Source organism: Cervus canadensis, chromosome 7 (assembly GCF_019320065.1).
Source record: "Cervus canadensis isolate Bull #8, Minnesota chromosome 7, ASM1932006v1, whole genome shotgun sequence".
Taxonomy (NCBI): Eukaryota; Metazoa; Chordata; class Mammalia; order Artiodactyla; family Cervidae; genus Cervus; species Cervus canadensis.
In genome coordinates this window covers 56,226,782-56,287,729 of record NC_057392.1, presented here as the reverse complement: position 1 = coordinate 56,287,729, position 60,948 = coordinate 56,226,782, and the positions used below count along the sequence as shown (strand labels likewise).

Sequence of the window (60,948 nt, the reverse complement as noted above, 5' to 3'; positions counted from 1 at the left end):
GGCTGGTTAGTGAAGTGTTGGGGAAATGGTAAACCTCAGGTCCTGGAACTGTCTAGGGCTCTCGGGGTGGAGGCCAGCTGCTAGGGCAATACTGAAGGGAACCCAGGCACCCAAGGAGGAACACAGCCCTCTCCCCTCCGCCAGCCTCCGCTCCTCAGCACTGTTGTCAGAGGCTGACTTGGGAGCAGCTGGCAAAGGTGGTGAATGGCCCCAACCACAAAGCAGAGAGCAGAGGGTAGGTGGAGAGCTGAGCGATTGTGGCTACTAACCAGCACCCTGAGCTCTGGAGTTGTTTGGTTTTAGAGGCAGTTTTGCATTTAGTCATCAATAGTTTGGGAATTGTTAGGGTGCTTTGATTTTCACTGTTCACTGGATGAGGGATCTGGCTGAGACTTCGGTCGCCTGATTTGTTCCTGGAATGGATTGGGTCAGGAGGCAGCTGGGGAGTGTCTCCCATGAGACTCAGGAACATCACTGTAGAATTCAAGAAAATAGAAATAGTGTGTTCACAAAGAAGCCCTTTGACTGTGGCCAAAAAAGGGCAGGGACTAAGGGACAGACTGTCAGAGAGGGCCTCCTAGGCACAGTTGTTCAGTAGAGTGTTTGAAATTTTTCAGAACATTAAGCTATGATTGTGAATTCACCCTTTCATGATCCCTTTCCTAACAACAAAGTATCTGTCTCGGTAGAGTGTGTTTCAAATTGGTTGGATACAATATTTATTATTTGCATACTAAAACAAAGTTCTTATTTCCTTCTACCTGCATTATTTGCCAACCCACATTGTTCCATTCTGACCATAAGAATATTTATTTATTTATGTATGTATTCACTCATTTAATTCAATGCCTATTTCCTGGGTACCCCCATCCTAAGAAAGGTGCTGGCAACCAGGAGAGACCAGGGAGGGATGAAGATGAATGAGAAACTCTCAGTCTGGTTGAGGGAGATGGATGTGGAAACAGATCATCGTGACATGGTGTGACAAATACTGTGGGGGCACAGAACCTTGCCACTTCCTCTTCCTGATGCAGTCAAGGAAGGGGTGAGCTGGGTCTTCTGGAGCAAGCATTTTCTCTAAGTGGAGAGGAAAGAGGGACATCTGGGCACAGGCATAGAGGAGTGATGTATACACAGCAGGGAGGATGTGTCAGCCAAGACCATTGGGCCATAGCATTCAGAAAGGCACTATGATTAAAGGCTGGCCCTGGTGCTTGACAGATCTGGCCTCCTTTGGTCCTCATAGCTAGTGTGCATGAGGCTAGGAGGCAACACCAGCCGTCAGTGCTCTTCCTGACCTGACTGTTCCAACCACAGTTTAGAAGACCATCTGATTTGCCATATCTGGAATTCTCCAGCCTCTTCCTGGCTGTGTCCCTGATCCTTTCACTCCTTCCTACTTAACCCTTGGAGGTGAGTCCTTCCCCCTCCACCTTCTGACTGCTGCTTTGTAAACTGCAGGGAAGAAGGACGGTTAGGCCAGCCAGCTGTGAAGTGCAGTTGGAGAGGAAGCAGAGCAGAGCAAAGGAGCTCTGCAGCCGGATTTCTCAGGGGAGTTCTGCAGATCAAGACGATGGGAGTGGGATCTTGGCAAACCAATCCTAACATCTTCCACCTGCATTCAGAAACCCTTGAAAGGTTGCACAGATTCCTTCCCCAAAGGGAGGGGGAAAACCCTGTTTTAGATCCAATTCAAGCTTGTGGGTCAACAGATTGGGGTTTTTCTAAGCACTCAGAGCCCATTGCTGCGTTAACAACATTGGACATGTGTAATCTGCCAAGTCAATCTACCTGGTCAAAAGACAGTGTAGTCTAGCATAATGTACAATGGCATATTTTCACTTTTTTTAATAACATACATTCACAGAGTCTGTCTTGAACATATAGATTTCCCAGTGGACTTCTCTGCTTTCATCTGTCCAATTATCTTGTCAACCACACTAATAGATTTCTCAATGAGAGTAAGTAAGAACTACATTTGGACAGAGGAATTCTCAGGATTCTGACTAGTAGCCTCAGAAAACACATTGCTTGCATGCACGCATGCTCGGTCACTCAGTTGTGTCTGACTCTTTCTGACACCATGGACTGTAGCCGGCCAAGCTCCTCTGTCCATGGGATTTTCCAGGCACAAATACTGGAGTGGGTTGCCGTTTCATCCTCCGGGGGATCTTCCTGACCCAGGCATCAGACCCGCGTCTCCTGTGTCTCTTGCATGGGCAGGTGGATTCTTTGCCGCTGAGCCACCTGGGAAGCCCAAACACATTACTTGGATTCCCTTAAATGCTTTCGACCATCTGTTGGCTAGTCGTCCACTATGGAAACAGCCCGAAACTCTATCATCCTTTTGGATCTCAGCCATTTTATAAATTTACAAAAATGGCCACACTTGATGGCACTGGAAGAATGTGAAGTGCTCAAAGCTCCCAGTCCTCTCAGAAAGAACCTCTCCACAAATCTGTTGTAGACTGGCTGCCAGGGGAGCCATTTAAATACCAGTCACCACTGCTGATGTTCCCAGGATGCTGCCCTCAGGTGTTCTGGGACAGGTCCATTCTGTCCTCCCGCTGATCCCCATGGGCCCTGAGTACTCTTCTTCAGGGGCTTTTTCAAAGTAGCCTCCCAGGTCACCCAAGCTACTGAATGAATTGGTTGCAGAACCTTTTTCAAGCCCTTTGAAAGTAAGACCAAAAACAACAACAAAAAAGATACTCCTCTGTGGGTAAAACTTCTGTCATCTTTCCATTTGATTAGGTTAGAAAGATTACAGAACAATGAGATCAAAATCTCCTAAACCTTTTTTTCCCCTAAAACTTTTGAAAAAAATTATTCATATTCTTTATGATTTTATAATGTTGCCTGTTGGCCCTAGAGATAACATGCTCTGACTAAAGTAGTTAGACTAAAGGCAGCCTTGATTCTGGAAAATTTGGTAGTGTTCTGAATTCCTACTAACACTAGCCATGCATTATGCAATATTTAGAGGAAATAGAAATCATCTAAGTCAGCATTTTCCAGATGTTTTTCAGAAACAGCAAGAGAATACAAGAGATCAGCAGTTTTCTTCCTCAAGTTGCAATATACAGGAGAAAAGGAAACATTTATGCAGGTGCAGAGAAGTCCTGTAGATGGGAAACCTGCATACTTTTAGCACACCCTTTATTTCCCAGACTTTGCAGTTTTCTTTGTGGGATATCATAGGCCAAGTAGAATAGTAAGCTGCTTCAACAACAACCCAACAATATAATGACTTGATAGGTTTATTTCTATCTCAGGTAACAGTCCAGGGCAGGTAGGAAGACTGTTCTGTTCCACACAGTCATGCAGGACTCGCAGGTTTCTTTTCTCTGGTTTTTCCACCATCCCCTAGAACATCGTCTTTTCCTGTATGATCAAAACTGGGTCCTGGGCCTCTAGTTAATAATATGTGTTGTGTACTTGGAAGTTGCTCAGAGTAGATCTTAAACATTTTCACCACACACACAAAAAAATAGTTAATTCTGGTGAAGGAGGTGTTAATTATCTTGATAACCATTTCACAGTGCATGCACATACATGTATCAAATCATCAGATTGTATACTTTAAATATATATGAGCATATTTTTCAATAATTCCTCAATAAACTTGGGGGAAAAGTGATATGTAGTTCTAAAAAAAAACCCTAAAAAAACTGGGTCACAGGCATATCTGCACTCCTGTTCACTGTTAGGGAAGAAATTGAAGAATCACAGGTGTGATATTTTAAGATTCAGTCAGAAGTAGCTGAGTCCCTAATATTCTACGGGTGAAAATTTTGCCATATGCTAACTCCTAGCTTTAAGGGATGGTAGGAATTATAGTCCCTAATAATGGAGGCCATTTCCCAGCTGCTGCTGCTGCTAAATCGCTTCAGTTGTGTCCAACTCTGTGCAACCCCATAGACGGCAGCCACTAGGCCGTTAATATGTAGCGTGGTCATCCAACCAGCCTGTAGTGAAGCAGAGACTGGAATTCAGGTTTCCCAGCTCCAGGTCCAGAGTCCTCATTGCTGCTTTCCTAATTGTCTGCTTCTTCCGCCTACAATTCTGGACTCAGCCAACGTATATGGAGTCCTCTTGTATGCTGAGTTCCATGTCAGAATACGGGGTTGGAAAGTTTTTTTAAATACAGTCTCCCAGTTACATGTTTACTCAAATATCAAGCTTCATAACTTTCAGATATGACCTTAATACTTATATCTTAAAGCTTTGCATCATGCTATTTTCATTGGCCAAGAGGACCTGATGAGGAATAAACACACACAATGATCAGTATAGAGAATCCTGAAATATCCCCTCCATGCATTTGAAAACTGACTATATGGAAAAAAAATTTAACATTAGAATGTAAAAGATAAATATGTATTAAAATGGGTGCTGGGTTCACTAAGAATGCAAAAAAGAAAAAAAAAAGCTACATTTTACCTTATTTTTTAAAACATGAGTTGCTAATGCAGTACTCTAAAGCTGAGCATCAGTTTTTCTTTCAGTTGAACCAGGATAACCCATATGACCCTGCTCAGCCTGGAAAGCCCCCACTTACGTACATGTAAATAATGGACCAGTTAGAGACTGCCAGATGTACTGGAAAGTCAATCAGAAAGTTTCCCCCACTCTCGAAAATCTCACCCTGCCAGAACTAGAAAATCTCACCCTAAAAGAACTCTCACCAAAGACTGTCTTAGGACTTCATCCTCCTTTCAACTAATAGAGAATTTTGGAGTGAGGAGGGGTCCAAGGATACAGGCTCTCAAACATAGGAACCGAGGGCTGCTTATTTGAACTGGCCTCCTTGCTGGTGAAAGTGGCTTGCTGTTAGTCCAAAGAATGAATGACAAAACCAGAGTCTTATATTTGTATCTGAGTTTGCCTTGGATAAAGTGCAATTGTAGTCAAGTCTTTGGAAGAGATAAAGGAATGAAAAACTTTTTTTTGGTCATTTCTAGGAATTGGGGAATGGAGTGGGAGGAAGACCACAGGGTATGTTTCTTCTGTGTCTTGATTATACTGATTTATTTTAATTAAGATTATTTTTTAAAAAATCACAATTAAGCAAAAATATATGCAATACTTAAACATACTTATGGGAGGGAGAGATCACATGACCTGCTATTTTCAGTATCCTGGTTCCCATGCTGACAGGGGATTGAATGGTAGCCATGACATACCCTGGAGGAAAGGATCACATGTATTAGATTATTTTACTTTAGATAGTAACAGTTCAATCCTGGGAAAAAGACTAGCCTCAAGGCATCTCTGGCTGAATGTTTTCCAGTCTCAGACTCTACACCAGTATTCCACAGAGTTGTCTTTCCACACGTTGGCCCTTGCGTAGTGAATGGCAGATTTCCCTGAGGCCTTGAAAATGATAGGCTTGCACAATGTTCCTGTCTGACAGCCAGACAAGCACAGTAGCCATGCGATTTGCGGGCTAAAGTCATTCCATGTTGTGCAATCATTTAACCTGGCTGTAAACAGCTATATTCCCATAAGATTGGAAGAGAGTATTTTTTATGCCATACCCAAAGCTACCCTGAAGTAAGTGCATGAATCTTAGTATCTTATAGTCCATCAGGAGGGGTGAGAGCAGGTCCTGGAAAGCATACGGGTTTTGAAGCCAGATAGATTGGGTTCCAATCTTGTACAAACTCTGGTTCCAAGATTGTACAAATCTGGACAAATCGCTTAAACTCACTGAACTGGACACTTGATTTGTAAACTAGGAGATAGAGTTATCTCCAAGGAGAAGATTAAATAGAATCATTCCCTGATTTTCCATTCAGCATTTATCATTGCCCAGATTATACCAGGTCTTATTCTCAGGGCTTGAGGGTAAAACATTGAACAGGCAAGGCAGCTGCTTTCATGAAGTCTACAGTCTAGTATCGGAGAAGGCAATGGCAACCCACTCCAGTACTCTTGCCTGGAAAATCCCATGGAGAGACAGAGAGTAATACAAACCCAAAATAAATCAGAGATGCCACAATAAAAGTAAAATACTGGAGTAATTGAGCGTTGCTGCAGTTTTTCTATGTTTTCTCCTCAGTCCTGCTTATCTAGTAAACTAGAACCTCAGTTTCATAAACCTCTTACCTAAGCCAGTAGGCCTTTGGGGAGAGACAGTCAGGACTTTAATCTCAAAGGCCTGATGTGACTCCTCTCGAAATATTTGCATATTAGTAGGAGGCTAGGCTTTAGATCAGGGCTTCCATGGTGGCTCAGCAGGTAAAGAATCTGCCTGCCAATGCAGGAGACGCGGTTTTGATCCCAGGGTCAGGAAGATCCCCTGGAGGAGGACATGGCAACCCATTCCAGTATTCTTGCCTGGAAAATTCCATGGACAGAGGAGCCTGACAGGCTACAGTCCATGGGGTTTCAAAGAATTGGATGTGACTGAAGTGACTGAGCACAACACAGCACAAGACTTAGATCAGACTTTTACTTGACTTTGCTGGGGGCTTTTAGGCTCTGTGTGGGCAGCAGAGGTGGTATTTAGGGGCAGGCAAATACTTGCCCACCCTCTGCCTGAGGACATTCTGCTTCTGAATGTCTGCAGAAATTATTGCTGGGATCCTGAGCCCTTGCTGGGTTCGTAATTTAATGTATCAGAATTTGTGGCTTGCAGGAAGTGGCGTTGAACCTGTCCTTCAAAAACAGAGTGTGGCTTTGCCGGGACAGAGTTTGAGGTGATGAACACTACCACTTTAAATCTGAGCCTTCTAGGAATACCTGTGTGCCTTAGTACCACTCCAGGCTGCTCCCAGCCCAGGGGAGGGTTCCCCAGTAGATGGGTACAGGCTTAGGCGCTGGCAAAATGGGGACTCACACACATGTGAAAAGTTAGTTTTCAAAAGCTCACCTAGAATTTTGGAACCAGAAAATCCATGAAAGATGGTAATCTCTCCTGCACGTGCTAAGCAGCTTCAGTCGTATCGTACACTTCGTGACCCTATGAACTGTAGCCCACCAGGCTCCTCGGTCTGTGGGATTCTACTGGCAAGAATAATGGGGTGAATTGCCATGCCCTCCTCCAGGAGATCTTCCTGACCCAGGGATTGAGCCCATGTCTCTTGTGTCTTCTGTGTTGGCATAAAGTGGTTCTTTACCACTTGCACCACCTGAGAAGCCCGACCTCTCCTAGTTAGTATATATTTTCTGATATATTGAATTTGAATCACATACAGGTGGGAGCCTCAAAATCATTTGGAATCAAGGGCCTTTAATAATCTTAATATGGCTCTGCCTCACACCACCCCAGAAATGTCCCCTCACCTCAGTCCTCAAAATTAACATGCAAAATCTTTCCCTAGTCTGGGGTTCAGGCCAGAGAGGAAAGGATGTATTGTGTTTCTTGCTATACTGGGGTTCCCTGTCATGCAGAGTGAGTGAGAGCTGATGGTGTTAACTGGTGCCCCAGACCACCAGGCAATTCATTTTACATAAAGAAATACCTTGTTTTCCCGCTTCTGATCTTGACCCTTGGCCCCGTCTTCTGTCGCTGTTGTAAGAGGCAAAATTAAGGGCCAAAGTCTGGAGACATAAGTGTGATGACTGCAGCTCTACTTGGCATCCCAAGCCCAAGTTGGGTTGCACCAGGTTCCCTGGGGTGGCAACCCAAGGGAGCTGCCAGGGGCACGTGTCTACCCATTGGTCTCTGGCTGTAGCTGTGCTGGCCAATGGGAAGGGACAGTGGTGAGGCGGGGACTACTCGCCCCCATGAGTACCGGGCTGCTGAAGCTGGGCCATCGCCTCCTACTTCCACCCTGACTGAAGTCTGTGGCTCTGATTCCACACCTGAGGGTAAGGACAACTGATTCAAGTTCTAGGCTGGAGATGAAGGCTCTTTACCATGGAACCTTTGGCTGGGCTGTGCCCAGGCTACTCTATTAGCAGGGTGGGAGGGATACAGGCAAAACCCTGGCCAGGGCAGCACTGGTGGAGGCCGACAAGCCTTGGGCTTCTGCCTCGAATTTCCTAGAGCTTGAAGAGAAAAGGGACTGTTGCCTCTGGTCAAAATGTCTGGGACCATCCTGAATTTTGTCCAGTTCACTCTGTGGTAAAGATGCTTAACCAAAGAGAAGGTTGGGGTCAGTGAAGTGGGAGGGATGGTCCAGCAATAAAGTTCAATTATATGAGAGGAGAAGATGATACATCACTTCTCAGTTGACCAAGTAGGGCAGAGAAAGAAGCACACGAAGAGGCAGCTTGGGAAACGCCTGAGCTCCGACCTCAGACTGAGTTTAGAGTCCAACTCTGCCACTGGAGTCTACTCAGCAGTATTTATTGAGCAGATTTTACAGGTCAGACCCTGGGTGTGGTTTGTGAGATACAAAGATGGATGAGGCATGGTCATTATCTATAAAATTTGGGGGATGTCTGTAAACACGTGGTTATCTACACCATTGTGGGGATATCTCACAGGATGATGGAGAAGTTCAAAAGAGGTAAGGTGAGCAAGCAGCCTGGCATCTACTGGGAACTTATGAAAAATCTTTTTTGTAGCAGACAGCTTCTGACAGAAACAACGATCTGTCTGGCCTTTGCCAAGCCCAATCCTTCCTGCCCTGGGGAGTGCTGCACTTGAGGCATCCTGGTTGTTTCCAGCCATAGATGCAGAGGCTGGAGTGGAAGGGATTTTAGAGGTCAGGCTGGCCTTGTGTGTTTGGGGATGCAGGTCCCTGGTCTGGAGAGACTCTGGTGTTCAGATCAAGCCTCGGGAGGGGTGCAACCACCTCACTCCTGGGGATTCCTGTCCTTAGGGGTAAGGTCAGCTCCTCCTGACAAGGTTGGGAACAGGGGGGACTTGATGCTGGCAGAGTATGTCCAAAGGAGCATGAGGGTGCCAGCTTTGTTCTAGAAGATGAGCAGTGGGAAGGGAGCCCGAAGCTTAATTGGCTGTTCTTGTTTCCTTCCCTTCATTCTTGAGGATTTGTAAAGAGGGACAGAGGACTGGCTTCTTGTCGTTTCTAAGGTGGCTGCAGGGACAGACTTCCTTCTTACTCCCTGTCAAGCTCGGGGACCAGGGGCTGCAGACCCTTGGCTGAGGTTGGGAGACAGAAGCTTTGGAGACTAGAATATTTAATTAGGAATTCTTCATGTGGAGAGACTAGTCCCAAACGTGTGTGTGTGTGTGTGTGTGTGAAAGAGAGAGAGAGAGATGAGTGTGTATGTGTGTGTGAGTGTGTGTGTGTATGTGTGGGGGGTGGGCACAAGGATGCTGAGTGAAAGCTTTCAGGTCACCCTCCTGGGTGCGAGGCAGAGCGTAGCTGATTTCTGGTTCTGCCGTTTATCATTAGATTGCACCAGGTGAAATTGCCAATATTTTGCACCAGGTAAAATTGCACGAGGTGAAATTGCACCAGGTGAAATTGCCATTTTTTGACCTTTAAAGACAGCAATCTCATTTAATTCAGCCCAAGAGTTGCATGCTCTTAAGCCAGCATCTTGGTCTCTTCAAACCTCTGATTCCTCTATAGAGTGGAGTCAAAAACAGCACTAATGAGGAGGATTAAATGAACTATAGTTTAAAACTGACTTATGCAATTTATACTGCAAAGTACTCTTACCAATTTCAAAGTGTTCTCATGTTCCTCATTGTACATGAATTCATTTAGCAGAGTAAGAAACAGTCTGAGAAGCCTTTTTTGAGGCAGTCGTAAGGTGATGGCATCTCTCAGGGATCTTCTCCTTAATCTCTCAGTTTCCCCATCTCTGAAGTTGGGGATATTTTCTTTGCTTCATGGAGTAAATATTGAAACAAATAACAAATGGCATAGTGATGGGAGGTGCTACTGTGGGAGCTGGTTTCTATGAAACAAAGTGAAGCGACCCAGTCATGTCTGACTCTTTGCGACCCCATGGGCTGTAGCCTACCACACTCCTCCGTCCATGGGATTTTCCAGGCAAGAGTACTGGAGTGGGTTGCCATTTCGTTCTCTAGAGGATCTTCCTGATCCAGGGATTGAACCTGGGTCTCCCACATTGTAGGCAGACACTTTACTGTCTGAGCCACCAAGGAAATCCTATGAGGATCTAACAATGCATCCCTTCCTCCCCCTTAGCCTCCCATTTGTACAAGCAGGGCAGGGGTGAGATGATTTCTGGGGTCCCTTTCAGTTTTCTTGGACTCTGCGATCTGTACTTTAATGCCCTTTCCTGCTGGAGGAGTTGGCATCGGCTTTGGTGACCTCTCTCCCCCATCTTACTCTGTCTCCTACCAGTCCCAGAGGAGACCCCATCATTGCATTTCACAAGATTCTGCTGTTGTTGCTGAAATTCCAGCAGGTCAAAGTGGAATTTCTCATACACTTAAATGAAAATGAGAGACTGTAATATGGACTTTTAGGATTCAGACAGCGTCATGGTCCATCCCCTTGTATAATTTTGAAAGCAAGCTTATCCATACCTGTACACAGTGCACCATGAAAGCTAGTGCAGTAGAAAGAACCCAGGCTTTGGATTTCAAAGTGCACTCTCCACACTTCCATTGGGTTGGCAAAAAGTTCATTTAGATTTGGAAAAACTCGAATGAAATTTTTGGCCAATACTTCTTATCCTCGAGCCGAAGTTACTAAACTTCTCTGGTCCTCAGATTTCTCTTGGAACTGAGTCCTGACCCCCTGGAGTAGTGGTGAGGGTGAAATGAGATTAAAGGGTAGTGGATGTACAAAGGGTGGTCCACAGCAAGTGCTTCATAAATATTTGCTTATATCTCTTTACTTATACCCCTGGAGGAGGGTATGGTAACCCACTCCAGTATTCTTGCCTGGAGAATCCCATGGACAGAGGAGCCTTGCAGGCTACAGTCCATAGGTGGCAAAGAGTTGGACACAATTACTTATTTGTGTGGAACACTTTAAAAGTTTATAAAATAATTCTTCATACTTTAAATGAACCTGTTCTCACAACAGTATTGTGAAATAGTCTATTAATAGGTAAGGATAAACTCATTAATAATCAGCTTTGCTTGCAAAGAACATGAAGTCTGGGAGGTGGGTTGGGAAGGTAAGTCACCCGGTGAGTTAATGATGGAGCTCAGACTAGAAGCCAGGTCACTGGATCATGACTTGGGGTTTCTTCACATTATTCTCTCTTCTATCCCCCATCCAATGGAATGGAATATTAGCAGGCAAATGTGTGACCTTGATGCTGTTTTCCTTCTTTGGACTATGCCTAAGTGTCCAGCATTATGCTTCAGAAGATCACAGTTTGATTTCCAGCTCCACTGCTCAAGATCTCTGGGATCTTGGACAAGTCACTTAACTTCCTGGAAACCCACTTTTCTCATCTCTAGAATGGGTACAGTCATAGATAACATCTATTGAGCTCTGACATGTGCGAGGCACTGTTCTATATACTTTATGTGGATTGTATCTTTTCTTTTATTATTTTCAAAAGAGAGCTTATGTTTAAAAATTTTTTTATTTATTTGGCTGTGCCAGGTCTTAGTTGCAGTATGTGGGATCTAGTTCCCGATCAGGGATCAAACCCAGACCTCCTGCATTGGGAGCATGGAGTCTTAGCCACTGGACCACCAGGGAAGTCCCAGATTGTGCTTTTTAATCCTCCAACAAGCCTATGCCTGAAACATATTACAAGGAAGAACAAATTATTTTCACCCAAGTACTGAGATCAGAGAACATGTGATCTCTATTTTACCTCATCCTGTCTCTCAAAATGGTTGTGAAAATTAAGTGAGATATTAAGTGAGGTGAGGACTTTAGAAGTGGCATTCTACAAAGACAAAGAATTACAAGTGGTTTTAGGATTAACTTCATGACCTATGTAAATGATTTCTTTATAGGCACAGCTGAGTCTTAGAACATAGTCTTAGATTACAGTTTTATTTAGTTATGTTTTCCCCTTTAGAAAGAGAGGTCTTTCAAAATAAAAATGTAATAATTGCTATATTTAAACAGGGAGCACGCATAGTTTTGGAATAAATTGTTTGAAAGTTCAGCATCTCTGCACTGACTTTCAATTGCTATCAATTGATGATTTTTCCACCCAGAGCTTTAGACGATAACCTTCTTCTTTAGTCAGAATCTGTTCTTCGCAGCAGAAACGTCCAAGGATTGTGTGCCCATCTGCCCTCACTCCCTCCTTCTATTACCTCCATCACCTGTCACTGTCATGGAACCCAGACTAGTTGCCCCTATGAAAAGAGAGATCGTTCCTTAACACGTCCCTTGGGCTGGGAAAATAGAATCTTGACTTTTAAAAGAAAAGGGGGAACCAGAGAATGCACGAGACCTGAGTTTTCAGTCCTTGCAATGATTTGGAGAAAGCCCCCAGTGACCCTGCGTCTTTGGGGCCCTCTGTAGCTGCCTCCACCAGTTCTCGTGTTCTGGATTCTCTCCTCCTATTTCTCTGTGGACAAGAACTTGGCCTTCCTCATTTCTGGAGAAAGCAAGCACAGAGCCTCTTGGTAGTCTTCTTAAGAGTTTTACTGCTAACTCCGTAGAGGAAAAGGATGGAGGTGACAAATTGTGGGAACGTTGGACAACATATAAAGTCTTAAAAGTCTTAGAACAAGTATTTTCTTTAAACACAAAAGGGACTTGACTGATCTCTTCTTGGCTTTGCAGCTAACTCCTCTCTTTCTTCTCATCTTGGCCTCAATTGGGCTTCCCTGGTGGTTCAGTGGGTAAAGAATCCACAGGAGACCTGAGTTTGATCCCTGGATCACGGAAGATCTCCTGGAGGAGGGCATGACAACCTACTCCATTATTCATGGACAGAGGAGCCTGGAGGGGTTTATGGGGTTGCAAAGTCAGACTTGACTGAAGCAACAAAGCATAGCACAAGCCTAAGCTATCTCATTTTCATTTATTTCCGGCAGTTATTGAGAACAATCACTTTGAATCCTCCAAATCCAGTAGAGGGGGACAAAGGTACAGGCTGATGATAAGAGAGCCTTGACTAGGGACTCGTACCACCAGGCGGCAGCGTCTGTCTCTATGGGCACCTCTCGGCTGTGTTGCTAGTCTCTCCTCTCTGCCTGCAGGTCTCATTCTCAACTCTCGCTTTACTTATAAGGTGATATTAGAACTCGATATCTGATAAATGATGCATCAGATCAATAGAGAGGAAAAATATTAATGTAAATAAATGTCTTTTAAACAGCTAGTCGTCAGATAGGAAGAAATCACTTGATTATCTTAGATCACAGCTTACCCAACGCAAAATATCAGACATGGATTAAAGAATGAAATTTAAAATATACCGAACAATAAAAGAGAAGAAAATAAAGTACTTACGAAATCCTAGTATGGATAAAGATTGTTTAACTCTTAGAAGCCAAAAAAAAAAAGAAATCAACTGAGTTGTTTATATAAAAACTAAAACTTAACAAAAAACTAAAACTTCTGTCACATAAAAAACAGGATAAGCAAAACAGAAAATAACCTTTACACTATAGATAAATCATAGGACATATGACAAAGAGCTGGTATAAAGAGCTCACAAAAGCTAATTCAAAAAGCACATTGTATCCCTAATAAATTAACTGATAAAGAACACTAGCAGAGAGATCAAAAATGAAGAAATTAAATTAGGAAATAGGCCTTTAATAAAATGTACAACGCACTAATTGTCAAAGCAGTGAGGTTCTATTTCTTTTGCTCACTAAACTGAGATCAACAAAACAGTTTGCAATGATGATATCCAAAGTTGAGGAGTGCAGTTAAGACAAGCTTTTTGTATACACACTGATACACTGTTGTGGAACAGCATGACAAACTATACTTTGGGAATATGTATCAGGAGCCTTAAAAATGTTCATATCTTTTGGTACAAAAATTTTACTTCTGGGAATATGTCATAGCACAATAATATTAGTTTGAGGATAAGCTATGTGCCAAAGATGTTTGTTAGATTTTAAAATGTTTCAAAATGAAAATATGTTCATGCTTCAATAAAATGGAAATGTTGACATATACCCTGGTTATATCCACTTGATGGACTAGCACACACATTTAAAATGATGATTACAAAAATTAGAAAATTGCAAAGCAAAAATTAGAGAATAAAATTTCTAGGAAAATATTATTTCCATTATGTTAAAAATAAGCAGATAGATTCTTGGGAATGGGGATTAGTTTATTTTCTGTAGTTTCCAAACTATTTATCTTACTATTTTTAATGAACACACATGTTTGTGTGTATGAAAGCTGAGCATACATATATATAAGTAAATATATATATAAGTTTATGTATAACTATACATATGAATAAACTTAACAATAGAATGGAAAAGACTAGAGATCTCTTCAAGAAAATTAGAGATACCAAGGGAACATTTCATACAAAGATGAGCTCAATAAAGGACAGAAATGGTATGGACCTAACAGAAGCAGGAGATATTAAGAAGAGGTGGCAAGAATACACAGAAGAACTATACAAAAAAGATCTTCACGACCCAGATAACCACAATGGTGTGATCGCCCACCTAGAGCCAGACATCCTGGGATGCAGTCAAGTGAGCCTTAGGAAGCATCGCTATGAACAAAGCTAGTGAAGGTGATGGAATTCCAGCTGAGCTATTTCAAATCCTAAAGGATGATGCTGTGAAAGAATTGCATTCAATATGCCAGCAAATTTGGAAAACTCAGCAGTGGCCACAGGACTGGAAGAGGTCAGTTTTCATTTCAATCTAAAGAAAGGCAATGACAAAGAATGTTCAAACTACCACACAATTGCACTATCTCACAAGCCAGCAAAGTACTGCTCAAAATTCTCCAAGCCAGGCTTCAACAGTACGTGAACCATGAACTTTCATATGTACAAGCTAGATCTAGAAAAGGCAGAGGAACCAGAAATCAAATTGCCAATATCCGTTGGATCATTGAAAAAGCAAGAGAGTTCCAGAAAAACATCTACTTCTGCTTTATTGACTGCACCAAAGCCTTTGACTGTGTGGATAACAACAAACTGTGGAAAATTCTTAAAGAGATGGGAATACCAGACCACCTTACCTGCCTCCTGAGAAATCTGTTTGCAAGTCAAGAAGTAACAGTTAGAACTGGACATGGAACAGACTGGTTCCAAATTGGGAAAGGAGTACATCAAGGCTGTATACTGTTACCCTGCTTATTTACCTTATATGCAGAGTACATCATGTGAAATGCCGGGCTGGATGAAGCACAAGCTGGAATCAAGATTACCAGGAGAAATATCAATAAACTCAGATACGCAGAAGACACCACCCTGGTGAAAGCAAGGAGGAACTAAAGAGCATCAAGAGGCTCTTTAGTTCCTCCTTGAAAGGGAGAGAGAAAAAGGTGGCTTAAAACTCAACATTCAGAAAACTAAGGTCATGACATCTGGTCCCATCACTTCATGGCAAATAGATGGGGAAACGATGGAACCAGTGAGAGACTTTATTTTTTGGGCTCCAAAATCACTGCAGGTGGTGATTGCAGTCATGAAATTAAAAGATGGTTGCTCCTTGGAACAAAAGCTATGACCAACCTAGACAGCATGTTAAAAGGCAGAGACATTACTTTGCCGACAAAGGTCCATCTAGTCAAAGCTATGGTTTTTCCAGTAGTCGTGTATGGATGTGAGAGTTGGACTGTAAAGAAAGCTGAGTGCTGAAGAATTGATGCTTTTGAACTGTGGTGTTGGAGAAGACTCTTGAGAGTCTCTTGGACTGCAAGGAGATCCAACCAGTCAATCCTAAAGGAAATCAGCACTGAATATTCATTGGAAGGACTGATGTTGAAGCTGAAACTCCAATACTTTGGCCACTTGATGTAAAGAACTGACTCATTTGAAAAAACCCGATGCTGGGAAAGACTTAAGGCAGGAGGAGAAGGGGATGACAGAGGATGAGATGGTTGAATGGCATCACTGACTGAATGATGATAGAGCCCCTGGTGATGGGCCATCGGGGTGGGATTCCAGACACAATGCACAATTTTGGGGGCAAGATTACTTATCAGGGATTTTTCTGCATCCCTCATAGAGGAAATTCCTCCTGAAGCCAAATTCAGTTCTGGAAGCTTTGTGAAATCTTTGAGACAAGCAAACTGATGAATAATAGTGAGTCTTTAGGGTAAAAAAATACACATGGACCATGTCTTGTTTAGAGTCAGTTTCTTGGAATTCGCTACATTTCAGACTCCACAGAGAGTATCAGCGATGCCTGTGATCCAGGATCCTAGGACCGGTTTCTCTCTCTGGTGCTTTCAGTAACCTAATAACAGAGGCAGGGATCAGGGGAACCAGAGTCCCTGTGCATACAAGGACTGTCTTTCAGGGGGGGATATGGAGGGCTGGTTCTGAGACAGGGAATCCCTTGGCCACCTGTGCCCCTTGAGCTTTTTCCCAGGGCTTCCAGAATACGTACTCTAAATGCACTCCATTCTCTTTCTCTCTTCCTTTTCTATTTTTCTTCCTCTTTCCCTCCTCTCTCTGTATTTCCTTTTTTCTTTTCTGTACAAAAGTATTTATTTAGTCCTTATTTTGTACTGGTGGGACTTTCTCTTTGGCTCTGATGGTAAAGAATCTGCCTGCCAAGCAGGAGATGCAGGTTCAATCACTGGACCAGGTAGATCCTCTGGAGAAGGAAATGGCTACTCACTCCAGTACTCTTGCCTGGAGAATTCCATGGACAGAGGAGCCTGGTAGCCTACAGTCCATGGGGTTGCAAAGAGTTGGAAATGACTGTGCAACTAACAGCCCCCCGCCCTTGTGGCTGTATTTAGTGGGTGAACAAATAAAATTACAGTACAGTGCAAGCAGTGCTGTGAAAGATAACAAGGGCTCTGGGGGAGGACAGCAGTCCAGGAGGAATAGCAGTCCAGATGGGGGAGGAGGACAGGGAGCACTTCCTGAAAGAGAGGACAGCCCATGTATCCTGAAGTCCACATAGGGATCAGGCAGGTGAGGGGGTACAGTTAAGGGGCTGCACAGGCCGAGGTCAGTGGATAGTCTCATGAGACAGCGTATCTCTGGTTGTCTGACCGAGGCTGTGTGTGTGTGTGTGTATGTGTGTATGTGTGTAGTTGTGTGTGTGAGCGAGCATGTGTGCATGCAAGTGTGTAATATACCAAATGTCTAACATATGGCCCAGGAGATGGGGAAAGGAAGAAAGAGAATGGGAGAGAAAGGAAGAGGAAGAGACAGAAAAAAGGAAAAGGGAAGAAAAAGGAGGGAGCCAAGAGGGGGAAGTTAGAGTCGAATGGGATGATCTGAGTCATCATTCTTGGAAAACCCAAGGGATAGAGTCCTGACAAATGGACTCTTGGAGCTTTCCCCATTCCTCCTACTGTGCTCAGATCTGAGGAATTGGGGGAGTGCTGTCTCACCGTCACTGGTGGTGGAAGAAAGGCGATCACCCATACAAAATAATGCTGAATACTGAAAATTTCAAGGCAGAGTGAGCACAAGGTGGGCTGGAAGAGTCAGAAGAGTCTTTCCAGAAGAGGTGAGTGTTGAGGGAGCAGGTTTCAGGCAGACTCTGCAGAGCTGACCAGAGTCCTGCTCGGGACCTGACGGGGGAGCTACGTGGGGGTTGCTCTTTTGTGGCTGACAACGTGGATCTGGGTTCCAGGGCTCAGGATGCTGCTGCTGGGAGCTCTTCTACTGCTACTAGCCCTGCCCAGTCATGGCCAGTACACCACGCAAGGGCCCCCGCTGCCCAAGGGGGCCTGCGCAGGTTGGATGGCAGGTGTTCCAGGGCATCCTGGCCACAACGGGACCCCAGGCCGGGATGGCAGAGATGGCACCCCTGGTGAGAAGGGTGAGAAAGGAGATCCAGGTAAGAATAAAGCCTTTGGCATCTTCCATCATAGACTCCTCCCGGGTAGAGGAAGGCTTCTAAAACCACGAGAGGGCAATAGTTACTGACTAAGGCCCATGTGCAGGGAAGAAGCAAAGCTTTTTGATGTGACCCATGAGCAACCTAAAGTGAATTGTGGATTGGCCTTCTAGGGGTGAACACACATGGTCCCTTTAAAACCAAGTAACCTTGGCTCTGCTCTACCCACACTACCTTCCCCATCCTCTCCCATCTCAGCCTCATCCATCCCTGTTCTCAGTCTGCTTATATTCCCATTTTCCTTAATGTCCCCTTAATTCCCATTCTATCCAGTGGCATTCAACCACACGTACTGGGACCTCCTGCAGGTCACAGTCCTTTTCTTGGAGAACTCTTGCCCTAGTGCACAGGACTGTTAAACCTTACTACCAGAGGGTCTACCCCAAATATGCCAAAGTGAATACAGACAAATGCCCAAAGAGTGGAATAGAGAGAAAATGCCCTTGATGCAGACCTAGATTGACAATGAAGGCTTTCAGGAGGAGGCGGGGCTTGAGTGAGACCTTGAAGGATGGGTGTTGGGCAACCTAGACAGAGAGGACAGAAAAGTCCCCTGTGTATGATTGGTTGAACCTGCACATAAAGTACTGGCAGGGTGGAGGGTCTGTGATGGAGACTTTTGGAGATAAGGTTGGAGAGGAATTTGTGGGAACCTGTGTTGTGGTGGATGTGGAGAAGGTTACGGCTGTCCCTTCTGGGAGCTCTCGTTGGTTCTTTGATCTGTAAGTCAAGCAGATCATAGGTAGGGGCCACAGGGACAGTGTTTCAGGCTGAAACCAACCTAAACAGGAGTTCTGTTCCTTGGGTCACTGAGGTCTTCTTGTTCTCTAGGTCTTGTTGGTCCTAAGGGTGACACCGGTGAAACTGGAATCACTGGGATTGAAGGTCCCCGAGGCTTTCCAGGAGTCCCAGGCAGAAAGGGAGAACCTGGAGAAAGTGCCTATGTATTCCGCTCAGCATTCAGTGTGGGACTGGAGACCCGGGTCACAGTCCCCAATGTTCCCATTCGCTTTACCAAGATCTTCTACAATCAGCAAAACCACTACGATGGCACCACTGGCAAATTCCTCTGCAATATTCCCGGGCTGTACTACTTCTCCTACCACATCACTGTCTACTTGAAGGATGTGAAGGTCAGCCTCTACAAGAATGACAAGGCCCTGCTCTTCACCCACGACCAGTTCCAGGACAGGAACGTGGACCAGGCCTCTGGCTCCGTGCTCCTCTATCTGGATAAGGGTGACCAAGTCTGGCTCCAGGTGTATGAGGGTGAAAATCACAATGGGGTCTATGCAGATAATGTCCATGACTCCACCTTCACAGGCTTCCTTCTCTACCATAACATTGAATGAGCACCATTAACTCAGAATCTCCAGTGGGCCAAGCAGCCCAAAGTGAAAGAACAGTCCACAGGTCTACAGTGTAGTTAGGGGACCAATTTTATTATCTAGCTGGGGGATTCTGAACATCATTCATGCATTCATCGATCAAGTACCTTTTTTAAGAAATGATATACTATGTTCCCAGGACAGTCTTGAAGAAGACATGTCCCCTGGCCTCAAGGATCTGTTATGTAGTGGTAATGGAAGGATTGATAACATTTGCTGGGGAGTTTCATATACATAACAAGATAACTAACTACAAGAAGGTATTTGACAGTGATATTCTGTGCCTGCTGTTTTTCCTTATGTTCTTGGCAATCCTGTGAAGTACATAAGAAACTATTCTTCTCTTTTTCACACTTGCAGTCCTGAGGATGAGAGAACTGTGTGCCTAAGTCACACAGGCATTAAGTGGCAGAGTTAGAAATCCAACCCCGGGCTGTGGACCTTTTCCAGTATATTGCGTCTGTTGTAAGGACTATATAGCCTTTTGGTAGGGTATTGGTAGGGGTCTCCCCCCAACTCATCTGAGGACCTTTGAACTGGCCTTCACCACATGTTAAGCCTTTCCTTTGAAGCACTCCCTCAGAGAAGGTGGTTCCAAGACTAGGTCCCATTCCAACTAGACCACTCCATACTTCCTCTTCTCTATGTCTTTCCTCAGACCCTTCTCTCTGGCCCAGAAAGTTGACTCCATCTCCACATGTTCACATCCTCCCTATTCCTCAAGACCACCAGGTTGGGAAGCTTCTTTGATGTGATATCTTTTCTTTCCTACAAGTCTTCTCACGCCTGGGCCCCTCTGCCCTTCCACGTGTCACCATGGATGAGAGTCCTGGGTCTGCAAGACATCCTCCCGAAGCCCAGGGATAATTACCCACAGAGGATCATGCTTCCTGCACACTGAGTCCCCTTCCAGGTCCTTGATGGATGCCTAATGAAGATCAAACTCTTGAACCTCCTATCTACCCAGAGTTAACTCCATTTCTGTCTTTCCATATAACCAATCCCTATCTACAAAAACAGTCTTATTTTAGGAACTCCTTGATTTTAAACTCCTAATCTTTGTTCCACTGGATGGCTTGAATCTTTTCCACTGAGGTTAGGGATGACTGTGCTTTCCAGGACACTTAAAGAATTTTCCCTTAAGGAAGTAACTTGAGCTTGCAATGCAAAGCCCATGAAAGAAGTTGGAAACTATTCTTTCTTTGAGCACCAACAGGGTCAGGGGAGACCTGGGCCTCCTGAATCTACTCTTGCTCTTTAGGAAGTGTTAAAAAAAGAAAGAAAATGAAGAAAAGAAAATGATAACTGAGGTGACTATTTTAATTAGCTTGATTGTAGTGATTGCTTCATAATGTATGTCTCTATCAAATCATCAAATTGTACACCTTAAATACATGTACTTTGAATTGTTAAATATTCCTCAAAAAAAAAAAAAAGGAATTACAGATAGTTGATGGTGGTAAACATCCTCTCAGGATGAAGATGAGTGATGCTCTTCAAAGATTTTAGCAAAAGCAGAGCTAATAGCATTCTGTGTAAATATAGAGATGGAAAACTTAGCTATTTGCTTGCAGTTTTAAATTCTGAATGATTTTCTTTTGACTATTCATTAGGCAATTATGATATCTACATATAAGTCTTAGTTTTTTAAAATAATTGTATATCATTATTTTCTACAAATAAAGATCCTGTCCAGCATTAAAAGTAGAACACTTATTTCACAGATCTTTTGTTTTCATTTTTGGAGACGACATGGGGTTTAGAGAGGGATGAAGAGGGGTAAACCTTGTGTTAATCAGAACTCTATTTTGTGAATGACAGATAAGACGTCCTTGCATTTCATAGGCTTTGGCTGGGTTGTGTGCTCATCTCTGACCAGTCACTGGAGTCAGGAGGATGTAATATATTTATTGACCTAATTGACTATGGCTCAAGCTTGAGAAGGAGTATTTTCCTTAAAGCAAAATCTGGACAGTTACCAGAGTGGTAGATTCAAGTCTTTGCTATCTGTCACATGCACCACTCAGAGTCTGGTCTGGGATTTTAGTAGTTTAATTCTTTTTAAAAAAATATTTATTTGCCTGTGCCGGGTCTTAGTTGTGGCACACTGGATCTTGATCTTCATGGTGGCCTGTGAGATCTTTTAGTTTCAGCATGTGGGATCTAGATCCCTGACCAGAGGTGGGATCCAGGTCCCTTGCACTGGGATCAAGGAATCTTGGCCAGTGGACCACCACAGAAGTCCCTGTAGTTTAATTCTTGAAGCCTCTGCTATGCTTCATTTGGTCTGTTCTGCATGTGTACACTGGGGGTTGAGTTTGGGACTTAGGGAGGGTCCCAAACATAATTAGAAGAGGTCCTGTTCCAGCTCTTTCCTCTCTGGCATGTCCCTATATTCTCCAGCCCCCAGGGACCCTCCTTTTCCTGATTCTTGTTGCCAGGAAACTCGGGTTCTCTCTGAATTTTATTTTCTTGCTCTATCGTGCAGTCTTGTGTGACTTAGGCTGTCTTGAGGGGGATAAAGCAGCAAGAGAAAAGAAAGAAAGGTGGGCTACAGAAAAGAAGGATTACCCACACTGTTTGAATAGCATGGCCCATTTCACTGGTTTCTCTGGTGAGAGAGAGAGAGAGATTTTTGGAGGAGGGAGTGAATTTTAGATGCTTGTGTTGCTGCTGTTGCTGTGGAAATGCAGCCAGTGCTTGGGGCTGATCCTGGCGGAGCTGGAAGAAAAAAGAGAAAAGAAAGCATACTTTAAAAAGTGGGATTTTTCTTACACTCTCTGTCATGCAGGAATCGCTTTTTCTGGTCTCAGCAAGAGGTGATTTCTCCTGGAAATGGTGATTTCTCCCAACAGTGCCTAAAACACAAATCCAGGACTTGGCCTGCTTTCAGGTCAAATCCATGAGACAAGGAAAAAAACCCCATTAAACTCAGCCAGGCTATGAGTTGTTATTCAAGTTTGAACTTCAGCCCTCAATCTGTCTGCCACTATTTACTTTTTAGACTCTTCGGATTTGCTTTTCTGCAATGTGTTTAGAGTTTTTGGTTGTAATCACTCAGAAAGGTAGAATCTGCCTGCTATGCGGAAGACCCAGGTTTGATCCCTGGGTTGGGAAGATCCCCAGGAGAAGAGAATGGCTACCCACTCCAGTGTTCTTGCCTGGAGAATTCCCTGGATAGAGGCGCCTGGCAGGCTATAGTCCATGGGGTCACAAAAGGTCGGACACAACTGAGTGAGTCAAATACACAAATCCATCTTGGCTGGCACCAGACACCCCATGTCCCACCAGACACCCCATGTATTCCTGAAGAAAGATAAAGGGCAGGAATCGAGTGATGGCAGGAGCCCAAAGAAGGCACATAAAGTACCCTGACATTGATGGAAGTCAAAGAAAATAAGTCCAATCTTGAGACTTGAGGTAGTCCATTGTTGAAGAAAGAATGTGGAGGGTACTGAACTCTCCTTGACCAAGGGAGGCTAGGGTCAGGTAAGGTCTTGATTATAACCCCAGCATCTGACTCTTCCTGTGTGTGGAGTGACTGATGAGATTACATCACATGTTGTGCAGAAGCAAAAGCAGTCAGCCTGACTCCACCACAGGGATAAAAGTAGAAATATTTACCTCCAATTCAGCAATTTTATTTAGCTATTTCCTTAGGAATGTTTGGAAACACCTAAGTGTTTAGTAAGATTGAGAAATAACTTGATTTTTTCCTTTATCTTTTTTTTTCCCTTTATCTTTTCAGTTCTCACTCAGGTATTTTACAGCAAGTAACCATGATCTTGAATGAAATTCACTACGTAAAAACCACATTTTCCCAAAAATAAGGGAAGAAATGAAAATGCAGAGACCACTTCCCTTTATTCATTACATGTGTCTTGCAAGATCAGTGTGAGTGGAATTCTGGAGCCAGGCTCAAGGTTTAAAGTGCAATTCAGCTTGTGTCAGTTAAGTTAGGGCTGTAAACAGGTCAAGCCTTCAGCCTTTGACTGAGTGTAGTGGACACCTGCTGGGTGTTCTTCCCTTTCTTCCCACGTGGTGGGGCCACTCCCATGCCCTGCCCTTCAGGCAACACTGTGGGCCTCTCCTAATTCCTTTCTCCTAGAGGTCATTGAATGGACCAAACCAGATGCTTCATCTAAGCTGGGCCATCCAGAGTTCCTCCAGCAATGAGCTAGGATGGATGTGAAATACGTAGATTTGAGACTCAGGGGTGGCCAACTTCTGCCCCATGGTCTAGAGATAGAAGCAGCCCAGCTGTAGAGAAAAAAGCAGGCTGAGAGAGAGAGAGAGAGAGAGCGAGCGAGCGTGCTCTGTTTCCAAGAAGCTTTTCCACTTTTTAAATAATTTTATTTATTTATTTTTATTTCAAGCTGCTCTGAGTCTTTATTGCCTGTGTACAGGCTATCTCTATTATGGCTAGTAGGGGCTACTTGCTAGTTGCAGTGTGTGAACTTCTGACCGTGGTGGCTTCTCTCGTTGCTATCACAAGAGCACTGGCTCTAAGCACTTGGGTTTCAGTAGTTGTGGTGCTCAAGTTTAGTTGGCCCACGGTGGTTGGAATTCTCCCTGACCAGGGCTCAGACCCATGTCCCCTTCATTGGCAGACTGATTCTTTTTTTTTTTTTTAATGGTTTGTGTCCACTGGGGCTTCCCTGGTAGCTCAGCTGGTAAAGAATCTGGCTGCAATGCAAGAGACCTGAATCTGATCCTTGGGTTGGGAAGATCCTTGAGATGAGGGCATGGCAACCCACTCCAATATTCTTGCCTGGAGAATCCCAATCTGGTGGACTACTACAGTCCATGGGGTTGCAAAGAGTTGGACACGACTGAGTGACTAAGAACTCAGAACTAAGAACAGCACAGCACATGCTTCCATTTATTTAAAGGTAAAAAACAAGCAAAACAAATCTATTCTTTTAGAAGCTGCGATAGAGTCACCTTTGAGGAGGAGGGAAGGAGAGCAAGGAGGAAGGAGCATAGCGTGGGTTTTCTGGGCTGCTGGTTATGTGGCAGGCCAATTCTTAACCACTGGAGCACCGGGGAAGTCCTATTGGTTCCAGTCCTTTTTGATATTCAGTTGTACACTTGCCCATGGGTCGGTCACTTGAGGCATCAATTCCTGGATTTTTGCATTATTTTCTCTTTTAACTTAAGCTAGCTTGAGTTGATTTCTGCTATTTCTGCTATCTCTATCTAAAGAGTATAAGAGGTCAGGAATTAGTCTATGACTGTGCCCAGGTTCCAGGCTGAGGTCTAGTTAGGTAGAATACTCAGTCTTTCCAATCATGTCTGACTCTTTGTGACCCCATGGACTGTAACCAGCCAGGCTCCTCTGTCCGTGAGATTCTCCAGGCAAGAATACTGGAGTGGGTTGCCATGCCCTCCTCCAGGGTATCTACCCAACCCAGAGATCAAACCCACATCTCTTGCGTCTCCTGCATTGCAGCTGGATTCTTTACCACTGAGCCACCAGGAAAGCCCACTTGGTAATGGGGTAACAAAATTAAGTCATTAGGGCCCATGAAATCAAACCTAGAACTCAAGTTTCATTTATATTTATTTTATTGGCAATTAATTCCCTAGCTTGGAAATTTATTATGGGCAGAGACTTTCTATTTCATCTTTGAATTTTTTCTTGAGATCATTCATTCAGAAAGCACTTATTAAGCGTACACTATGTGCCAAGCACATAAAAATTTTTTAAAAATAATAACAACAATAATAATACAAGTCATCATTTTTATGTACTTGCTTGAAACACATTCCTTTTTTTAATCCTTATGACACCCTGTACATTAGATAGCATAGACCTAATTATCAGATAAGAAAGCTGGTGAAAGTGTGATCGAAAGCCACATCTAGTAATCTGTAGAGCAAGGATTCATGCTCAGAGCTGCCTGATTCTAAAGCTTATGCTTGTAGAAAGAGTGAATCCAAATCCCACTCCTTTCTTCTTCCTAATTTCAAAACATTTGGAGGATAGGGTATTTATATATCCTGTAGCCCCAATGGCAGCAGTCATGTAAATAACAGTAGTGGAAAAACTTGCCTTTGAAAAACGAGTCACTGAATTTGCTATATGACAGAGAGTCTGGCTGTTAAAAGGAAATATGATGAAATGTCTCACTCATCATTTATGTGGACAAGTTCTGAGGACTGCACTGAGGTTCTTTGTAAGTGTGATGCAAGAAAAAAAGGAGTTTTGTTTTTTTTTTTTTAAATGCCAGCTTGCAAAAGAGTTTCTTTATGCCAGGTAAAATAGGTTGAGTCCATGTTCAACCATTTGCTATTAAAAACATTTTATGAATTAGAAATGCAATGCTATTTCCTTAATATAATAAAGAATAACACATTTGAAACAATGTCCAGCATTATAATAAAATAGTGGAACACAAAATGCATCTCCATCAAAATTGGATACAAAACAAGGATGACTACTATTCTCAGTCTTCTCACTTAACAGTGTACTGGGCGCTCTATTGCTTTACCTCTTATCTTTGAGATCTGTCTTACGTCATTCATGTTCTTACCACAATCTTCCATAGAACAGGCACCTACAGGAAGTTAAAAAAATTTTTTTCTTGGTATATACTTTTTTCTCCCAGACTGTGTTCTCGGTTCCTCTTTGGCACATTGGGTTTCTCTTTCTGTTTTTCTGCAGTGTACCTGACTGATTCCTGCTTGCTTGTGCTGAACATGGGCAGGTCTTTCAAGACCTTCAGACCTCTCAGAGGCAGTGAGGATGAATTTTCCATGACTTCTTTCATCCCTGACACTTGCATGTCTCACCTCCAAGTTACAGGGTGGAGCTAAAAGTTATTTTCTATCCATTCTTTGGAGACTGAGGACAGAAAGAGTAGGAGTATACTTCTGCTGGGGCTGTGTGAGGTCTTTATAACCTGGGTTTTACTCTCCTGAAATGACGTTGCATATCTGGTACCAGAAATTGGTCCATCTTGTTAGCCATACCTCCTGTTCTCAGGATACTACTGGATTCCTGATAGTTCTCTGGGGCCTTTCCTGTTTCTGCTGAGCTCTTGAAGTTGGGATCTATACTCTGAGGAGTGTTTCTCTGAGCTGCTTCCTTACCTCCTGAGTCTGTTTAACCACAGGTTGGGGAGTACTAGTGAGAGATCTCAGGAAATCCGCTTCTTTCTGGGTTCAGTCATGGTGGAGGCTGCAGTGGGCTTAGAAGCTGTGCTTTGATCTGTCAGAATGCTTTGCCTCTTTCCTCAATGGCCACACTTTGAAGTCTGTAGCTTGTAGCTCTACCCCTTTTCTTATTCTGTTGCTGCTGCTGAATTTTCAGAGCTGTTAGTTTTGTGTATGTGTGTGATGGTCATCTGAAAGAACATACAGGTGAGACAATATAAAAACACATTTTTAAAAATAATAGGTTATTGATGGCATTGGAAGCTACCTTTACCAGATGATAAAACATATTACAAAATATAGTAATTAGAGTATTCCTGGCATAAGTATAGACAGAGAGATAAAAAAAGTTTAATATGTGATAAAAAGAAGTTTTATGCATTTCATTTATTTAGAGCAAAAGACTATTCTTGGCTCTTTCCTCATATATGCTTGAAAGATCAGATAGTTAAATTAACTGAAAGTAGAAAACAAAGCTATTAAAAAAGCCACTCTAAATGTACATAAAAGTGACTCTCAAGTCTCTAGATGGGGAGGAGATGTTCTGAGATGAGAGAAGATACAATAGAGGAAAAGATAAATAGATGTGATACATAAAGCTTTAAACTTGTGTTTTTTAAAAAAGGCTTTTTTTTTCAACAAAATTACAATGCAATCAACAAACTTGATGCTATTGTAATAAATGTGATATGTTAATACTTTTACTATATGAAGAGGTCAAACAATTTATTAAGAGAAACCTAATACCTCCAATAAGCACATGGATAAGAACATGAAGCAACAAGCCACAAGAAGGAAAAATACATGAATTATAAATTTATCCACATGCATTTTCTCTCTAATAGATGCAAGTGGAAACAACAAAGTTATACTATATCACTCTTAACTATACAACTAATAAGAGATTATTTTAAGGAATTCCCTGGTGGTCCAGTGGTTAGGATTCTGTGTTTCTACTGCAGGGAGCTTGGGTTCAATCCATGATTGGGAACTAGGATCCCACGAACCAAGTGACCAAAAAACTTGTTTAAGTGGTAATACTTAATGTGGATATGGAGACATGAAGGCTTCCCTGATGGCTGAGATGGTGAGGAATCTGCCTGTAATGCAGGAAACCCAAGTTCGATCCCTGGGTCAGAAAGATCCTCTGGAGAAGGGAATGGCTACCCATTCCAGTATTCTTGCCAAGAGAATTCCATGGACAGAGACTGGTGGGCTATATAGTCCATGGGGTCGCAAAGAGTCGGACATGACTGAATGACTAACACACACACGGAGACATGAATTTGGCATCTTTATATAATTTTGCTGAGAATATTAATTATACAGCTCTTTGGAAACAAATTTATCACATTTTATCATGGACATTTAAAATGTTCATACATTTTGTCCATGAATTAAATTTCTGAGATTATGTGTGAAGGGAACAATCCTAAATGCAGAAAAAAAATCTCTAGGTGTAAAGATATTTATTGTAGTATTATTCATTAAGGAGAAATATTGGAAACAAGCTAAATGTTCAATAATGGAAGAATGGTTAACATTATAGTTTGGCTGCATAATGAGGTATTTTACACTCGTGACCAATGACATTTCAAAAAATATATAGATTGTGGTGTATGATCATAAATATGCACAGACAAACACTGAAAGCAAAACCCACAAAAATACTAAAAAATAGTTATCTCTCAGTTGTGTAATTAACAGCAGTTAACAGTACTTATTTTTTCTTCCTTTTTTGTATTATTTTCAAGACTGTCAGTTACAACCTGATTCCAACCAGTGTGACCAAAAATAGGAATTTATTGGTCAAGTAACCAAAAATTACAGGGATAGAGCATGTTGTTGTTGTTCAGTTGCTAAATCATGTCTGACTCTTTCGTGACCCCATGGACTGTAGCCCACCAGGCTCCACTGTCCATACGATTTTTCGGGCAAGAATCCTGGAGTGGGTTGCCATTTCCCTCCTCAGCGGATCTTCCTGACCCAGGGATTGAGCCCGCATCTTGGGTTTAAATCCATGGGCTACACTGATGTGGCCATGAGTCTAACTGTCCTCTCATTTTATCTTATCTCTGCTTCTTTCTGCATCTTGATGAAGTTTTTCCTTGCTGTAAATCCTGGCTTCTTGTGTGAGACCAGAGAAGCTGGCTGAAAAACATTTCTACTTGTGTCCTTCTTATACCTCTCTATCCCAAAGCTAAAGAAAAATTTGTTTTTCTGATGGATATATATCAAACCCCTCTGTACTTAGTGATTATCTTGATCAGGTCACATGCCTACCCTGATCAAAAGGGCATATATATATATATACCTCTGCTGTTAATAGTGGAGGAGTCAGGGGAAATATGTGCATGAATTAGTCCCACCCAAATCACTTTCAGTGAGAGATCCACAGGAAAGAGTGCTTCTAATATGCGAGAAAGCAGGGATAGTTAGGGGAAAAATATAGCATTTTTTATATAATAAAGAAGTACCATATAAATTGAAGAAAAAAGCACAACTGATTTTTAAGAGAAAACTATCACCGTCCACCCATTTCCACCTCCACTCTATTCAACAAAGGAAAAAAATACAGCACTATTCAGATTTGACTGGTAAGAATGTGTCATTTCTTGCATCAAACTCAAGAAAACCAATGCATTAAATAGCTAACAAAAAAGCAATAAATCTTATAGATGAAAGTAATGTGCAGTTGTAAAGATTGGAAGTATCAAACCTAGCAATAAAATGAAAAGCTATTTAAAGGTAAAGGTCATGTGACTGGGGAAAAATATTGTCTTCAGTTATGATACAGAAAAATCAAGCTTTGAGCTAAAATGCTGCCCATCCTCAGAAACAAACAAGGCTTGTCAAACTAAAGTGAAACAAAACAAAATTGTGAGAGTGGGCTTCTGTCCAGCAGCACAATGTCAAGTGTCCTGATGGAGATTTGGTGACCATTCACTCACTAGCTGTCCTGCTAACATTTTCTTGTTCAGTTCAGCTCAGTTCAGTTCAGTTCAGTTCAGTCGCTCAGTCGTGTCCAACTCTTTGGGACCCCATGAATTGCAGCACGCCAGGCCTCCCTGTCCATCACAAACTCCCGGAATTTACTCAAACTCATGCCCATCGAGTCGGTGATGCCATCCAGCCATCTCATCCTCTGTCGTCCCCTTCTCCTCCTGCCCCCAATCCCTCCCAGCATCAGGGTCTTTTCCAATGTGTCAGCTTTTCACCTCAGGTGGCCAAAGTATTAGAGTTTCAACTTCAGCATCAGTCCTTCCAATGAACACCCAGGACTGATCTCCTTCAGGATGGACTGGTTGGATCTCCTTGCAGTCCAAAGGACTCTCAAGAGTCTTCTCCAACACCACAGTTCAAAAGCATCAATTTTTCGGCGCTCAGGTTTCTTCACAGTCCAACTCTCACATCCCTACATGACCACTGGAAAAACCATAGCCTTGACCAGACGGACCTTTGTTGGCAAAGTAATGTCTCTGCTTTTTAATATGCTATCTAGGTTGGTCATAAATTTCCTTCCATGGAGTAAGCGTCTTTTAATTTCATGGCTGCAGTCACCATCTGCAATGATTTTGGAGTCCCCAAAAATGAAGTCTGACACGGTTTCCACTGTCTCCCCATCTATTTCCCATGAGGTGATGGGGGGAGTGAGCAGTGCTGGAAGCCAAGACCCAGGGCAGTCTTACCTCATGAAATCATTCATGTTACTTATTGCATCAGTAGTTCTTTCATTGCTTAGTAATATTCCATTGTATGGATATAGCACAATTTTTTTTATCCAGGCATTTGTTGATGGCCCTTTGAGACTTTTCCAGTATTTGGCTATTATGAATAAATCTGTTATGAAATTGTATACATGTTTTTTTGGTGGATGTATATCACTGTTTTTCTTGAGTAAATACCTAGAAGTAGAATTTATGGGCCAAATGGTAAAGGAAAATTTAACTTTTAAAAAATACTGTCAAACTCTTTTCCAAAGTAGTTGCACTATTTTATATTTCCACAAGCAGAAAGTGGAGAGTTCCAGGTACTAACACTTATTCTCAGTCTTTTTAGTTTTAGCTATTTTACCTTTTTAATTTTAGCTATTTTAGTGTGTGTGAAGTGAGACTACATCTTGGTCTTGATTTACATTTTCCTGATAACTAATGAGTTTGAACTTTTAAAATGTGCATAGTGGCTATTTGTAAAGATTATTTTGTGAAGTACCAGTTCAAATCTTCTGCTCATTAAAAAATAACAGGCTTTGGGACTTCTCTGTTGGTCCAGTAGCTAAGACTCCATGCTTCCAAAGCAGGGGACCCAGGTTTGATGCCTGATTGGGGAACTAGATACCACATGCCACAACTAAGAGTTCACGTGCCACAACTAAGACACAATGAGTGAGTGTGAGTGAGTGAGTGTGAATGTGAAGTTGCTCAGTTGTATCCGACTCTTAGCGACCCCATGGACTGTAGCCTACCAGGCTCCTCCGTCCATGGGATTTTCCAGGCAAGAATACGAGTGGGTTGCCATTTCCTTCTCCAGGAGATCTTCCCGACCCAAGGATTGAACCTGGGTCTCCCGCATTGTAGGCAGACACTTTACCATCTGAGCCACCACGCAATGCAGCTAAATAAATAAATTAATTAAAAAAGAATAGGCTTAGTTTTTTTAGAGTAGTTTTAGGTTCACAGAAAAAGTAAGGAGGAAGATACAGAGGTTTCTTATATACCCTCTGCTCCCACACATGCATGCTGCTGCTGCTGCTAAGTTGCTTCAGTCTTCAGTCGTGTCTGACTCTGTGAGATCCCATAGACGGCAGCCCACCAGGCTCCTCTGTCCCTGGGATTCTCCAGGCAAGAACACTGGAGTGGGTTGCCCTTTCCTTCTCCAATGCATGAAAGTGAAAAGTGAAAGTGAAATCGCTCAGGCGTGTCCGACTCTTCCAGACCCCCACACATGCATAGCCTCTTTCATTATTAACATCCCTCACCAGAGCAGTGCATTTGTTATGATTAATAAAAGTACAATGACGCATCAGAATCAACCAAAGTCTATAGTTTGCCAGAAAGTCTACTTTCGGTGTTGTATATTCTCCAGGTTTGGACAAATGTACAATAACACGTGTGCTTCCTTATAGTATCATATAGAATGCTTTCATTGCCCTAAAAATCCTCTGTGCTCCGTCTGTCAATCCCCCACCCCCACCCCCCGGCAATCACTGGTCTTTTTACTGTCGCTGTCGTCTTACCCTTTCCAGAATGTTGTATAGTTGGAATCATACAGTTGGTAGTCTTTTCAGCGTGGGTTCTTTCACGTAATGATATGCAATTATGATTCCTTCGTATGTTTTCAGAACTTGATAGCTCATTTCTTTTTTTTTTTTAATTCCCCATCCCGATCCCCCCTCCCACCTCTCTCTCCACCCAATTCCTCTGGGTCTTCTCAGTGCACCAATACAGTATACTAATGCACATATATGGAATTTAGAAAGATGGTAACAATAGCCCTGTACGCAAAGCAGAAAAAGAGACACAGATGTACAGAACAGACTTTTGGACTCTGTGGGAGAAGGCGAGGGTGGGATGTTTCGAGAGAACAGCATCTAAACATGTATATTATCTAGGGTGAAACAGCTCATTTCTTTTGAACACTGAAGAATGTTCCATTATCTGGATGTAACACAGGCTCATTCACCTACTGAAGAATATCTTAGTTTCTTCTAAGCTTTGGAAATTATGAATAAAGCCACTACGCTGTAAACATCTGTGGGTTTTGCTCATTCTAAAATTGGATTGTTTATCTTATTATTGAGCTGTAAGAGTTCTTTATTATAAATACAAGTCATCTATCAGATACATGCATCATAAATATTTTCTCCTAACTGCTGGTTTACTGTTTTATTTTCCTAGTTGTGTCTTTTGAAGACACAACATTAAAACTTTTGATGGAGTCCAATTTATCATTTTTTTCCTTTACAGTTTATAGTTTTATAGTTTCTTTATGTGTTCTAAATCCTTTTAATAATTTTCATGTATCTCAATGTTGGAAAACTTTCTCCTGTGTTTTTAAAAATAGTTTTATTGAGATATAATTTATATACCATACAGTTCACTGATATACAGTAGAACTCAATGATATTTTAATGCATTCACAGGGTTGGACAACCATCACCACAATCTAATTTTAGAATATTTTCATTTCCCCTAAAAGATACCTTGTAACCTTCAGCAGTTATTCCCTATTCTCAATTTAACTCTATCTCTCATACCTCCTAGTCTAGGCAAACAATCATCCTGAACATTTCATAAAAATGTACTCGTGACCTGTGGTCTTTTGTGACTGGCTTATTTCACTTAGCATAATGTTTTCAAGATTCATCAATACTGTAGCATATATCAGTACTTTATTCTTTCTTATTGTGGAATAATATTCCATTGTATGGATGTAAACCTATTTTATTCACCCATTCATCAATAGATGAATATTTGGGTTGTTCCCACTTTTTGGCTGTTATGAATAATGCTGCTATATATGAAAGTTGATGTACAGGTTTTGCTGTGGGTATGTTTTCATTTCTCTGGGTATATATCTAGAAGTAGAATTTCTGGATTGAATGGTATTGTATTTTCAGCACATCTTAGGCAGGTTTTATTATATTTATTCTTAAGTATTTCACATTTTGGACTTCCCGGATGGTGCAGTGGTAAAGAACCTGCCTGATAATGCAGGAGACACAAGAGACTCAGGTTCGATTCCTGGGTCGGGAAGATCACCTTGAGGAGGAAATGACAATTCACTATGGTATTCTTGCCTGGAAAATTTCATGGCCAGAGAGCCTGGTGGGCTACAGTCCATGGGGTTGCAGAGTCAGACATGACTGAGCATGTAGGCATGCATGCACAATTGGCATTGTTTCTACACGTTTCAATATCCAGTTGTTTGTTGCTAGTATGTGAAAGTGTAATTGACTTTTATATATTAGTCTTATTTTCTGTGACTTTGTTAGAGTCACTTGTTAGTTCTAATTGCCTTTATTGTGGACTATCAGGGATCTTCTGTGTACAGGATTATGATTAATTATATATTTTTCTTTTCTAATATATGCCTTTTATTAATTTTTCCATCTCTTCCTGTATTCAATTAGTACAATGTTGACTAGGAATGAGGAGGGTGGATATCCTTCTCTTGTTCTTGATCTCAGCTGGAAAGCATTCATTCTTTCACCATTGAGGATATTAGCTGCAGGGTTTTTTTTTTTCACATGCACCCTTTATCAGATTGAGGAAGTTTCCTTCTATTTATAATTTGCTGAGAGCTACTATCTTTAAAGCATGAATGAGTGTGATATTTCTGCAGATTTTTTTTTAGGGGGCAGGGGATCTTTTAAGATGCTTATATGCTTTTCCTTCCTGTCTCTGAAAATATGGTAAATTGTACTGACTAATTTCCAGATGTTAAACCAGCTTACCGCCCGCCCTTCGCCCCCTGACCCCTGACCCGGGAATAAACCTCAGCTGATCACGTTATATGATTCTTTGTGTACTGCTAAATTTGTTTTTTTACTGAACCATACTTGGGTCCACTTGCTCGCATGCAGTAAAGTCTGCTGACACCAGGTTGTAGTGAATGTAGCACAGCATTTATTGCAAGCCAGTTCCATTCAGTTCAGTCGCTCAGTCATATCCGACTCTGCGACCCCACGGACTGCAGTACGCCAGGCCTCCCTGTCCATCGCCAAGCAAAGCGAGGAGCAAATACAGTGATCTGAGTTGCTCTAACAGAATGCCATAGACTAAGTGACTAAAACAATAGAAATGTGCCTTTCACAGTTCTGGAAGCAAGAAAGTCTGAGATCAGAGTGCAAGCATGCTTGTCAGGCCTGGGGAGGGTCTCCTTCCTGGTTTGCAGATGGCTGTCTTCTTGCAGGAACCTCACATGATAGAGCAAGAGAGATCATCTCTCTTGGATCTCTTCTTAGAAGGGCACTAAACCCATTCATGAGGATGCTAACCTCATGACCTGATTAATTGCCTAAAGGCCCCTCATCTAAATACCATCACGTTGGGGATTTAGGCTTCAGCATATGAATTTTGAGAGGACACAAACATGCAATCCATAGCAGTGTCACAGCAATCTATTAGGATAATGTTGATACCCAGAAACGAAACATGTTGGCAGGTGTGTCTATAAATGGGGCAAAATGCCTGCCTATTTTAGAGAATGGTGTCAGAGCTCAAATAACTTGGAAACCTCAACTCTGGACTGGTTGTCTCAGTATTAATTACAGCCAGAAATGGAGATGAGAAGAGTGACTTACAGACTCAAACATGTGTTTGAATGATGTTATTAACCAAGTAAACTTTATAAAATCCAGGCTTATGAAAGTGTAACTGTTTTCTGTAATTTGAGCTTATAGAAAACTTCCTTAATATTCCACTGCTGCACACACGTAGCTGCTGACTGGCGGAGGTCTGGCAAAGGGAGAGTCAGTCTTTAGCAATGAGTCGAAGTAGCAGTTCTTTCTCAGATTCACACATTCCTTCTGACTTATTGGCAGCAAGATATTATCTGGTTCATAGTCTTGCTTACTTGGCAGACTCATTTGTTTTAGTAAATAGGAATACATTAAATGTGAATCCTAAAGACAAAGACCTTACTGTTTTCCTTACTCATGACAAAATTATAGTCACATAAAAGGAAGTATGAATTCTGGTATTCAAATGAAGAATAAGTTCTATTGAGTGGCTTTCCCACCCTGGAAAACTTTCCCTCAGAGAATAATTTCATGACGGATGATTCAATGAGGAATGCTACAATGCTGTGAATGTCTGAATGCCAAACTGCTTTCAACGAGTGAGTGTTTTCTCTGGAAAATGAAAATTGTGACACGGGCCAGGAAATAGTATGCTCCCTGTCTTCTGTAATAAAGGGAAGGGCACTGACTGGGACTCAGGTGTAACAAAGATTTAAAATATTTTGAAGTAGGAACCTGATCGAGTATTAGATAAAAATATCCTTGATTTCCCAGATGCAGCAAATAAGCTACCAGTGCACCCCATTTTTTTCTTGCTATAGTGCTGTGTCATAAAAAATGCACACTATTGAGAGAGATGGTTTTTTAAAATGTGTAGGGAGTTACAGCCCTCACAGTGAACATGAGAATTGAGATGTTAATCTGTTTCCTTTGCTGGTCTTCAGTTATCTCTTTGTTATGAGCTTCTCCTCTGGCTGAGTATCATCCACTCTCTGAAGATGGATATTTTTCCTTCAGTATACTCAGTGATGCAAGCCAACTATTTTGGATATACTCAGAATTCTTTAAAAAAAAAGGATTCTTAAGGCTAATTTTAGTGAATTTGGCTATTGCCTTAAGCGGTGTGACAGAGACCACTGGAACTTACTGATGTCTGCTTGCTCCTCTGTATCTCTTAGCCTCCCTGTGGTTACCTTGGACCCACGAGTAGATCTGGCCAATGGAATGTAAGCAATGAGTGCCATTTCCAGCCTGAAACAAATGTCTCGTGTACCTTACCACACACTGTGTTCTCCTCCATTGTGAGAGTAGACGCCAACGGTTAATGATGATGGATGGATGATGGTGGAGTCACAGGGTGGAGGATTCTGTATCCCAGCACCACCTTTTGGAGGAGAGAGAGCTTCTGTAGAGAGTGCCCCACCCTATCAGACTATGACATGAGTAAGAAATAAAGCTTTACTAAGATTCATTTGTTATAAAATTTTAAGGGCGATTTAGATAACATCACCCACTCAATGGATATGAATCTGAGCAAACTCTGGGAGATAGTGAAGGTCAGGGAAGCCTGGTGTGCTGCAGTTCATGGGGCCGCAAAGAGTTGGACATGACTGAGTGACTAAACAACAACACTATTACTGCTAGCATTTCTTTTTCCTTTAGATGCCAACTTCTCAACTCCACAGTCACTCCCAGGTAAGCTCAATACTCCCTTCATGTTTCCTCAAGATGAAGCACAGCAAGTTCCTGAATATAGTCCTGGAAATAAACATGTAATTGTTGAAGACCAGATATCAAGGTTTTTTTGTTCAAACTATCAGCTCCAACCTTCTCATAAATTGATAAAAGGATTTATCTGCTAAAAAGTGATCTTTAAAATACCTTACGTATTATTTTGGGAATATACTATCATAATGCTGGCTGATTCTTGATTTATATAATTAAGTTAAATGTGTCAATTTCATTGTGTTCTGAAATTAGTACTATGACTTTCAGGTTTTCTCTTAGATACCAGGCTAGAGGGTGTATAATAACTAGATGGCCTTGAAATGTAAAATAGAAATATTATTTCTGTTCATCTACTTATCCATTCAATAAAAACATGCTGACCACCAATTATTATGCAGGAACTGTGCTGTCCAATTTAGAAGCCGCTAACCACACGTGGCCTGTTTTTTAAATTTAAGTTACTCTAAATGAATCAATTTAATTAAAAATTCAGTTCTTTAGTAGCACCTACCACATTTCAAGTGTTTAATAGCTACATATAACTAGCAACTATCTTCTTGGACAACACAAGACGAACATTACCATCATCCGGAAAGTTTCATTGGACAGCATTCATCTAGAAAAAAGATAGACACTATACTCATAATTTTTCTTTAATAGAGTCACTGTTTCCATAAAAATTAATAAAATGACATTAGGCTGCCAGAGAGGTCAGGAAATCTGTGTATTGGCAATAACATTTGAACTTAGTCTTAAAAGTGAAAAGGCATTTGCTATATACCAATAAAAGTGAATGGCAGATACAAAGTCAAAAAAGCATAAATGGGCTGATAAAACAAGGTGAGATGTTCAATGTGACTGGAGAGAAACATATGTAAGAGTAAAGAGCAGAGGTGAGTTAGGCAGGCAAGAGCAGGCAAAGTACTTGGACTTCACCTGTCGATGATGGGAAGCTAACAAAAATCTTTTAAGTAGGAGAATCGTAGCATCAGATTGGCATGGTATGAAGGTCACTTGCTGGTGTTATTGATGTTGAAAGACCAGATTGGAGGTTATGGGTCCCAGCAGAAGACGACAAAAACAACAGTAACTGAACTGAAGAGGAAAGAGTCAATTTTAGAGATATTTCTATATTAAAATTATATCACTAGAGTTTATGTAATTTAGACTAACATTTTCTGCTCAATCAGTTGGAGTGTTGGAAGGAGAAGTAAAAGTGTGCGTTAGTTTGGGGTGGAGGTCTCGATCCCTGTTCACAGAGAATAAACAAGCATAGGTTTTGGTATACTTATCTACCCTATCACACCCAGGCTGTTCTCTTGAGAAAGAGGTGGGTGCATCAGTTTACTCAGGGAAATTCTCTGTCCTCCCTGACATTTGAACATTTGAAGTTACAAAAAGGCCACTTTGTCTTATTAAGTCTTTCATTAAAGGGACTCTGGATGTTACCTCTGTGTTGAGAATTATTCTCTTTAAAATGCATTTATTTTGTCATCTAAGATTTTCACACTGTACTGTGAGTTATTTTAACACAGGGCATATCTACATATGTTGAGGCATGACGCTATGAGTAGTGGTGGATGAGGTATTTGGAATTTACGTAGGCACTGACCTTATAAAAACTTCTAAGGCTGGTGGCTGCTGGCTGGTGAAGAGCTTTTGGGAATAGATGACCACTGATAAGAACCTTGCTCTCCAATTGTGATGAGATTTCTGGTTCACTTTTCAGTCTACCTAAGTAAAATTTCAAGTTAATTATGGTTTCTCAGATAAGAGCAGGAAGAGTTTACAGTACAGTCAGCTGACCAGATTAAATTTAGCACTGAGCCTTCTTTCCTCCCTACTGGGTAAACTTCCTTTTCTCACTTTCCTAACGAGTTCTTGTTTCTGAGGAAAATCTCCCTGAGATCAAACACGAAATCAAATAGGAGAAATTAGTAAGCCCTTTAATGGTGAGAGATTCTGAAGTCCTAGAATATGTCTGGCTGATGGGAAGTTCAAGAATTAGAAGAAGGTGGAATGTTCAGGGCCCTCCACCTGCTATCCGGTCCCTCATCATGGGTCTGTCTGCAGTGATAAGAGACATAGAGGGATAAAAAGTTCTCCAGGAAAGTTTTTGTACACAACCTTGTCGAAAAACAGCATGTAAATCTCTCTTCTTAAATGGAGGAAGATTAAGATCAGAAATAAACATTTCTCATTTCAGAATGTCAAGCAGTTCCTAATTAGTACAGTGATCATCTCTAAGAATGAAGGTTAAAAATATTCCAAAGTAAATGCATTTCTGTTGCCTCCTTTATGCTGTTACAATTTTTCCTGTGCCACTAGCAGTTTGTTAGGGGAAGAAGTTTCTCTTAAATGAGTATAAATTTGATAGCTTCTTTTTCTGGTATGCAGAATAAATATTTATTTGTTGTTTTGAATGCTTTTGTCGCACATTTCATATTATGATGTCATCAACTAGTGTCTAGTAGGAAAACTGATAATGGATTCAAGCTATTTGTTGATGTAAAATGTTAAACGGTAAGTTTACTAGTCGTTTCTTAAAGCTGCACTGTTTTAAAATCTGTAAAAGCTCAATCTGTCATGAAGTTAAGGTAAAAACTTTACTTGCTCACCCTCTTAATAGCAGTAGAAATAAAAGTGATTTTGGCAGGTTCCCTGAATATTAAGCACAATGGAAAATCTTTGCTGTTTTAAAAGTGGGTTTGATAGTCTCCCCCCCACAAATCATCCTTTCCTCTATTAATATTAAACACACAGCGACTGAACCTGTTATGCCTGCTGAGACAGGTTGTGCTACACGGGAAATGCTCAAAGCCCAGCTTGGGAAAGGCAACATAAATGCTGTGTTGCAATAAATTTCAGTGGGCATCATCTGGAAACCCTTACACTTGCCTTTCTTCCCATCCTGTGTCTGTTCTCTGAGTCACTATACCCTTGTTAGGAAATCTTGGAGATGTTTCACTGCAAATAAGACTACTGGTAGCAATGCAGTGGTGATGATTCTATTGGGTTGGCCAAAAAGTTTGTTTGGGTTTTTCCTGTAACATCTTCTGGAAAAACCCAAATGAACTTTTTGACCACCTCAATAGGTAAATTTACCTCACTCATTAATTAATCAAGCCATTCAACAGAATATGTTGAGTTTCTCCTCAGGGCCTGACCTTGGATTGCTTGTGGAGATCAAAAGATGAGATTGGAAATAAGCCATGATGGATGGACAGAAAAACTCACTATTACTAGGAGGTCAGTTATTCCCAAATTGATCTATAAAGTCAATGGTATTCCAATCAAATCCCAACACAATTTTCCTGAAACTGGACAGGCTAATTCTAACATTTACAGGGAAGAGCAAAGGATTGAGAAGAGCCAAAATTCTTTGAAAGAAAAACATGGTTGGAGAATTTGTACTTCCAGATAATGAGACTTACTATAAAGCTATTGTGATTAAGTGCTTCCCAGATGGCTAAGTGGTAAAGAATCTGCTGGCCAATGAAGGAGATACAAGAGATGTGGGTTTGATCCTTGGGTAGCGAAGTTACCCTGGAGAAGGAACAGCAACCCACTCCAGTATTCTTGCTTGGAAAATCCCATGGACAGAGGAGCCTGGGGGGCCATACGTGGGGTAAGTCGCAGAGAGTCAGACACGACTGAGTGACTTCACTTTCACTTTTCACTTTCATGCATTGGAGAAGGAAATGGCAACCCATTCCAGTGTTCTTGCCTGGAGAATCTCAGGGACGGGGGAGCCTGGTGGGCTGCCATCTATGGGGTCACACAGAGTCGGACACGACTGAAGTGACTTAGCAGCAGTATAGTGATCTTAAGAACTTCTGTTAATCATATAATAGGGCCAAAGAAAGTGAAAGGAACAAATAACAAATTGGATAAAGTTATTTGCGCCACATACCTCTGATGATAGCACATTAGTATTCAGAAAATATAGAGAACTAAAAAAATAGTTGTACAAAAATTTAGCATAGTTCTATAAAAAAATGTAGCAGGATTTAAAAGGGACATCCCTGGCACTCCAATGGTTAAGACTGTGCTTTCAACAGCAGGGACTCAGGTTTGATCCTTGTTCAGGGAACTAAGGTCCCACATGCATGGCCAAAAAAAAATAATAAATTGAGCAAAAGTATGAAAAAATATACAGTTGGTCAATAATATATGAAGAGGCAGTTATTCTTACTTAATAATCTGGGAAACTAAAACCACAATGAGATGACATTTAAAAAATAAAATGCATGATGACATCAAATGATATAAAATCTCCACGTTGAATACTACAAAATATGTCAATAAATTAAAAAGGAGCCTGCAAAGTCCATATACCTGTTCTCAGCCCTGTCAGTCACCCATTCAGTATGCAAAGTTTCATCTAATCTGTATGCGTAAGGAGTCATCATGAAAGTAAAAGTGTGTCAGAAAGATACTTCCAAATGGTTAGAGGCATGTGATTTTTAGTACTGTGTGTTACAGAAATGTCAGGAATGGTATAGTTTATTTTTTCAGTTTTTAAAATTTTATTATGTTTATTTATTTATTTTTGGCAACTGGACAGGGACTCAAACCCTAGATCCCCAGATTATAAGTCTGATGCTCTACCAGCTGAGCTACCCAGGCAGGTATGTTATACTTTAACTGTGTGCAAGATAATGTCAGTGTCCACAGAGGGTCTTTTTTCTTTTTTTGAGTAGTGCTGCTAGTGTTGAAAGAATAAAAATGGTTGTTTTGCAGTTTAGATTTCAAGATAGGAAAAACTGATTTTTCAGCCATGACTGACATGAGAGAAACATCCTAGGAAGTCTTAGATCATACTTCTGAGTTGGTTTTTTTTTTTTTTTCAATTGAAGGATAATGGCTTTATGATATTGTGTTGGTTTCTGCCATACTTCTGAGTTCTTAATTTTAACTTACCTGATTTTTTTTATACTTTAAAATTTTTGTGAACTGGTTTAAATTGTCAATGCACATTAGCTTGGGTATTTTTGTAAATAGTTTGTGATTTACTTCTTGATTTGCATGAAAATATTTAGAATCCTTTTCTTCAAAGCTTATTTGAAGCCAAGTTGTGGGTTTGGGGTTTTGTTTGTTTGTTTTGGTTGGGGGTGGGGAGGAGAGAAAGGATTTTGTACTCTGATAATTCAGATAGTAATATCTTGTAGTTTAAAGCAAATGTCCCACTGAAAGCAATTCAAATATCAACAAAATTATTAAAACAGGAAAATAAAATCTGAGTTCATGGAATGATATACCATATTTATGGACAGGAAGGTTTATTATTATTAAGATGGAAATTCTCTCCAAATCTTTCTTTAGATCTAATTCAATCCCAGTCAAAATTCCACCGGGGCTTTTTGTAGAATTTGGCAAGCTGTTGCTAAAATTTGTTTGGAAATGTAAAAGACCTTGAATAGACAAAGCAATTTTGGCAAAAAAGAACAAAGTTGCAGACTTATACTACCTGATATAAATACATTATTTGGCTATAGAAATCAAAACAGTGTGGTATTGGTAGGAGGATAGTCACATAGATCAATAGATCAGAGTAGAAAATTCAGAATTAGACCCCCACATTAGTACCCTAACTCAAGAATGAGGAAAAAAAAGCCCTATTTTTTTTTAAAGGGAGAACAGCAACAGATTCTTTAGAAACAAAGGTATATGAATGTTCAATAAACTCATGAAAATATACTCAACATCATTAATAATCAGGGAAATATAAATGAAATCATGAAGAATACCACTTTGTAAGCATCAGAATGGCTAAAATCAAGAAATTTGATAATATCAAGTGCTGTTGAGAATGTGGAGTAACTGGAATCCCTGACTTTGTGGTTAGAGATGTACAGTGGCACAACCACTATGAAAAGTAGTCCAGTAATTTCTTAAAAAATTTAACATACATTTACCACAAAATCCAGAGAAATGAAGACATGTCTGCAAAAGAGCTGTATATGAGTATTCATAGCTATTTTATTCACAATTCATAATTGCCACAAACTGAAAATTACCCAATCTTCATCTATAAGTAAATGCATTAACAAATTGTTGTATATTCATTCATGCAATGACTACCACTCAGTAATTAAAAGGAACAAATTGCTGATGCTTGCAACAGCATAGTTCTCTAAAATTATGTTGAGTGAAAAATAGGCTAGATTCATGCTACATGATTTCATTTATATTAAGGTATAGATCTATTTTATGATGATAGAAAAAAGATTAGTGATTGCTACAAAAGGTGATGGTGAGGGGTGACTGACTGCAAAGGGACATGAACAAAATTTATAATTTGATACAAGGTGGTTACATAGGAGTATACATTTTTCAAAACTCATTCCATCATACACTTAAATGTGTGAATTTTTCATACGTAAATTTTACCTTGATATAGACTAGGTTAAGAACACAATGAGGCATGTAACACTGTGTGTGTCCTTAATGCCACTTAATGGTACAATTAAATATGGTTAAAGTAATCAATTTTATGCTATGCATATTTTACCACAATAAAAACATGAAAGGAGGTACATTTTTAAAAATTAAAAAATTTAAACACACAATAAAAATAGAAGGGCTTCCCAGGTGGTGCTAGTGGTAAAGAATCTGCCTGCCAATGCAGGAGATGCAAGAGAAGTGGGTTCAATCCATAGGTTGGGAAGATTGCTAGGAGTAGGGAATGACAAATCACTCCAGTATTTTTGCCTGGAAAATTCCATGAGTAAAAGAGCCTGGCAAGCTACAGTCTATGCGGCTGCAAAGAGTTGGAGCACAAGAATGGAAAGAATAGTACAGTTATTCCCTCTATGTCCCCCATGCATTATATAGATATAACCACTCTTCAAGCAAATGGCAAAATTTGTGTTTATATAAGCACACTAGAATAAACTATTAAATTAGAAATTACACTTATGATGATTAAATTTATTAATATTTATTATACCTAACAATAAGTCATTAATATTGGTATTTATCCAATGTTTAAAATTTCTCAATCATCCCTAAATTCTCTTTTACATTCTTTTATTCCAATTAGGATTTAATCAAGATGTATGTCTTATTATATCCTTTAGGTCTCATTTAATCAAAAACAGTTATCTTCCTCCCCCTACCCCCATGACACTGACTTGCTAAGGCAACAAGCCAATGTGGAGAGTCTCATATTCTGAATTTGTCTGTTTCCTCATAGCATCATTTTCCTGTTACTCAGTCCCTGAATAACTGTTATTCAGCACAGCACTGCCATGCTGGAGAGGCCAGGTGTAGGCACTCTGGTAGACAGTGCCAGCTGAGTCCAGCTTTCCAGCCATCTCAGCCAAGAGGCAGGACACATGAGAAATCATCCTGCAAGTGAATTCTCCAGCCCAGCTTGTCACAGCCCTCAGCCATTTGAGTCATTCTCAGACATCTGAGTCATCTCAGCTGAGGCCCCAGACGTCACAGAGCAGAGCAGGGCTTTCTGGCTGTGCCCCCTTGTGAACTCACAGCTCACAGAATCTGAGAATAATAAAATGTTTTATGCCTCTAAGTTTGGGGGTGATATGTTATGCAGCATTAGCTAACTGGAACAACCATCAGGCTTATCAGGGACATGATACAACCTGCCAACAAATGACAGCCTGTGTTCCAGGGCGAGACTACATGCAATGTTAGTGGAGACCAGGTCCAATGAGAGAGGTGGGTAGTGAAAGAAAATAGAAGAGTCTGAAGGAACAGGTAAATCAAGCCCTAGCAGAGTTAACCTTTTGTTCCTTGCAAGTCAGAACTGACTTTTAGTCTTGTTGTAGTGATTGACACTTTGAGAAGGATTGTATATAAAATCTTGACAATAAGAAGGCTTGACAATCAGAATTCTGTAACCTAAGCTCTCCTTCCTGAAGCTTTTATTTCTGAGAATACTCTATGCTTTTTATTATCAAGTATAGTTGGGAGTTCCCTGGTGGCAATAAAAAACAAATTTATAAATGGAAAAAAAATATGAAGTGTGGCAGCATCAATATAAACACCCACCATCACGCTATCTCTCCCACAGGACTGTGCCAGTGCCTCCAGAACCCCATCAGATCTTTATCTCCACCAGGTGGGCCCTGCCATTGCCAGGTTCCTCTGTGAAACTGTTCACATTTCTATTCACACCTGCACTGTATGTGAATGTGAAGTCTAGCCCATCACATTGGGGAATAAGGGGAGAGGCTAGAAAGAGCCTGACAATTCAAATATCAACAGGGTGATCTGGGGACAGAGGGCTGAAGCAGTGTCTAGGGTATCTGAAACCTAGCAGATGTAACCAGAGACAGGATTCAGAGTAACATTTCATCTTTGTAAACAGGTTGAGACCTACCTTTGCTTGCCACCTTTGACCTCTTCAATACCTACCTCCTCAGACCTTCAACTGAACTTACTGCCGTAATCACTCAAGATATCCTTGGGACACTCCTCTCATTGTTGTCCTGAGCTGTTATTGAGGTAACAAATTGTTGAACTCTTGGACTTCCCTGGTAGTTCAGTTGGTAAAGTTCAGTTCAGTTCAGTTCAGTCGCTCAGTCGTGTCCGACTCTTTGCGACCCCGTGAATCGCAGCACGCCAGGCCTCCCTGTCCATCACCAACTCCCAGAGTCTACCCAAACCCATGTCCATGGTGATGCCATCCAGCCATCCCCTCCTCTGTCGTCCCCTTCTCCTCCTGCCCCCAATCCCTCCCAGCATTAGGGTCTTTTCCAATGAATCAACTCTTCGCACGAGGTGGCCAAAGTATTGGAGTTTCAGCTTCAGCATCAGTCCTTCCAATGAACACCCAGGATTGATCTCCTTTAGGATGGACTGGTTGGATCTCCTTGCAGTTCAAGGGACTCTCAAGAGTCTTCTTCAACACCACAGTTCAAAAGCATCAATTTTTCAGTGCTCAGCTTTCTTCACAGTCCAACTCTCACATCCATACATGACCACTGGAAAAACCATAGCCTTGACTAGACAGACCTTTGTTGGCAAAGTAATGTCTCTGCTTTTTAATATGCTATTCAGGTTGGTCATAACTTTCCTTCCAAGGAGTAAGCATCTTTTCATTTCATGGCTGCAGTCACCATCTGCAGTGATTTTGGAGCCCAAGAAAATAAAGTCTGACACTGTTTCCACTGTTTCCCCATCTATTTCCCATGAAGTGATGGGACCAGATGCCATGATCTTAGTTCTCCCGGCACTCTTGTTTCCAGCTTGTGTTTCTTCCAGCCCAGCGTTTCTCATGATGTACTCTGCATATAAGTTAAATAAGCAGGGTGACAATAACTGCCTGCAATGGTGACTATGTCTGCTTCCATGGGGGAAACTGTTGGACGAGGAAACGGGTAAGGAGGAATATACACTTTCCATCTTTTTGTACCTTTTGAGGTGTCCAATGCAGGTAATACCTATTTAAAAACTTAATTAGGTAAAAATAAGGGGATAAACTTGTCTTCCAATTTTCTTTTGTCATCTTTTAAACATTCCTTCTTTTCTTTGCTGAAGAAGACTAGTTTATGCATTAAAATAAGCCAGAAAGGTCTGAATCTGCATCCCTGTAAGTTATCTAACCTTGGGAAACATTTGCTGTGTGCGATCTTCAGCAACAACCTGCTGAGACTTGTCCCACATAAAACTGAGTAATCTGTCTTGGAACAGATTCCATCAATGGTATTGAACGATGGCACCAATTACTCTTATGGATCTCCCACTATAGCCAGTATAACCTTTTTAGAGTCAGATCCTGTCACTCTGTTCAAAATCCTGCAAAGTCCCGTTTCACTCAGAACCAAAGCAAAGTCTTGAACACAGCTACAAATCCAGTGTGATCTCTCCTTGTCATTCAAAGTGACTCCTCTGTTTCTCTGCGCTTAGCTCACTTGTCCAGTCACCCTGGCATCCTGTCAACACTGGGGAGATTGCACCAGAAGGCTCCCATCTGAAGGATCTGCTGTAGCTATGGGGCTGCTCCCCCCTAGCTTTCCAGAGGTCCTCATCTCCCTTTCTCAAGGACATCTACCTACCTTGGCTTACACTTGCGAACTGCCTCCCTCCTTTTACCTCACTTGACTCACTCAGTTATGATCCCCCTTGATAACCTCAGATATGCAGATGACACCACGCTTACAGAAGAAAGTGAAGAGGAACTAAAAAGCCTCTTGGTGAAAGTGAAAGAGGAGAATGAAAAAGTTGGCTTGAAGCTCAACATTCAGAAAACTAAGATCTTGGCATCTGGTCCCACCACTTCATGGGAAATAGATGGGGAAACAGTGGAAACAGTGTCAGACTTTATTTTCTTGGGCTCCAAAATCACTGCAGATGGTGACTCAGCTATGAAATTAAAAGACGCCTACTCCTTGGAAGGAAAGTTATGACCAGCCTAGACAGCATATTAAAAAGCAGAGACATTACTTTGCCAACAAAGGTCCGTCTAGTCAAGGCAATAGTTTTTCCAGTGGTCGGGTATGGATGTGAGAGTTGGTCAGTGAAGAAAGCTGAGCACCAAAGAATTGATGCTTTTGAACTGTGGTGTTGGAGAAGACTCTTGAGTCCCTTGGACTGCAAGAAGATCCAACCAGTCCATCCTAAAGGAGATCAATCCTGGGTATTCATTGAAAGGACTGATGCTGAAGCTGAAACTCTAATACTTTGGCCACCTCGTGCGAAGAGTTGATTCATTGGAAAAGACCCTAATGCTGGGAGGGATTGGGGGCAGGAGGAGAAGGGGACAACTGAGGATGAGATGGCTCGATGGACATGAGTTTGGGTAAACTCCGGGAGCTGGTGATGGACAGGGAGGCCTGGCGTGCTGCAATTCATGGGGTCCCAAAGAGTCAGACATGACTGAGTGACTGAACTGAACTGAACTGATTTTTTGTTGTTGTTGTTATTTTTCTGTAGTACTCATCTCCTCACATACTGAATATTTTTTCTCATCCATCTTCTTCAATAGAATGTAAGCCCCATAAGAGCAAGAATCTTTGCCTGTCTTGTTCACAGATGAATCCTAAGCACCTAGAATCCTACCTTGCATATAGTTGGCACTCAATAAGTATTTTCAGTGAATGACTGAACAAATGAATGATGGGCATCATGTGTTTTTCTCTGTGCCTGAGGAAAGGACTGTTGTGTCCCGGTCTTCACTGTCCCTTCTCTCCTGCCATTTCCCTCTGTTGCAAAACAGAACCCTCTGTTTATTATGACGAACAACTGCAGGAGAGGAGAAAGAATAGAATGGTTTGCTTCAGTCATGTCCAACTCTTTGTGACCCTATGGACTGTAGCCCTCCAGGTTCCTCTGTCCATGGGATTCTCCAGGTAAGAATACTGGAATAGGTTACCATTTCCTACTTCAGGGATCTTCTTGACCCAGGGATCGAACCCACATCTCTCTTGGCTCTTGCATTGGCAGGCGGGCTCTTTAACCACTTGCGCCACCTGGGAAGCCCCACAAGTGCATCACCTCACCTTAAGTGTCAGGCTTCCTGCTAGGCGACACTTAATCTGTTATCTCATTAATCAATACAACATACATCTTGTATTAATCAATACAAATTACATCTTGTAATTTAGGTAATAGGAATGTGGTCATTTTACAAACAAAGTCTTATAAATGGTAAATTTCTGACTAAGGGTTATCAACAATTAAGCAAGAGCTCCAGCCTTTTACATAACACTTTCCGTCATAAATTGAGATCAGAAACTCCTTTTCTGGAAGTCCATCTACCCTTCCCTCATCCTCTCTCTTTCATTAACTGCCTGCCTATCCGCCTTTCTAAAAATAAAACCTGCCTTTCCCCTTTAACAGAAATTTAATGAGTGAGGTTTTAACTGAATGCTGTGCTCATCTCAGATAAATCTTACTAGATTCATGAAGAAGTTTCACTCAACAAACATTTAGCGAGCTTCATTTAACAAGCAAACCTGCTATGTACCTGGAAAATGGTGGTCTCTGGATTCTTAAGATGACCCTCAAAGAAACTTGAAAATAAGCCTATAAACTATTTCTCAAACCCCAACTCTAATTTAATTCAAGTTTTCCTGGGCAAGGGCAAACCTGGGCAGGGTCAGTCCAAAGTCTGGATGAGCAAGGGGATGTCCAGGGCTCAGGAAGCCGCCTATCCTCTTAGTGGTCAGCGCTCTTGATTTTAGATTATTTCAGGTAGGGATGGGAGTCAGACAGAAAATCTCCAAAATATCTCTTACTGGGGAAAGTGTTATACAATTTCTTGAGAAGTAAATTCATCTTAAATATGGTTGCCTGGAGCTACAATTACAGATAAATAGCATTTCCAAAGTCTAAAGTTCTTCCTGCTTCCTTCTCCAAAGCCCTGCTGGCAAACTTCCCGGGCTGTCAAATTTCTGCAGAAGTGCAAGAGGCAGGCTGGCAGGAGCAGGCCTGATCACAAAGTCCCAGAGCGGAAATGAGGAGGGTGCTGGAGGGGAGTGCGGAACAGAAGTCATGGAGATGCATCGGCTAGATCCCCCTCCAAGAGAAGCCGTGCTGCCTGGCTGCAGGACTGCTCAGCAGACAGGCTCCAGTGTTCAGTGCTGTCAGCCTCAGTGTCAGCTGTAGAGCAGCCTCATGGATGGCCATACCCTTCCCAGGGGAGCCTGTGTCCGGTGATGGAGTAAAGCGGTGGTCCAGGGCTCTGGACCTCTGTGTGTGACCTGAGACACCCACAGACAGTCCTGAGTCCAGAGCTCCCCATTAGGCCTGTGTCACAGTCCGTCTGCTCCCTGGGCCTGATCCTGCTTCCCCCCTCTTCCTAGGTGTTGGTCCCTAATAAACATAGTGCATCGCCAAATTCCATTTCAGTGTCTACCTCTAGAGGCTTCCCTTGTAGTTCAGTTGGTAAAGGATCTGCCTGCAATGCAGGAGACCCTGGAGAAGATTCAATCCCTGGTGGGGAAGATTCCCTGGAGAAGCAAATGGCAACCCACTCCAGTATTCTTGCCTGGAGAATCCCATGGACAGAGGAGCCTGGAGGGCTAAAGTTCATGGGGTCTCAAGAGTTGGACACAACTTAGCAACTAAACTACCTCCACTACCAAACATAGTGCACTCCCAAATCCCATTTCAGTGTCTACTTCTAGAAAACCCAGCCTGTGATAACAGGTCAGGCGATGGGGAGCACCTTCAGATCTGGCTCCTTTGCCTGTCTAAAGCTCATCTCCTGTCGCTCTGAGCTCGGCCAATACCTCCCTGACTTCCTACCAGCTTCCTCACTGGCTGAGGGGAACTTTCCCCATTGCTTCAGGCACCGGAACCCACCACTGAAAATGACGGGCAGCAGTACTCCCCCACATCTAAAGAGAGCTGATAATCCAGGTACAGCTTATTAAGAGTTGGAGTACCAGCCCTGCTGCCCTAGGAACCATCACTGTCACAAATACCTCCTCCCCTGGCCAAACCTGAGGAGAAGAGAGGATGGGAGATGGGAATACCAGACCACCTGACCTGCCTCCTGAGAAAACTGTATGCAGGTCAAGAAGCAACAGTTAGAACCGGACATGGAACAACCAAATGGGGAAAGGAGTACGTCAAGGCTGTATACTGTCACCCTGCTTATTTAACTTATATGCAGAGTACATCATGTGAGATGCTGGACTGGATGAGGCACAAGCTGGAATCAAGATTGCTGGGAGAAATATCAATAACCTCAGATACGCAGATGACACACACTTATGGCAGAAATTGAAGAGGAACTAAAGAGCCTCTTGATGAAAGTGAAAGAGGAGAGTGAAAAAGTTGGCTTAAAACTCAACTTTCAGAAAACTAAGATCATGGCATCTGGTCCCATCACTTCATGGGAAATAGATGGGGAAACAGTGTCAGACTTTATTTTCTTGGGCTCCAAAATCACTGCAGATGGTGATTGCAGCCTTGAAATTAAAAGATGCTTGTTCCTTGGAACAAAGGCTATGATGAACCTAGACAGCATATTAAAAAGCAGAGACGTTACTTTACCGACAAAGGTCCATATAGTCAAAGCTATGGTTTTCCAGTAGTCCAGTAGTCCAACTCCAGTGAGAGTTGGACTGTAAAGAAAGCTGAGCAGCCAAGACTTGATGCTTTTGAACTGTGGTGTTGAAGAAGACTCTTGAGAGTCCCTTGGACTGCAAGGAAATCCAACCAGTCAATCCTAAAGGAAATCAGTCCTGAATGTTTATTGGAAGAACTGATGCTGAAGCTGAAGCTCCAATACTTTGGCCACTTGATGTGAACAACTGACTCACTGGAAAAGACCCTGATGCTGGGAAAGATTGAAGGTAGGAGGAGAAGGGGACGACAGAAGATGAGATGGTTAGATGGTATCACCAACTCAATGGACATGTGTTTGAGCAAGCTCCAGGAGTTCGTGATGGACAGGGAAGCCTGGTGTGCTGCAGTTCATGGGGTTACAAAGAGCCGGACACGACTGAGTGGCTGAACTGAACTGAATTGATACCTCTCTTCTTGAAAATTCTGCCTTGTTTCCTTTCTCTGACATCCCTCCATGTGAGGTTTCTCTTCCCCATGATACTTTCTCTGACTCAGGTTGGTTTATAGCCAAGCTTTCTCCATATGCCTTAACTCTCCAGTGTAAACCTAGACTCTGTCCTGAAGGAAAGTTACATGGCTCAAAATAGCCTGGAGTTAAAACTCCCCTCCAGATCCTCCCCACCATTCTATGCAAAACAAAGAACTCTCACCAGAAGGGAAAAATGGACATTAAGGTTGATTACACCCAGCTCCCAGCCAGTCCCAGCCTCTGGCCGATCTCCAGAGTTCCTTGCCCCAGCCGTTTAAGAGATAACTAACCGAAACAACCTTGGAGAAGAACAGGCCCCCTTAAGATAGTAGTTTTCCACATATATGCCTGTATATACTTACTCTTTTCTTGGGTTAGTGCAGCAGCTCACTAACTGACTGCTGCCCCTTCTCGCCTCATTAAAGGTGATCTGTTCCCATAAAGTGCCGGTCTCGTTCTTTTTTCGAACCTCGCCTTCTCTAACTCCCTTAACCCTACATTTTTTTGGTGCCAGGAGGTTGAGGTTTCTTCTTGTTCTTTATGGCCAGCTCTTTGGAGCATGGAAACATGATGAGCTCACTTTCTCCCCCCGTCCCAGGCTTTCAAGACCTCCTTGAGAAGATGCCTGTGCCTTCGTGAGCAGTACAAGTCCTGTGTAAGGGCTTTATTGGTTTTCCATGTAACTGGAGGAATATTGGTCTCTCTCTTCCTCTTTTCTCTACACTTTCTTTTCCGCAAGACTGACCACCTCCAGGACAGAGGCCTTTTGCCATTCGACCTCCCTCCATCCACCACAAATTCTCGCCTGATCCAGTAGCCTTGGTAAGCTCCGATGGTACTCTAGGGCGCCATAGACTATCGTCCTTTCTGGGTTCCTGGGGAACCCTCTGGCCAAAAGGCCCTCTGGGGAGGTACTTGGGGGATGCCCCTCCCTCCTTCAGAGTCTTCCTCTCTCTTTGCCCGGCCAAAAGATTAGGTGATGATCTTTTCTCTCGACCGGCAGTTGCTAGCCATTTGCTACAGGATCAAGCCAGTCTGTCCCATGGGACTCTCCCTTGGCCTGAGTTAAATGAAACATCAAACCTCTACTCTTGACCGATCTCAAGGTTCATAAACTCAAGTCACTTTGAACTCAAATTCGGCCTCAATACAAACTGGATAACCAAAACTGCTGGCCTGAGTTCGGGACTTTCGATTTCAATATTTTATCAGATCTCACAGACTTCCTCAAGAGGAATGGCAAATGGTTGGAGGTCCCCTATATTCAAGCCTTCTGGGAACTTAGAAGCTGTCCTTCTCTCTGCAAGGACTGTTCCACCTATCAAATCCTCCTCTGCTCTCTCTCTCCCCCTCCATTACAAAAGAATCCAAACCTAAAACCCCTAAAAGGTCCCCTAAACCCTCAGCCCCCGATTTTGACCCGGCAGATGAGCCTCCTCCCTACCGCCCCGGAGAGAAAGCTTCCACAGATGAGACCCTATCTTCTAGCACTTCTTCCTCCAAAACAGGAACCGATGACTCTGAAACTCCAAAAGAGATGTCCACTCCCTCTCCATCAGCTAGGACCTGAAACAAATACATGTTTCCTCTCAGAGAGGTAGCAGGACTGGAGGGCCCTACACAGGTTCATGTGCCTTTCTCAATTTCTGATATGAGCCAAATTGAAGAAAAATTTGGATCCTTTTCAGAAAAATCCTACTAGATATAGAAAAGAATTCCTCTGCCTTACACAAGCATATCATTTAACCTGGAATGATCTTTTACATTACACCCTAAATGCCATTTTAACCCCTGATGAAAAGGAACGGATATGGCAGGTAGCCCGGACTCATGCTGGTCAACTCCATAACCAAAATAGGACTAATCTGGTGGCTGATGATGCAGTCCCTTTACCTGAGCCACAGTGGACATATCAAGCAGGCGATGCTGGCATCTGGTACCTGCATCATATGATTACCTTTTATTAGAAGGAATGCTATGAAGCTCTCACATTCATGTTAACTACGATAAGATTAGGGAAGTGACTCAAGAAAAAGATGAAAATCCTGCCCTTTTTCTTTCATGGCTTACTGAGGCAGTCCAAAAATACACTAATCTAGATATTTCCACCCCTGCCAGACTTCTGTACCTACATGTCCAGTTCATAAGCCAGTAGGCCTGTGATATTTGCCGAAAACTACACCAGTTAGAGAATGACCCTGAAACCCCTCAGCAATATCTCCTAGAAATAGCCTTTAAAGTTTTCAGCAATAGGGAGGAAGAAGCAAAAAAGAAAAAAGAAAAGGAAAGAAAGGCCAAATATGCTTTATTTGCTGCAGCTATCCAAGGAAAAAATTCAATCCCTTTGGCCCACCCCTATGGGACCTAACCCTCTAGGCCCCTGCTTCAGATATAACCAAATGGGACACTGGGCTAAGTCCTGTCCAAATCCCCAGCCACCCATCAAACCCTGTCCCACCTGCAAACAATGGGGCCACTGGAAAGTGGATTGTCCTTAGACACTACTCACCAAATCTCGGGGTCCACCCCAGGCCCAACAACAATGGACCAGGAACCAGACTTAGGGGGGATCCTGGCACTCTAGACCATGGTTCTTCAGATGAGGTGAGAGATGATCCAATTGTGTCTGAATTATTCCAGTGACAGAGCCCAAGCTCTCGACCACAAGTCTGCCCCATACGGACAGACTCAGAGCTTCGGGTAATTGGCACAGTGGCCAGACACAAAGCCTTGTTCCTAATAGACAGTGGAGAGGCCTTTTCACTTTTAACCTCCTTTAAGGGTCCTCTCCAACCTTCAGAAGTGGCCATCGAAGGGGTCTCAGATATCCCTTCTTATCCCCAAATAACCCCTCCTCTCCTTTGTTCCTTTGGTAAGGCAATACTAACACATTCTTTTATAGTAGTTCCTCAATGCCCAAAGGCATTGTTGGGATGTGATCTTCTGGCTAAGCTACAAGCTTCTATAAACCTCCCATTCTTAGATCCCATATCAATTCTTTGCATCCAAATGGCACCCGAACCTTTGGCCAGCTCTCACTCCAAAAACCTGCCCCCTGACCTTCCCTTGATAGATACTCAGGTCTGGGACACTGAAGCCCTGTCGGTAGCCTGACACCATTCCCCTGTACAGGTTTTTCTTAAAAATCCCTCTCAGGTAATAACCCAAACTCAACATACCCTGACCACGGAATCCTGACAAGGACTTAATCCAATAATCTCCCAACTGCTCAAAGCCAGCCATTTACAGCCTATCTGTTCTCCTCATAATACTCCTATACTGGCAGTCAAAAAGGGACCCCACTCCTGGCGTCTACTCCAGGATCTTCGCAAGATCAATGAGTCCATAATATCCGTACACCCCATGGTCACTAATCACTACACCCTTCTCTCACATATTCCCCCTGACACATTCTACTTCACGGTACTGGACCTCAAAGATGCTTTCTTTACTATACCTATACAGCACTCTTCACAGTCCCTATTTGCCTTCACCTGGATGGACCCAGACACATATCAATCTCAACAATTAACTTGGACCGTTTTACCACAGGAGTTTAGAGATAGCTCTCATTTTTTTCGGTCAAGCCCTCCAAAGAGACCTACAAACTTTAGACTTAGGCTCTACCACCTTACTCCAATATGTGGACTATTTATTGTTATGCAGTTCCTCTCGTCACAACTGCCTAGTCCTCACTGTGATAGTATTAAATGTCCTAGGCAACTGGGGTTACAGGATTTCGCTATCCAAAGCACAAATTGCTTCCACCACTGTCAATTACATGGGATTGCTTCTCACTCCCACATCCAAAATAATTCCAGCTCAGACACTTCGAGCCTTGACACAGACCCCCAGGCCCCAAACCAAGAGGGAACTTCTTTCACTATTAGGTCTATTAAATTTCTTCCGAATATGGACCCTACATTTTGCCCTCCAAGCAAAATCTCTCTACCAAGCTACCCGAGGAAACTTAGATGAACCCTTATTGGCCCCCACCTCTCTCCACACTCCAATACAGACTCTTATCAAACATTTACTACAGGCCCCTTCTCTTTACTTGCCTGATTATGCCAAGCCTTTTTTCCTTTTTGTACATTCTCGACAAGGACATCACTTAGGGATTCTGTGCAAGAAAAATGGGGACATATGGGCACCTCTAGCTTACTTATCTAAACAACTCGATCTCGTCACGCTCGGATAGCCACCTTGTCTCCAGGCCTTAGCTGCAACTACCCTCTTAATACCTGAAGCCCAAAAACGAATCCAAAATGCTCCTCTAAATGTATGCTCACCTCGTTCCTTCAAATATTTACTCTTTCATAGGGCTTTCCTTTCTCTGCCCGCTGCTCGACTACAGATTCTCCAAACATACCTCCTCGACCCATCTCTTTCTTTTATGCCTTGTAAACCTCTTAATCCTGCTAGCTTATTCCCTACACCAGATTCAGAAGCAGAACACCTATCCCATGACTGTGTTTAGACCTTAGATATGACAATTAATCCCTTTGAACATATAACTGATCAGCCCCTTACTGACCCCAAAGTCCCATCCTGGTTCATAGGTGGCAGTGCCCAGAAACAAGCCCCATTTGGGGCTGGATAATCTGTAATCCAGGGACAGCCCGACAAAGTTATCCCCCCTGCCTTATCAAGTCAGCCACACTCATAGCTCACACATCCTCACAACAGGCTGAACTGATAGCTCTTACACAAGCTTTGACCCTAGCCAAGACCAAAAGATAAACATTTACACTGACTCCAAATATGTCTATACCATATTACATTCTAACATAATCTGGAGGGAGAGGGGATTCCTGACTCAGAAGGGCACACGTATTCTCAATGCTTCTTTTATTTCTGAACTCCTCCATGTGGCTCAGCTCCCCAAACAAAGCTATTGTAATACATTGCTGGGAACATCAGCAACATAGTTCTATCTCCTTTTATAACAATATAGCAGATCATGAAGCAAAGCGGCAGGCCGCCTCTGTTAGTCCTGTCTTTACTATGGCCCAAATTGACGAGCCTAACATCCGCACATTACTTTTATATTTACATTCCCTTTTCCACCCCTCTGCAAAAGTACTTAAGGCTTTCCTTCAGAACTTTATTGAACTGACTAAGGATGATGTTACTTATTTAAATAATCTGACCCAAACTTGTACCATTTGTCAGTGGACAAATTCTAATTCTAATATTCACCCCCCTCTTTCCCCACCCACCAAATTTGCGGACATCTTCCCACACAAGACTGGCAGGTAGATTTCACCCACATGCCACCCGTTAAAAAAGGGTTAAATTTCTCCTAGTCTCTGTAGATACATTTTCTGGATGGATCGAAGCTTTCCCAACTACTAACAAAGGAGCCCCTACTGTGGCTCAGCTTATTCTTACTGAAATCCTCCCCAGGTTTGGAAGGGCTTCCTCCCTCCAGTCTGACAATGGGCCTGAGTTCACATCTCAAATCACCCAAAATATTACACGAGTCCTTCAAGTTCCTTGGAGGTTTCACATTCCTTATCATCCCCAGTCTTCCGGTAAGGTTGAGAGAGCTGATTCCTGAAAGAAACTCTGACCAAATTAACGATCGAACTTCATCAAGACTGGACTAAACTCCTCCCTTTAGCCCTCTTAAAGGTCCAGGCATTACCCAAAATCCCCTTAAATAACAGTCCATTCAAGGCTATGTATGGGAGGCCCGTAATACCTTTTGGTCTTCCCCTCTCCCAGGACAGTCCCAAACTGCCATTCCACCTTCCTTTTCCTTTATTTGCCCAGATACGAGATGCCCTTTGGCAATACATGGATGACTTACTTCCTTGACCACCTCCCAATCTTCCATACCCATCTCTCTTCAAATAGGAGACAAAGTTTATATGACAACTCAGTCCCAGTCAGATCTAACCCCAAAATGGCAAGGTCCCTGCATGGTAATTCTGCTGACCCCCACCGCTGCAAAGTTAAAAGAAATCACCCCTTGGGTACACATCACTCGGTTAAAAAAGGTTATGCAGCCCAATGATGAAAATGCTTGCCAGACTAATACTTATCAAGTTTCTCACACAGGCCCTACAACTCTAAAGTCATAGCTTCCACCAGCCCCAACTGGCAACGGATGAGCTGTGATGGTTTCACGGCTGCAATTATTCCTGGAACAACTTCTGGTAGATATCTGGGTCTCGAGTCCTCAAGAATCTACATTCGAACACGTTGAAGATTACATCTCCACCCTGTGGCTACAGGGAACCTTTTATAATTTTTACCCCTTTGAAATCCAATTCTTTTCCATAGTAATTATCTTATACTCACTTCCCCAAATGTTGTTTAACATCTTCTTCTTATCCTCCCTTCTTCCTCTGATGCATGAACTCCTTCAAAAGCCTAACCTCAACTATCTATTCCGGACCCTTAATTTAACCCATACCCTTCTCAATTCTTCTAACCCACAATTGGCTAAAGACTGCTGGATATGTCTATCTGTAACTCCTTTGGGAGATTCAGCCCTCCCCATATCCATCCTTGACTGGACAACAGGTAACACATCCCTACACCACTCATACCGTGGAGAGCCTTTATTCATCTCATATCTTAAATATCTTCACACTAGTGACCAAATCTGAAATTCAGACATACTCTTAGACTCTTTACTCACCAAACTTCCCTCCTTCAATGAAAAACCTCCAATAGGAAGCCCTATTGCCCATAGAGTAACACTGTTAAAACCAGCTCCTATTTGCATATCCTTTTGCATATCCAGCTCTTTTTTACATTCCCGAAACAGTTCATATGACCAACCCGTGGGCACAATCCCTAACTCCATGTGCAACCATACCTCCACCTTACTCTTTGCCACTGAAAAGGCTATATATAATGTTTCTGGTCCTACAGGACACTCTTTAACCTTTACAGGGTGGTTTCCCTCAGCATACTCCTCCACTTCTCCCATCGTTGGGGCCACCTTAGCAGGGTCTCTGAGTGCCCTTGAACGAACAATCAAACCCCCGCCTCGACTCCTCTTCACCATTGACTTCAGCTGTTGTATTATGACACCTGGCCTATTTTTCCTGTGTGGGACATCTACATACCTCTGTCTACCTGCTAACTGGACCAGAACCTGCACCCTGGTATAGTCCAGTCCAAACATGTTAATAGCCCCCAATGATCGACCCTGGCCTATTCCTCTCATCCACAAGCGAATAAAATGAGCCATTCATTTAATTCCCCTCTTAGTAGGATTAGGAATAGCGGCTGGAATTGCAACAGGAACCACCGGCTTAACCACCTCCATCCAAAACTACTAGACGCTATCTAAAGACCTATCAGTCTCCAGGAAATAGTTCAAGACCTAATAACTATCCAAAATCAACTCGATACCTTGGCGGCCGTAGTATTACAAAATAGAAGGGGATTAGAACTACTCACTGCAGAGAAGGGAGGTCTGTGCCTTCTTCTAGATGAATCCTGCTATTTCTATGCCACCTAGTCCAGTATTGTCCAGTTAGTTAGTCAGTCAGTTCAGTCACTCAGTTGTGTCCGACTCTTTGCGACCCCATGAATCGCAGCATACCAGGCCTCCCTGTCCATCACAAACTCCAGGAGTTTACTCAAACTCATGCCCATCGAGTCGGTGATGCCATCCAGCTGTCTCATCCTCTGTCGTCCCCTTCTCCTCCTACCCCCAATCCCTCCCAGCATCAGGGTCTTTTCTAATGAGTCAACTCTTCGCATGAGGTGGCCAGAGTACTGGAGCCCAAAAAAATAAAGTCTGATACTGTTTCCCCATCTATTTCCCATGAGGTGATGGGACTAGATGCAATGATCCTAGTTTTCTGAATGTTGGGCTTTAAGCCAACTTTTTCACTCTCCTCTTTCATTTTCATCAAGAGGCTTTTTAGTTCCTCTTCACTCTCTGCCATAAGGGTGGTGTCATCTGCATATCTGAGGTTATTGATATTTCTCTAGGCAATCTCGATTCTAGCTTGTGCTTCTTCCAGCCCAGCGTTTCTCATGATGTACTCTGCATATAAGTTAAATAAGCAGGGTGACAATATACAGCCTTGATGTACTCCTTTTCCTATTTGGAACCAGTCTGTTGTTCCATGTCCAGCTCTAACTGATGCCTCCTGACCTGCATACAGGTTTCTCAAGAGGCAGGTCAGGTGGTCTGGTATTGCCATCTCTTTAAGAATTTTCCACAGTTTATTGTGATCCACACAGTCGAAGGCTTTGGCGTAGTCAATAAAGCAGAAATAGATATTTTTTCTGGAACTCTCTTGCTTTTTCAATGATCCAGCGGATATTGGCAATTTGATCTCCGGTTCCTCTGCCTTGTCGAAAACCAGCTTGAACATCTGGAAGTTCTCGGTTCACGTATTGCTGAAGCCTGGCTTGGAGAATTTTGAGTATTACTTTACTCGCGTGTGAGATGTGTGCAATTGTGTGGTAGTTTGAACATTCTTTGGCATTGTCTTTCTTTGGGATTGGAATGAAAACGGACCTTTTCCAGTCCTGTGGCCACTGCTGAGTTTTCCAAATTTGCTGGCATATTGAGTGCAGCACTTCCACAGCATCATCTTTCAGGATTTGAAATAGCTCAGCTGGAATTCCACCACCTCCACTAGCTTTGTTCGTAGTGATGCTTTCTAAGGCCCACTTGACTTCACATTCCAGGATGTCTGGCTCTAGGTGAGTGATCACACCATTGTGATTATCTGGGTCATGAAGATCTTTTTTGTACAGTTCTTCTGTGTATTCTTGCCACCTCTTCTTAATATCTTCTGCCTCTGTTAGGTCCATACCATTTCTGTCTTTTATTGAACCCATCTTTGCATGAAATGTTCCCTTGATATCTCTAATTTTCTTGACGAGATCTCTAGTCTTTCCCATTCTGTTGTTTTCCTCTATTTCTTTGCATGGATCGCTGAGGAAGGCTTTCTTATCTTTCTTGGCTATTCTTTGGAAGTCTGCATTCAAATGGGAATATCTTTCCTTTTCTCCTTTGCTTTTCGCTTCTCTTTGTTTCACAGCTATTTGTAAGGCCTCCTCAGACATTTTGCCTTTTTGCATTTCTTTTCCATGGGGATGGTCTTGATCCCTGTCTCCTGTACAATGTCACGAACCTCCGTCCATAGTTCATCAGGCACTCTGTCTATCAGATCTAGTCCCTTAAATCTATTTCTCACTTTCACTGTATAGTCATAAGGGATTTGATTTAGGTCATACCAGAATGGTCTAGTGGTTTTCCCTACTTTCTTCAATTTAAGTCTGAATTTGGCAATAAGGAGTTCATGATCTGAGCCACAGTCAGCTCCTGGTCTTGTTTTTGCTGACTGTATAGAGCTTCTCCATCTTTGGCTGCAAAGAATATAATCAATTTGATTTAGGTGTTGACCATCTGGTGATGTCCATGTGTAGAGCGTTCTCTTGTGTTGTTGGAAGAGGGTGTTTGCTATGACCAGTGCATTCTCTTGGCAAAACTTTATTAGCCTTTGCCCTGCTTCATTCCATACTCTAAGGCCAAATTTGCCTGTTACTCCAGGTGTTTCTTGACATCCTACTTTTGCATTCCAGTCCCCTATAATGAAAAGGACATCTTTTTGGGGTGTTAGTTCTAAAAGGTCTTGTAGGTCTTCATAGAACCACTCAACTTCAGCTTCTTCAGCATTACTGGTTGGGGCATAGACTTGGATTACCATGATATTGAATGGTTTGCCTTGGAAACAAATGGAGATCTTTCTGTCATTTTTGAGATTGCATCCAAGTACTGCATTTCGGACTCTTTTGCTGACTATGATGGCTACTCCATTTCTTCTAAGGGATTTCTGCCCACAGTAGTAGATATAATGGTCATCTGAGTTAAATTCACCCATTCCAGTCCATTTTAGTTCGCTGATTCTTAGAATGTCGACATTCACTTTTGCCATCTCCCGTTTGACCACTTCCAATTTGCCTTGATTCATGGACCTAACATTCCAGGTTCCTATGCAACATTGCTCTTTACAGCATCAGACCTTGCTTCTATCACCAGTCACATCCACAACTGGGTATTGTTTTTGCTTTGGCCCCATCCCTT

General features: G+C 42.3%; 1 protein-coding gene and 1 non-coding gene across 3 annotated transcripts; one reads left to right on the top strand and one right to left on the bottom strand.

The window, feature by feature from the left end:
• The first annotated feature begins 7,679 nt into the window (after nt 1-7,679).
• ADIPOQ (adiponectin, C1Q and collagen domain containing) lies at nt 7,680-20,946 on the top strand. 2 transcript variants are annotated; one of them, XM_043473461.1, is made up of 4 exons: nt 7,727-7,818; nt 17,301-17,449; nt 17,576-17,782; nt 18,674-20,946. In XM_043473461.1, exons 3-4 carry the CDS (start codon nt 17,584-17,586, stop codon nt 19,192-19,194), a joined length of 720 nt encoding a protein of 239 aa, XP_043329396.1. In that variant the 5' UTR covers nt 7,727-7,818; nt 17,301-17,449; nt 17,576-17,583; the 3' UTR covers nt 19,195-20,946. The 2 variants fall into 2 exon arrangements, with proteins under 2 accessions (XP_043329395.1, XP_043329396.1); XM_043473460.1 differs by lacking the exon at nt 17,301-17,449 and having other exon boundaries at nt 7,680-7,818.
• A 19,966-nt stretch (nt 20,947-40,912) lies between these two features.
• On the bottom strand, nt 40,913-40,987 carry TRNAI-UAU. Its single transcript has one exon. It is a non-coding gene; the product is annotated as a tRNA-Ile (tRNA).
• Between the last annotated feature and the right edge of the window lie 19,961 nt (nt 40,988-60,948).

What these genes read in the sequence shown, in the direction of transcription:
- ADIPOQ (XM_043473460.1), top strand. Translation starts at nt 7,695, where the DNA reads ATGGGAAGGGACAGTGGTGAGGCGGGGACTACTCGCCCCCATGAGTAC. An exon ending in CTCTGATTCCACACCTGAGG is followed by an intron (nt 7,819 to 17,575) that starts GTAAGGACAACT and finishes TCTGGGTTCCAG; the next exon opens with GGCTCAGGATGCTGCTGCTG. An exon ending in GGGTGAGAAAGGAGATCCAG is followed by an intron (nt 17,783 to 18,673) that starts GTAAGAATAAAG and finishes CTTGTTCTCTAG; the next exon opens with GTCTTGTTGGTCCTAAGGGT.